This window comes from Carica papaya, chromosome 3 (assembly GCF_054855325.1).
Source record: "Carica papaya isolate Zhongbai chromosome 3, ASM5485532v1, whole genome shotgun sequence".
Taxonomy (NCBI): Eukaryota; Viridiplantae; Streptophyta; class Magnoliopsida; order Brassicales; family Caricaceae; genus Carica; species Carica papaya.
The window spans coordinates 32,003,477-32,054,176 of NC_142311.1; the positions used below are offsets into that span (position 1 = coordinate 32,003,477).

Below are 50,700 nucleotides of genomic sequence, written 5' to 3' on the forward strand. Positions count from 1 at the left end.
AATACAAATAAGGATAAAGAGTACTTTTATATTTATTTATGTTTTTATAATTTAGCCTTATAAAAATTTCATAGTTTTAAGGATATGATCTCATGCATTCATTATGATGGTTCAACTTAAAACCGTCCATGAGCCGATCACAATGATCCTCATCCTTGGTTTGTCCGATTCCCTGCTAGGGGCCTTACCAACAATTGTTTTAAGTTTGCTAAAATACTTTTTTAGGAAAATTATTAAAAAAGTACACATATATGTATATATATATACATACAGACATATATATTCGCACAGACCCAGAAACCTTTGGAACTCATTGATCATGATCAGTATCCAAATCCACTTGAAAAAAGAAAAGATTGTTGATTCACTAGTAAGATCGTGTAAAATCACTTGCAGGGATGGACATTAACCAGACCACAAAGATAAGGAACAAAAATGGCCTTGGCACCTTTCTTCTTGTCCTGGAAGAAACAAAAAATAGACCAAGTGATCTCTTTCCTGAGCTTCAGAACTCAGAAAACTACATGCTGGGGACTCGCTCAAATTCAGTTCATATACATGTCAAGAGAGATTTACATTTGAAAAGGAAAGGCCAGCATGCTCCATCATTGGAACTTACTTTTCGCCATTGCATAGAGCTTTAATCATACAGAGAGCTACAGTTGAATACAACCCACATGGAACATGAAGCATGTAAGCTTGAATCTTGAATTGTGCATCCTTTCCAAAAAAATCTTGACTTGTGTAATTCCCCCATTGATGGTCAGAGATTTTCTGTGTTAGCAACGCTTTATTTCAGCTTTGATCGCAAAGAATTCATCAGTCTATAATCCTTATCTGGCATGCTGGCACGATTACATAGTTCTAGCATGCAAACAAAATGTTCTAAAATAGGTTCAATTCCACAATGCTCTATCTTATATCTGTAATATCCTAAACCCTCATCTACATCATTTATATGTACACAAGCAGATAAAACACCAACGAAAGTGATTGCATCTGGTTTTTCGTTTGCCCTTTCCATCTGAGCAAACAGATCAAGTGCTTCCTTTCCACATCCGTGGATTCCCAAGCCGGTGATCATTGCATTCCAAGTGGCTAAACTCTTTCTTTCCATTTTCTCAAACACCTGTTTGGCATCCTGCAAACTGCCACATTTACTATACATGTCGACAAGAGCTGTTCCAAGGTAAGCCCCGAGTTTAAACCCATTCTTGAGAGCAAAATCGTGGATCCAGCAACCCAAATCCAGACTTCCCAGCTCAGTACAAGCTTTCAACAAGCTAACAAGTGTAAATTTATTCGGCCGCACGTTATCAAGCTGCAGTCTTTGGAACAATTCAAATGCCTCTTGAGTGTGTTGATTTCTAACATAACCATCAATCATTGCAGTCCAGGAAACAACATTTCTCACCGGCATTTGCTCAAAGGTTTGACGGGCAGCACCCAGTTGTCCGCATGCAAGAAGCCCGGTAATCACAGTAGTCCATGAAACCACATTTGTAACACGCATTTTCTGAAATACTTTACACCCAGAGTCTAGATCTCCGGACTTCAAATAGAGATCCATGAGAGTCTTTTGCAGAAAAATATCTCGGAACAAACCAGTTTTGATAGCCAATGCATGGACTTCTTTCCCTTTATTAAAACATTAGATGAGGCCACACAAGCTTCTAACACAAGTTTTCTAACAAGCAACTGATCATGAGAGAGTCCATGGCAAATGATGTTAGCATGAATCTGCTTGAAGTGATGCAACTGGTGCATTTCTGAAGCCAGAGGAGAGCTTCTTGGGAATCAAACCGTAGTCTAGAGGCAGAACATGCTATGCGGGATGGAGATTTCCGGGGAAGTGGATCAGGAGAGCAAGGAAGACATGCCAGCATATACTGTGTTCTTCTAAAGCCCAAAAGAGTAGGCGCTATTTTGCAAGATAACTTTGAGAAATGAGAAATGAATAGTAAAAAAAGAAATTCACAATCCTCCAGATACAAACAGAGAAAACCCACTAGAATTCATACATACAGATTAAAGCATGCAAAATTTCAGCACGAGAAGAAAATGGAAGACTTTTATTTCTTGTGAACTAAAAATAGTCTAAATCCTAATTATTATACTTATAAAATTTATCATAATTTAGCAAACTCCACCCATTTCTTCAATAGTAAAATTATGAGTTTCCTTTTCTTCTTGTCAAGTTTACTAACTTGAACTGTATAGACAGCTATGATGATATTTTTCATTCAAATTTTTAGTCTATCTTCATGTAACCTTGCAGCAAACTAAAAAACCCACAACTACAACGCATCTCAAAAGAAGATCAATGAAGTGAAAAGTGGGATTTCGATGAGGAAAGAAATACCTGCTGGTATGCTACCCGTCAATTAAAATACATTGCTGTTGGGAAAATTGAACTGGAAGCTGTATCGGTTCATAGAAACGACGTCGTTTCGTTTCTGCAAGTCCAGAACATCCCTGATATTTTTGCTTATTCTCGAGATATTAACAGAAATTTTTATGGGAAATGGTGAGTCTCCGCTTCCGTAATTCCCGCGTCAAAGGCTGCGGCTTCTTTTCATTTCCTGAAGCAGATGGGAGAGACGGAGGGAAGGAGAAGGTGGTGCTGGACTTGGGGTTTTTGAAAATAGAAGAGATGCTCCTCTGGTGCTACTGGTCGAGTGAGAGAGATGAGAAATTGGTAAGCAGGAGGTCGAGCATGGTGATTGAAAAGGTCGAGGAAGATGAGATTGAGATGGGAGAGGTGCAGAATGCAGAAAGGGTAATGGGCTTGAAGTTATTAATTTTGGGCTTTAATGGAGGATTTGAATTTGAATCGAAGAAGAAAGATCTGGGCTTGAAATGGATTTCTAAATAGAAGTTTAGTATAACATCATCTTATAATATATATGCATGTATATTGGTATTATAATTAATTACCTTTCTTAATCATAAGGTTTGCAAATATAAATCAATAAACTTACTAATAAAAATTTATCCATCACTTGAGAAAACAGTGTGACATAAAGAACTCCATTTTGAAATGATATATACGTACATACATATATATATGTACGTGTATATAATATACATACACTAATATTTTAATACAAATTCAAAGTTCCTTTGTATAATATATATGGTGCAACATAAAAAGGTTGACTACTGGCTGGGTGGTACCACATTGATGTTGGAATATTCAATTTGTTAGGGCTATATAAATACTGAATCTAACACTTTGGGTTGCAAATCTTGAAGGGGATATTCCAATTGGCTCCTGCTGATGCAATTAAGCATCCATCTACTTGAACGTTGAATAATTTTCTTGAATTATTTTTAGAAGGTATATAAATTGTCCATGAACTTATGGAATTTTTTTAAATTTTAGAAATAATTTTAATTATTTCGTCTAGTAACGTAATAAATTTCATATTTCACTAAACGAAACAACCTTACTTTTGTCATTCACTAAAATTTTGGAGATGTTCATTCCGTACACAATTAAACTTCAGTCATTATGTGGGTTGGTTGAGTAGCCAACTAGAAATGAGATTGCTTGTAATTATTATTATTATATATATATATATATATATATATACATGTATATATATATATATGGGGTAAGAAGGTCATCTGCTTGAAACAATGGATGCTGAGAAGGCTTCTTGAGGGCATCTCTTTATTATTATTGTTATTATTTAAAAATCACACACATATATATAACCACCAATGATGTTGAGTATGATCAGGCACAGGTGTTTAAGCTTTAATTTAATATACAAGAATATTCACTTAATATACTTACTTTAGTTTTGAAGAAACATAGATTTAAACAAATTTCTATGAGAAAATCCTAATCCAGTTTCATTTTCTTTCTTCATATTTTGTTAATCAAAGAAGAAAAGAAAACAATTATACAATACATATGAATAGGTGTTTTTCTCTTTAATTTAAACACTATATATTCATATATACATAATGCACATGCAAATTTTTTTTGTTATGGGATGTTACAACTTGTACCATATACCATATGAGCTCAAACATATTATTATGGGAAATCTCCATCCCACATAGCATATTCTGCCTCTAGACTACGGTTTGATTCCCAAAAGGCTCTCCTCTGGGTTCAGAAATACACTAGTTGCAATCACCTCAACCAGATTCATACTAGGATCATTCGCCATTAACTCTCTAATGATCAGTTGCTTGTTAGGAAACTGCTTCACCTTTGTTCTTCTTATGGGAAAATGGATTATGCGACTCTTATATTCCATCAAATCCACCAACCCTCCACCTTTACTTGGAATCTTATTATTAGGGCCTTTACTACCAATGGCAAACCTCACCAAGCTCTTCTTTTCTGTAATCTCATGATCTGTCAGAGCTTGCAGCCTAATAAGTTCACTTCCCCCTTTGTCTTAAAAGCTTGTGTGGCCTCATATAATGTTAATAAAGGGAAAGAAGTTCGTGCATTGGCTATCAAAACTAGTTTTTTCTAAGATAATTTTCAGCAAAACACTCTCATGGATCTCTATTTCAAGTTTGGAGACTTAGACTCCGAGTGTAAACTATTTCATAAAATGCGCATTAGAAATGTGGTTTCATAGATTACTGTGATTACCAAGCTTCTTGCTTGTGGAGAGCTGAGTGCTACCCGTCAAACGTTTGAGCAAATGTATGTGAGAAATGTTATTTCCTGGACTACAATGATTAATGGCTATGTTAGAAATCAACAACCTCATGAGGCATTTGAATTGTTCCAAAGAATACAGCTTGATAATGTGAGGTCGAATGAATTTACACTTGTTAGCTTGTTGAAAGCTTGTACTGAATTAGAAAGTCTGGATTTGGGTCATTGGATCCACGACTTTGCGCTTAAGAACGAATTTAAACTTGGGGTTTACCTTGGAACAACTCTTGACATGTATAGTAAATCTGGCAGTTTGCAAGATGTCAAACAAATGTTTGAGAAAATGGAAAGAAAGAGTTTAGCCATTTGGAGTGTAATGATCACCAGTTTGGGAGTCCATGGATATGGAAAGGAAGCACTTGATATTTTTGCTCAGTTGAAAAAGGCAAACGAAAAACTAGATGGAATCACTTTTGTTGATGTTTTATCTATTTGTGTATATATAATCGATGTAAATAAGGGTTTTAGATATTATAAATATATGATAGAACATTATGGAATTGAATCTATTTTAGAACATTATGTTTGCATGCTTGAACTATTTAATTGAGCCAAAGTTTTAGACGAGGATTATATACTAATGAATTCTTTACAAGAAAAGCTGAAAGAAAACATTGCTAACACATAAAATCTCCTACCACCAATGGGGTATTTTTGAGATTTTTTCTTGAAGGGATACAGAGTTCAAGATTAACCATATGCAGTTTGTCCCAAAATGAGCCTACACGCTTCATGTCTGATATGGGTTGGCATCAACTAAGGTTCTCAGTATGCTTAAAACTTTATACAATGGCGAAAGTAAATTCCAAAGATGGCGCGAATCTTGGCATTTCCTTCTCAAATGTAAATATCTGTTGAAATGAATTTGAGTGAGTCATGAGCTTGTAGTTTTCTTTATAAAAAAAAGATTTTGGAAAGAAGATTACTTGGTCTATATTTTTGTTTATTGCAGGGCAAGAACAAAGGCACCAAGGCCACTTTTGTTCCTTATCTTTGTGGTCTGGTTAATGGTCATCGTCTCCAAGTGATTTTAAATGATCTTACTTACAAATCAACATTTTTGTTTCTTTTTTCAAGTGGATTTCAAGATTGACCTTGATCAATGAATTTTAAAAGTTTTTGTGTGTGTATGTATATATATAATATATTATATTGTAATAAAAAATTATAATTTTTTTATAATTTTCCTAAAAAGGGATTTAGAAAAATTAAAACAATTGTGGGAAAGGGTACTAGTAGGCAAATCGATCAACTAAGGATGAGGGATCATTGTTATTAGTTTATGGATAGACTTCAGGTGAACCATCATAATGAGTGCAAGGGATCATATCCTTAATAACTATGAAATTTTTATAAAGCTAAATTATAAAAAAAATATTTTTAAAAAATAAATAAATACAAAATTACTCTTTTATTCTTTGTTAGATAAAAGATTTTATAACATTTTTTGAATTGTTTTTTCATCTCATGCAAAATAATATTGTTTTTAAGTACTTCACTGATTTAACAAAGTTCAAAACATCTAACAAGAACTTTATATTGATAAGTTAATTGTAGCATGATTCAAGATAAGTGTTTTCAGTAGCTTCACATATGTTTGTCTTGCAAAATATTAATACATTAATCCATTCTTTTTTAAAAATGTGTGTATGCAAATGACATTTTATCTTTTATTTAACAAGAATATTATGAGATGTGACACAATATTTATCATTTTGGTTATTAAAAATATTTTGATCTTGTGTTAGGTTTAAAACCATTAAAAACTTTATCTTAAAAATAATATTTCTAAATCAATCGGGTGAAATTATTGTTAACCTATTTCTTTTCATATTGTGGTTATTTTTCATGGGTCTATGAGTTATCATGTGGGGTTTGGATGTGTTCTTTTCATTGTGTTAGCAATAGTATATCTTTACCCCTATTATTATGTGTTCCAGTAGTTTGTTTCTGAGTGTTTTTCCTTCAATGAGCTTTACATGCATGTGTCGATTGTTAGTTCTTCTTGGATGGGTACCTTTTATATTTTGGTCAATTATGTCCCTGCGTTGTGGCGAGTTTTGTATTGACTTGGTGTTGTAGGGAATCATGGATTTCCTTTTACAATATCTAATGATTTATTAAATCATTTTATTTTCTGATAACATACTGATTAATGTGTTATCGATTAAGTATTTTTACAGTTTAAATTGATTATTTGTTTCTCTATTATTTGGTTTATTATAAATTATAAGGTATTAGAGATTCAATATAATATTTTACAAATCTTCTTATAATTGTACTAATGTTTGTATATTGAAATATATTGAGGCACTTAATAGATTGTTAGTTGATGAAGATCAATATTTATTTATATTATAATATGAGTTATAAACTTCAGCTTGTGTAATGCATTACCCAATCATATTGATGCATATCAGATTATGTAATACCCTTGATTAATTAATTTTAATGTAATTAAAATTAGTATAGTTTTTTAATTTTTTAATTCTTATTTAATGTAAAAATGAAGAAAATTAAATAGAGGATGAAATTAAAAATAATTTTGGAAAAAAAGAGTGAAAATTTGAGTCATAAGGGTATTTTTAAAAGAAAATTCAGAAACTGAGGGGTCAAAACATAATTTTAAAAAATTGTATCACGTAGGATGCCCAGTCAGCGGCCTTTATGAACCGGGGCATGCCGCGTGGCAAGGGACACTGATGCGGTGCCATGCAGGAGGCCACGCTGGCGATCCATGTGCCTGCGATTGGACGGTCCAGATTTGTTCCAGTGCGCATGAACAATGCGGATCCATTCCCTCCCCAGACGCGATCGGACGGTCAGATTTAAATATGGTGAACGGTCCATATCCACTTCCTATTTAAACGCGATCGGACGGTTCAGATCAGATCATGATGAATGGTCCAGATTCACTCCCTATTTAATCGCGATCGGACGGTACAGATCAAATGTGATGGACAACCCAGATTAAAAGGAAACGGATATAAATAACTCTCTTCACATCAAACCTTAACATTAGCCGCCAAACCCCCCTTGCTGGATAAGAAGACCCAGTCGCCGGAAAGAAAGCCGACCGCAGCCACCTCAGAAAAATGCAAAAACTGCCTCTGATGAGGCTCTTCCCGATTTCCGTTATGCATAATTCTTCCACAATTTTAATCACCACTTTCTTCTCTACAGGTTGACCGAAGCAAAACACTCAACTGCGAAGGTGAGCTGGCGGAGCCGCCGCACCAGAGAACTCCGCCGTCAGTAAGTTTCAATTTTTTCAACTTTTTTGGCCAACCAAGACCCCTTAACGTGTTTTCTCCCAGGGATTGATACAAAATCGGCCGAAAACAGCCAACTCGAGGTAAATCACCACCGCGGGCGGCGGTGTCGTCACTGGAGCACGACAAAGCCACCATGCCGAAATTTCAGAATTTGCCAAAAAGGATTTGTAACACTGATTTTGGATTTTTTTAGGATATTTCTAGGTATTTGAAGTGCGTTTTAATCCTTGAAGAAAAATTTAGGGAACCCAGGATCGATGACTTTTTTTTATCAATTGCAAGGTGCCCAGGTCTTCTCCAAGATAAACTTGCATTCAGGGTACCATCAGGTAAAGATCAAGGCAAAAAATATTCTTAAAATAGTCTTTCGAATCAGATATGGACACTATGAATTCCTAATCATGCCATTTGGACTAACCAACGCACCAGCCATCTTTATAGATTTGATGAATAGGATTTTCAGATAATTTCTAGATGAGTTCGTTATTGTATTCATCGATGATATCTTGGTTTATTCAAAAATCAGAGAGGAACACGCTCATCATTTGATTCAGGTTTTGCAGGTTCTCAGAGAGAAGAAGTTGTATGCAAAGTTGAGTAAGTGTGGGTTCTACCTGGAGTAGACTACCTTCCTAGGGCATATCATATCAAAGGATAGAGTGTTAGTGAACTCCGAAAAAATTAAAGCAGTGCTCGTCTGGGAAAAATTGACCTCGGTCAAAGAAATTCATAGCTTTCTAGGGATAACAGATTATTACCGCAAGTTTGTAGAAGGATTTTTTAGCCTAGCTGCTCCTCTGACTCGACTCACAAAGAAGAACGTCAAGTTTGAGTTGAACGAGAATTGTGAAAGAAGTTTTTCAAAATTAAAGAAACAGTTGACTACTGCACCTATTTTAGCTTTGCCGAGCGGATCGAGTGAATATACAGTTTATAATGATGCCTCCTATCTAGGGTTGGGTTGTGTTTTGATGCAACTTGGGAAGGTCATAGCCTATGGGTCTTGGCAGTTAAAGAGTCATGAGAAAAACTACCTCATCTATGACTTAGAACTTGCCGCAATTGTCTACGCCTTGAAGATTTGGTGTCATTACTTATATAGGGAGACTTTTCATATCTATACCAACTATAAGAGCTTGAAACATATATTCACTTAAAAGGATCTAAACATACCAGAGAATATGGATAGAACTCCTCAAGGACTATGATTGCAACATCTTATATCACCTGAGTAAGGGTAATGTGGTAACTGACACACTCAGCAAAAAAGTGCAGGTATATTAGCTCAGTAATAGGGGTAGCACAACAGGTACGACTTTAAGACCTAAAGAGAGTAAAATATTTGGCCCACCTAACTATTCAACCTGAGTTGATCCAGATAATAAAGGAAGTTCAGTCCGTCGATTCCACTTTAGGAGCCCTCAAGAAAGATGCAGAACAGGGAGTTAATTCAAAATTTCGAGTTTCTGCCGATGGGTTGCTTAGATTTTAGGATATGGTGTGTCTTTTAAGTGATAGTGAGTTAAAAAGGAACATCATGACAAAGACTCATAACTCAAAGTTTGTCATGCATCCCGGAAGCACTAAGATGTATCAAAGTATGCAACCCCGATTTTGGTAGAACGAGATGAAAAGAGATGTTGTCAACTTTGTTTCCAAGTGTTTGGTATGTCAGCAGGTCAAGGTAGAGCATCAACGCCCAGGTGGGCTACTTCAGCGATTACTAATTTCGGAGTGGAAGTAGGAACATATCACAATGGATTTCGTAACAGAATTGCCTAAGCCACACTCAGGACATGATGTCATTTAAGTAATTATTGATCGGCTTACCAAGTCTTTCCACTTTTAGCCATCAGGATGACCGACCCCTTAGGCAAGGTAGTAAGAATGTATATCCAGAAGATAGTCAGATTACATGAAATGTCAGTAATAGTAGTGTCCGGCAGGGATCCCAAGTTCACTTCTCGGTTCTGGACTAGTTTTCAACAGGTCATGAGAACGAAATTGTCCCTTAGTACTACATTTCACTCTCAGACTGATGGGCAATTAGAAAGGATGATCTGCACATTAGATGATATGCTCCGAACTTGTGTTCTTGATTTCGAGGGCTATTGGGATGATCATTTACCCCTGATAGAGTTCATCTACAATAACAGCTACTAAATAAGTATTGGTATGGCTCCGTACGAGGTATTGTATAGCCACCCATGCAGATCACCGATATGTTGGGAAGAAGTGGGTGACAGAAAATTGTTCGGGCTAATTCTCGTAGAGGAGACTACAGCCAAAATAGTTAAGATCGTGAAGAACATTTAGACGACTTAGAGTAGACAAAAAAGTTATGCGGACACCCGGAAGAGATATTTAGAATTTAAAAAAGGTGATCGAGTGTTCCTTAAGTTCACTCATTTCAAGAGAATCAGTAGGTTTGGTAATAGAGGGAAACTAAACTTCCAGTTCGTTGGGCCATTTGAAATCTTAAATCGAATTGGTACCGCCGCCTACAAACTGGCACTACCTCCAAAACTTTCTAGGGTCCATAATATGTTTCACGTGTCTATGCTACGCAAGTACAACCCGAACCCCTCTCACATCTTGGCCCACGAACCTCTTTCACTCAAGGAGGATCTGTCCTACGAGGAAATGCCAGCCGATATCGTGGACCGAAAAAATAGAGTACTCCGCAACCAGAAAATTCCCTTTGTTAAGATCTTATGGCAGAATCACACATCGGGAGAGGTCACATGGGAGATAGAATCAGACTTCAGAGCCCAATATCCCCGACTATTCGATTGAGTGAGAGAGAGACAAATTTGAGGGACCAAATTTCTTTTAAGATTGGGAGAATTGTAATACCCTTGATTAATTAATTTTAATGTAATTAAAATTAGTGTATAAATATAATTTTTTAATTTTTTAATTCTTATTTAATGTAAAAATGAAGAATTAAATGGAGAATAAAATTGAAAATAATTTTGAAAAAAAGATGTAAAAGTTTAGATCCTGATGGTATTTAAAAAAAATAAGAAATTAAGGGTCAAAATACAATTTAAAAAAATTATGCCACGTAAGACGTCCAGTCAGCAGCCTTGACGAACCGGAGCGTGCTACGTGGCAAGGGACGTTGATGCGGTGCAACGCGGGAGTCCACACTGGTGATCCGCATGCCCGCAATTGAATAGTCCAGATTTGTTTCCGTGCGCACTGACAGTCCGGATCTATTCCCTCCCCAGACGCGATCAGACGGTCAGATTTAAACACGATAAACGGTCCAGATTCACTTCCTATTTAAACACGATTGGACGACCCAGATTAGATCGCGATGAACGGTGCAGATTCATTTCCTATTTAATCGCGATCGGACGACCCAGATTAAAAGAGAACGGATATAAATAACTCTCTTCACACTAAACCCTAACCCTAATCGCCATACCCCCCCTCGCCGAGAAGAAAGCCGATCGCCGTAGCAATAGGAAAATACAAAAACCACCTCCGATGAGGCCCTTCACGATTCCCATTTTGTGTAATTCTTCCACCATTATAATTATCATTTCCTTCTCTACAGGTTGACCAAAGTAAAATACCTAACTGCGAAGGTGAACCAGTGGAGCCGCCGCACCAGAGAACCTCGCCGCCGATAAGTTTCGATTTTTTCAACTTTTTTGGCCAACCAAGGCCCTTTAACATGTTTTCTCACTGGGATTGGTACAAAACTGGCAGAATTCGATCAAAAACAGCCGATCCGAGACAAACCACCGCTGTGGGAGATGGTGCCGTCACCGGAGCACTGCAGAGCCACCGTGTTGGAATTCCAGAATTTGCCAAAAAGGGTTTCTAACACTAATTTTGGATTTTTTAGAATATTTCTAGGTACTTGAAGCGCGTTTTAATCCTCGAATGAAAATTTAGGGAACCTGGAGACCGCCAGTAAATGTAGTCAAAAGTTAGCATTTTGGACATCAGTTTGAGTAAGAATCCTTCACCTTATTCCCTGTTATAGAATTGAAATTTAATTTTAAATAATATGGTATTTTTTAAAACTTAAAAAACATTCATAATTACTTATATGTTACTAATGGAGTCGGAACCGGTTATTTACTATTGTTTGCTATATTTAACCGATTGCCTGATTTTACAATTTTTGAATACATGAGAATACACTAAAATTGGTATAATGATGCGATTGTATTCCTTTGATACATGTTTTTCTTGTTTTATGTGATTACGGTTAAATTGTGAATCTGAAAATTAAAACGAAAAATTATTTGATTAAGTGAATAGATGAACGACAGCCTTACTGGATATCCTATAATATGGTGGACGAACCGGGTACATAGGGAACCCTACCGTGAACGTTACCTCATACTGGACGGGGTATCGAGATTTAGTAATTTGGTGCTCATACCGGACGGGATATGGGGACGACCCGTTTCACCTTTATACCGGACAGGCCATTGAGGGATGGTATCTTTTGGCGCTCATAGCAGACGGGGTATGAGGATGACCTATTAATTAAAAATGTTAAAAAAAGATTCACACATAATGAGAATATCTTTATGGACCCCCGTGGATACTAGTAGACTGATAAAAGGGAAGGTTGTTGTTCCGATTGATTGTATATGAAATTATGGTATGTATTATGTTATTGACTCTATAAGTTATTTTTGAAAATCTCACTACGGTCAATATACGGTAAATGATTTTATTTATGACAAATGAATTTATTTAAATTAAGAGCTCCATTATTTGTTTTTATTATTTCTACCAACCTTCATTTCTGTGTCGGTGAGTAGCGTGATATTTTTTCTAGAATAGTGTAGCTCACTTTTTCATTAACCATTTCAAATCAAGAGGATCAGGATTCAGAGCTCGATTCATAAGAGGGTTGCGAGTAAGACGTTCAATTTGTTTACTTTTAATTTATTCTTTTAGTTATTAGTTGTTCTTTTAGAAAGATTATTCCCGTAAACTCTATTTAGTACTTTCATTTATTGTGTAAGGAATGTAAATCCTAATTTATTATTTCGCTTCTATACTAAATTTATAATTTATCACATTTGGAGTTCACGGACCGTTATAGATGAAATCGATGCCCGTTATGGGAAGCTTTCTTGCTCATCTTGTTTTGGTGATGGAGGGCCACCATTATCTACAAAGCGGACACAGGGACATCCTTTGTATGGAATATGTATATGTAAAAATTTCATCTTTAGAATTTGATGTCATTAATCTTTCAACACTTACATATATATACACAATTTTTAAATCATAATTCTGTATTATTTCAAGATGAAGAATCATAAGTTTGTACAATACAAGCTTGACCCATTTTTATCATTTATCCTTCTGAAATATATTATTGATCTTAACCATAATAGCCTTGTGCTTTTATTTTGGGATTGAATTTTCATAGCGATATTTACATTATACATATATAATATTCGCAAAAGATTCATATGAAGAACGAACTGCAGTGTGTGTCTACATATACATATATATATATATATATATTAATTTAATCCTCAATCTCATAAAAATGAACCATGAATTTCTTCATCTTCTCCGGTTCAAGTCCCATCCAAACATTAATCCCTCCTTTCTTCCCATCAGCAAGCAGAAGAACAAACTCATCGTTCCCACTCAACACTGGTCCTCCATGCTTCGGCTTCCCAAACCCAAAATCAAGCTCGTTAAACGGCAGTTTCAACCATGCCGACACATAGAAATTCCCATTACAGCTCGCCGGAATCCCCTTATAAACCTCCAGCCAATCTATCACCGACCTCACGTACTCATCCGACACTCTCCCCCTCGCCTCTTTCATCTTCTCTACGCAGAACCCAAATGGCTTCTCCCACAGATCCCCCACTCTCGCCGTCGCAGACGCCGTCACCACAGCATTTCCGGTGAACCCATTTGGCAAAGGTGGCGAAACTTTCGATCTCACGTCCACGGCGAACAGCACGGTTGAGAACTCGTCCATGTCGGAGAACACCGACTTTGTTCTCGCCCGCCATATGTGAGCCACCGTGGCTTCAAAGTTCGAGCAGTTATCAATGGCGGATTTTTCCTTAAGGGTGGTGATCATTTGAGGGGTGAGGGAGAAGAGTTTGTGAATGCATTTGGTGGAGAAGATAAGTGGAGATGGAGATAAGTGGTCTGGTGCTGTAAAAGACGACGCCATTGATGGAATCTGTTCGAGCTTCACGTATTCTTTATGTGGGTAATTTATTACAGGAGGGTTTCTTGCTTTGAAGCAAGCTCTATCATTGTTTACTGATTTGGTTTTCAGGCCTTCGCCTCTGCAAACTGAAGCAAGGTTCTCCAACATTTCCATTGCTGATTTCCCATCTAGAATTGCATGGTTTGTTACGAACCCGATTGAAAAGCCTCCGCAGGAAAATCTTGTCACCTGCAGAAGTATTGCATTATTAAATAGGTCCAATCAATAATATCATTTTACTGTATAAGAAGAAGAAGAAGAAGAAAGAGTGCCTGGATGGTAAACAAAGCAGTTTCAGAGAAGCTTTTGTAAAGACCAGGGCGATGAAGAAGATGATGGAAAGTAGGATTTGGTAAGGAAAGATCTCCGAGCTCCTTCAAAACCAATCTCGAACATGCACTGACGAACAGCACGCCGGCATTGTTGCAGAGAAGCTCCAGCCGACGAGATTCCTCGTTGAAACGGAGCCTACCCGCCATGAAATAATAAGGAACAAGAAGCACATCTTGCACCGCACTCTTCACTCTCCGGCAAATATCGACCGGCGAAGAAGCCTCTTCCGGCGGCACCTGGAAAAAATAAACTGTTTCAACGGTGAAAATCACAGCCTGGTCAATATTGGATAGGAAGATCGTCTCCATCTTCATTGGGTGCTTTGGAGAAACCAGTGTCACAGGCTCTTGCTTTGCTATGTCTTGTTTGGTTATGGCGAAAGTAGAGTCCATGGTGGGAAAAAAGCTTGAATACTGAAATTTGGGTATATGGGTTTGAGAGCTGAAATATATCCTAACTTAGTTGGACTATATAAACTACTATAAGCAATATCTTAGTATTGCTTAGGATTACTCTAAATGTATTAAATTAACACAAACAAGAAAACTGTTAGTTAGATAATTAGTATATTTTCTTATTTAGAGAGTGTTATAGGTTCAAATCCAAACGTGTTATGAATATGAACTGAAAAATGTTATAAGTTTGGAATCTAACAGTATATTTTCATTTAAATTATATGTATATATCATGAAATATATACATATATATATATATATATATATTTGAAGTGTTTATGAGAGAGTGTATAGGGGAGAGGAAAAGAATGAGGAGAGAGGGGTGAATGGTGTGGAATTAAATTAGGCAAAAATTCAGTCTTCATTCACTTTACTTGAACACACTTGCACCAAAGATCATGTACGGTACAATTGAGAGAGACAGAGACACAATAAATATTTTTAAAATAAAAAATAGTATAATATTTAATGTAAAAAATATTCTTAATATAAAATGGCAAATTCTATGTTTAATTAATTAATTACGTTATAAAATTAATAATAAATTATGAAATATAAGAAAGCAGTATATGGGTATGGACCTACTTTGAATTTGTTCAAACCCATAGGCCCATGCTTTATTGGGTGTACATATACCAAATCTATTTATACAAGGATATGCAAGAACCTTCAATATCTAATTTAATTTAATTCCAAATAATTATTTTTAATTATACACTTTTAATTAGATGATATATAAAACCAATCATAATATGATAAAAAATAATTTTTAAATAAAAATAAATAAACTCAAATTTACAACATATTATAAAAGAATTTAATTTCTTTTATTAGACGGTAAATTTTTAAATTTTCGTCAATAATTTATTTGAGTAGTAAAATATTCAAATGTCAATAAATTATTTAAAAATTACTCCATTAATTTCAAGATTTAGAAAATTATTTGAAGAGAAAAATTCTGATCCATGCTCAAAATTGATAAATGTATTAATCAAATTATAATTTTGATCAATTTGGAAAAGAAAAAAATCCAAATAAAAATTTATATATATATTTATTGTTCTTCTCCCAAACTTTCCTTTTCTATGGTATCCTCCAAAACACAATATCACCACATGCATGAACTAATTACTCAGTTTTCTTTAAGTGGGTTTTTGATATACAGGACTAGTACATATGTGTGTGTGTGTGTGTGTGTGTGTGTGTGTATATATATATATATATGTGTGTGTGAATTAGGTAATATATGTGTCCCAGTTATGTAGTAATATAGCAGCACATAGAGAGTAGAGACAGTGTTTGGAAAGCTTTAATTGTGTCTTTTTTTTTCAACGCTAAGCAAAAAAGATTGATTAGGAAACAAAGAAGAAAGTGAAAGGGGCAGTGTGTGTGTTCTAAAATATTCTTAACTCAAGATAGGGTAATCGCCACATGCCCATAATTTTATATTATTTTTATTAATTAATTCAACATTTTTTATAAAAATAAAATAATTTATGAATAATTATTTTCTTTTTTTAATGGGTTTTACTTATTTAATTTTCTTTAATTAACAATTATTATTTATAGTTAATTATTAGCTTAATTACTTAAACACACGGTAGTAATATTTAATATAATCAGGTTTTTTAATGGTAGCTTACATTTTTGGCAACATTTTTTGGGATGCGGATGCTAAAACAAGATATATACATATATATATATATACATACATATATAATTAGATCTGCACTGTAAATAATTACCAAATAAAATTCTCAGCCTGCAAATTTGAACTTGAATTATTTAATTTTATTTTTTTCTGCGTCATGAAATACGGTCCCGTTTTACCAAAGGTTGACTGTTTTTAAATTACACACACAAGGCTGTCACGTGGAAATTGAAACATGTGAGTATTTCCCAGCTAAGGGTATAAGACTACCAAGACCTCGTGTGTGTGTGTGTGTATACATACATATAAATACATGTATATTTATAGAAATATATAAATATATTACATTTATTTATCTTATTATTTTAATATATCATAATACATTGACCTTAAGTTTATTCTTTAATTTTTTGGAAGCATATTTATTTACATTTGTTCAATATTATTAATGAAAATACAATTATAATTTATGGACTATAATTTTTTCAATAAATTAAAAAACTATTTATTTATTTATTTATAATAATAAATAATTATGAAGCCACCTCTCACCCTCAGGTTCCCTCGCTCTTAGTAAATTTCTGAAAAGGATAATTTGGTCATTCAAACAAACAAATCCATTTCAAAGCGACGAAACCCACGCCCACTCTCAATCTCCGCGCGTCGCCCCGGACCCCACGCAATAATCCACTTAGGCGTGTATTAAATGCTCCCACTAAATTTATCTCCTACGGTCACGTCTACGTGGGCTCTCACTTCCTTGTCTTTAAAATTACCCACGTTTTTCGTTTTGTAATATGATTGGTTGGGATTTTATAGAGCGCTGGAACTGTTCGTAGTTGATAACTCGATACTTCAGATGAAGGAATCTTTTAACGCATGCCACGCGTCATGTGCTCCACGTAATAAAACTCACTCGTCTAAGTAACGCGTGGGCATATATAATTTTTTCTCTCTTTTGCTAAAACGTGACCAGAGCCCCCCCTCTCCTCTCTCTATAAATTTTTTTTAAAAAAAATAAAAATAAAAAGAAAAAGAAAAAAAATAAAACAACTTCGTATATTTACTTCTCTCTCTAAAAAGGCAGCGACTAGCAAGAGAGAAAAACGACTTTGGCTTATTTTTATTTTTATTTTTGGGTTCATCTCTTGAAAAACCTCCCGAATTCTTTTGTTTTCCGCCATGAAAAGGCAGCTCCCTTCTTAGTCCAGGTACTCTCTCTCTCTCTCTCTCTCTCTCTCTCGCTCTTTCTCTGTTTTCTATACATATATGTATGTGTATATGTATTTGTTTGTATAAACGACGACACGTTTATCTCTCTTTGTTTAACTGTATATATATGTTCACGTTTTGTTTATTTTCCAATCTGTAAGTTGCTAATCGGTGGATAACAATGAAGAACCACTTTATCAGGTTTACTGTTTCACTTCATCTCCTGCGTTTTGTTTGGCGTAATATAAATTCATCAATCTTCTTCTTCTTCGAAGAGGTATAGTAAATTTCTTTTTGTCTATTATTATTCTTTGCTTTTTATTTCTTTCGTTTATTATTATGCTACGGGATTCATTGTGTTCTTCGTGTGTTTTCGCGGCTTCTTGCTGAGTGGAGAAGACGAATTTTCTGGGATCATATTGGAATTCTCACTGTGAAGCGAACGGTTTTCTTGTTATATGTTTTTGGTTCTTCGTACTGATTGATTCTTGTTTTTCTCTTTTGTCGTTTGTATTTTCCTGTTCTCTATGTGTTTTTTTTTTTTTTTAATTTTTACTACTGTTTTGCAGGTTTGAATGTTGCTTCGTTTTTGCCTGGTTGGTTTGAGATAAATGTACTTAATTGGTACTTATATTTATTACATATTTCGGATCCTTCGTTGCTGGTTTCGGGTTCCAAATGGATCTGTGTCAGTAACATGCTATCTCTTTATATGTGTTGCGTGTTTAGTTTAAATATGCTCGAAGCTATTGGTTTTCTGATCTTATTCAAATTATATATCTATTTTTTTAGTTTAAGTATCTTTTAAATTCGTGGGTGAGTTCTTTTTCTAGTACTGTTTGATCCGTGATATATATTTCTTTTTTGATATCAGTATATAATCTGTTACTTTCTGGTGGGGAGGAGTTTTGGTCTTATTTGTGTTATTATGATGAACTAAAATTACATACACTCGAATAATTTGCTTTTTGCTGATCTTCTCTGCTGAATTTTTGGTATTGTAAAAATTTTTTTTTTTTTTTCCTTTTAAGTTGGCCCTTATTAGAGTTGTTGCTTTTTTTGTATTTCAATGTGTCTATTGGAGTTAAACACTTCAGCTAGTGCATTTAAGATGTATATGCAGTTTCTGGATATAGCTTCATTATGTTTATGTCATTATGAGCAACTATTTTCCTGCCTTTTTTTCTTTTTGGCTTTATGTTAGTTTTGGAACCTTTTCTAGATGAAGTTTAAGGATCAAAATCTACTGAAAGTTTCTAATTGCACTTGCAATCTTATTGGTTTTGGTGAATGATCCTACTGCCAGAGTTTGTAGTCTGTCTAATTATTTTAATTGAAAATCTCACAATGCATTGATGTTAACTGTTTGATTCAGAAACAAAAATCACTGTTTCTGCAAATTCGATGCTTCTTTATTAGTGTTCTTTTTTTTTCTTGGATCAAGTTTATTTTGTCTTCTAGAATCCTACGATAGATGAATCATTAAGCAAACAAATGGGAAATCTATGTTCTCCTATCTTGTCTTTTATGAAGCCCCAATCTTGCTTTCTGCATGGGCAATTTAAAGTACTTTTTTTTTTTTTCATTTTATATCATACTAGAGGCAATAACATTCTTTTGCTTGTCTGATTTCTTTTGTAGATGGATGTAGTTCAAGTGAATGACAATGGCCCCTGCTCTGAAGATACATATGCTGAGAAATTACTTTCATCCGATTCTCCTGATATATGTAATATATTTGGAGAGCCAGATGTGCTTCCTCGAGTTGGAGATGAGTATCAGGTTGAAGTTCCATCTCTAGTAACAGAATCTGATACTTTCTGTCTCACAAGGAACCTAACTGATGTAAATAGTTTGCCTAGTGTTTCCCAAGATTTTCTAATGGGACTGCCCTTATCCATTATGTGGATCGACATGGGCAAAGACATTAAAAGTGAAATGCTGGGAACTGTTGGTAATCCTGCTGAAAAGTCCAATGAGAAGAAGTCTGTGAATTCTGAATGCATCAAAGAGACCCAAGTACTTTCTGAAAGTACAGACTTAAAAACTAAAGTTGATCCGATGGATATTACAAGGGACAGTGGGATAGAAATGGAGGAATCAGCAACCTTAACTACGTATCAGAAAATGAATACTGAATTGCCCCAGAAGCATGTAGGTGATGGTTATTATATGGTTCCTGGTACGCTGGGTGACACCTGGAGTGATATTGAAGAAGCAAGTTTTCTACTTGGTTTATATATCTTTGGGAAGAATCTTGCTCATGTCAAGAAATTTGTTGAGAGTCAAAAGATGGGAGATGTACTGTCATTTTATTATGGAAAGTTCTATAAATCTGAGAAATACCGAAGATGGTCAGAGTGTCGGAAAGTGAGGAGTAGAAGATGTATATATGGGCAAAAAATCTTTACAGGAGCAAGGCAACAAGAATTCTTATCCCGTTTGTTACGCCAAGTGTCAGAAGAAAGGAAAAGTACTTTGCTTGAGGTACTTTATGGAGTATTTTTACCTATTGCCAAAATTTTGAATTTAGAACTTCTCAAACAATGGATTGGTTACATATGAAACTGGTGTGCATGCACGCATGTGAAGATATCACAATTTATATGCAAACGTAATCATTTGCTTTTCTTAAAATATGTCATCTGTATCCATGCGCACACATTAACTGGCTTTAGCAAGCAGGATACTGTTTTTGTTTGGCCCTATTTCAGAAAATTATTTTATTTGTGTCTCTAAAGAGTAACACTCTTGATTTTCCAGAAATTTCTTGCTGCTTTCTGAAAGTCTGGACCCAGATAGTCTATCAACTAGCATTTGTATGTTTTGTCATGCGGAGCAGTGATTTCTGGTCCTTCTAAATGAAAACTTGTATTTCTGTGGTATGTTACGTCATATAAACAGATAATGCCCCATAGGCGAGGTTCTTGATGCTTTGAGATTTACCCATGGAGTATACATTGAAAACTAATTTTGTTATAGAGATTAAACATTATGATCAGAGTTAACTCCAATCGAAACTCTGTGGATCAAGGATGGTCTTGAAAGCAGGGCTTTTGAGATACTACGGAAATCGATTTCTGACTTTATTTATCTAATTATAGACATGAACACGAAATCTAAAATACTGTGGTTGAACGGGAAAACATGCTATTCTTTTCCTCATAACATCCTTGAATTAATTTCTACCTCCTATTTCCCTCTACCCTTACATAAGTGCTGCCATCATCACTATAGCCACAAACATTTCCATTTCCATTTTCATCATCCGTGCCATCATATCAGTTCACACCTGATGCCACCACAACTGCTATTATCTGCCTCAATAACATCACCATCATCTGTATTGCTATGCTTAAAAGGATTCCTCTGCTTCCACTTGTCAACCCTGCTCACCTTCTTTTGTACAAGTAATTTTTTCAGCACTTGGGTGCACCCCCTAGTGAATAATAAACTAATATTTTCTGAAAAAATAAACTAATCATCATTGTATTCATGTTGTTGCTACCTCCTGGATTTTCATTATCTTCTTCAGCTTCGGAAGACTCCGTCACTCCCCTTTCACCTGTGTTATGTGCCACCGGTAACCATTTTTTGGAAGTAATGCTTCTATAGTCAAATCTTCAGGTTATTCATTTGTGTATTCTTGAGAAGATATATTTTAATCCTTTCTGACTGTATCTAATGGCATTCACAAAATAATAGTTTTTTATAATTGTAATAGGAACAAGGTTTCAAAGTATAGCTCTGTAAATTTGAGAATTGTGTCTGGGTAATATATCATGATGATTATGTAATGTATTCAGCTTGATGCTAGATGAAACCAATCATCTGTTTTTGTAGCACCGGATGCACAAATCAAAACGTTTTTTCATTCATTCTTTGTTGGTTAGGTCCTTTATGTGTGTTTTATATTATGAAAAAATTACAAGACACTGACGGGCTTTATGGATGTTTTCCTTCAGTTTCAGAAATGAAGTGGTAAGATTGTAACAGAAATTCATGCCTGTTGCTGTGGTTGCTATTTTTTATCCTTTTTCAATTGTCAGTTACATAGAAATAATTTTTCTTTTGCTCACTTATGAACTTTGATCAATTGTAGGTTTCTAAGACATTTGGAGATGGAAAAATGCTGCTAGAAGAATATGTTTTTTCTTTAAAAGCTGCAGTAGGGTTGAATGCTCTTGTAGAGGCAGTGGGTATTGGTAAGGGGAAGGAGGATCTTACTGGCATGGCTGTGGAGTGTATGAAGTCCAATCAAGTTCTTGCTGTCCGTCCAGAAATACCAATTGGGAAAGCATGCTCTAAACTTACTCCATTGGAAATTATTGAATTTTTAACAGGTGACTACCGGTTGAGCAAAGCCCGATCAAATGATCTCTTCTGGGAAGCTGTCTGGCCTCGTTTGCTTGCACGAGGTTGGCATTCTGAGCAGCCTAATAACCAAAGTTGTGCAGCTGGTTCCAAGCATTCTTTGGTCTTTCTTATCCCTGGTGTTAATAAGTTTTCCAAAAGGAAACTAGTGAAAGGAAACCACTATTTTGATTCTGTTACTGATGTCTTGAATAAAGTTGCTTCAGAACCAGGGCTTCTTGAACTTGAGTTTGGAGCAGATAAGGGAAACAATATCAAGGTAGAAAATGGGTTGGCTGATGAAACAAAACTGGGCCAAGACCTTCCTGATAAGAACCGCCACTATTATCTCAAGCCACGGATTTCAAACCGTGCTACAGATGCTATTAAGTTCACCATTGTGGATACAAGTTTGGTTAGTGAGGGAATATCCGGGGTGAGAGAATTCAGATCCTTACCTGTTGAAATGAATGCTTCACCTGCTAGAATTTATTCTATCAGTAGTAATGCCAGTTCTTCTGAGGAGTTATCAGACGAATCCGAGTCTGCCAATACCTTACCTTTTGATGGGGATAATACTGTTACTTCAAGGCCAACCATGATAGCTTTTGACAACGAAATCTCTTCTGACAGGAATGCTCCAAAACCGATTTATGCCCTTAATGGCCCAGATACTAATAACATGACTGTGAAAATACCAAAGGAGGGAGATAGGAACATGTGCAACAATATTCAGCCAAGAAAGGGTGTGAAAGATTCAGGGCAGAGGACGAAACCTGACCATAAAAATCATTTAGCCCCTGTTGCCAAAAGACGTCGGAGATTAACTGCTTGTACTCGTGCTGAGACAGTCCGAAACACAGCAAAAGTCCTGGGCCCCAGAGTTGAAAAATATGAAACGAGTTGCTGTTCAAGTAAGTCAGATCTGAGTGCAAATGTCCTCTCCCAAGCGGATGCAAGTAATGCACCTGAAGACAAACTATCATCTGCCTGTTCTTCATCTAAGAGCAGCCCGGTCAATGAAAACGCAGGGACTTGTGTTAATATTTTTGTGGAACACCCTCTTCAGGAACATCAACCCCGGGAACTGATTGACCTAAACTTACCTGTTCCTCAGGACGAAATTGATGGACCCTTCATGATGGAAGTTACAGAAGAACAGCATGATCAAACAAGCAAGCAGCCAGAGGATCCCATCTGGCTAAAGGAACCCAATAATGTGACTAGCTCTGACCTCCAGTCCAACATGAATGGTCGCAGACAGAGCACAAGAAATAGACCTCCGACCACTAAAGCGCTTGAAGCCCATGCTTGTGGATTTCTTACTGTAAAGCAGAAGAGGAAGTGTAAGGATGGTTTGCCATCAGAACCAAGACCTTCCCGTCGTGCTCGTGTTAGAACTACCACTGCTGAGAACATTAGTGATGGAATTGTGGATTCCAAAGTGGAGGAAAAAGCAAATGGGGTGCATGAGAAGTGCTTGGCAAGCTTACAGTCTAATTCAAGTTGAAGTTTCTGTTATTATCTTTTATATTGGTTAATAACATTTACTAATTTTTCTTTGTGCTTTCTCTGAGCCAAATATTCTTGGCTATTGACCTTAAATAAAAAAAAAAATTTCTTGGCTGTCACTTACATCTGGTTTTCTTGGATTTGTTTCTGCTTTTGGACGAGTATTCATATCTTGCTATTATATATGTTAACAATTCTCAAATTTGTTAACTTCCTAAGTAAACTTAGGCTCCATTTGGTTCACCGAAAATGATTTGATGGAGGTCATTTCCCCTATTTTCTTATTTTTTATTGGAGAAAAGGAAAATCAACTGAAAGATCTTTTTTCAGTTAAAAGAAAATAATGCAAAGAAAAAAAGGAGAAAACAACCTCTTAAGACAAAGCAGTTGTTGTCCTTTGACTGTACAAACTGTGTGTATGCATTTTTATCCAAAAACCAAGGATTACAGTTTGGAAAAAGAAGTTGTCGTTTGACATAAAGTAACTTGATTACAGAGCCTTAGTTTTTGGATTAGTTACTTATATGCACATATATTTTGCTGAGAAGGCCAATATGAAATACAATTTCCCTTTGCCTGGGTAGAGTCGTCAAACATAATTCAAAGAAATACATTTCCTTAAATAGGATAAGTAAAAGGGTAACAAGTGCTGCCCTGTTTCAACTGTTGTAGATAGATCGTGCTCCTTGAATGCTAGAGAACACAAATATCTATAGCTTTTTCAAGATTATAATAAGGTCGTCTATTGTATTTGAGATTATAGGTCGTATCAAGTTCTGTCATTTTTTTGAATGTTAAATGTTACTGTTTACACTAAAATGTCAGAGCCCCATTACAGGTTCTCTCCCGTCTTACTCCTTTTGAAAGGTGAATATACGAGGATTATGTGGCCAACTTTTGGTGCACCACATCTGTATTTATAAAATGGAAGAGATTATTTACAACACAATCATTAAAGTCTCTCAGCTTAGCTGCAGCTCTTTTTACTTGCTTACATTCAATGGTTCAGCAAGTACGCGCCCCAGCAGCGAAGGTTTCCTCTATGCATTGCTAAATAGTTCTTTTGCATTCTACTTGTTTTCGTTCCAAGGTATGTTCAACTTTTTCTTTCATTTGGCAATCTAGTTTTCTTGTGCTTTAACATTTTTTAAACTGTATATATATGCAGTTCACGAGAAGTCAATTCTGCTGTCTCTTCTCCCTGCAAGCCTGCTGGCCCTTAAAATGCCTGATCCTTTCAGTTGGTTAACACATTATGCTCTATTCTCTATATTTCCTCTTCTTTGTTGCAACAAGCTGGTGCTGCCATATGTTGCCATAAGTGCACAGTTTTTTCTTTTCCTTCATGCACCCTGTGGACTTCGTGGAAGATTCAATACAAAAGATACCTGTTTTCCTAGCAGCACTTTCCCTACTCCCCTTTCTATTTTAATTTGCATTATTTATTTTTGCTTCCTCATTCTTCATGTTATTTACTTAAAAGTGCAGCTTCCAAGAAAGCATCCTTTCCTCTTTGAAGCAGTGATCATGCTTCTCTGCTTCTCTTACTTCGTGTTATTTACTCTGTATGCCAATTTGAAGAAATGGATGTTGTCAAGACAGTCAACATCAGGGGATACAGAAAAGAAAACGCTGTGATTCTTGTTTCTACTACTAGGCTTATCCCTAGGTTCTTCCTTTTAACTCTTTTTTTTCAATACAAAAAAAAACAGAAATTAGATATGATGGGGGCTGCTAAATGTGTAAGAGCATGCCATTTTATAGTGAAGAGAGCCTCCCGGGACTAAGAAGCATTTTAATTTGTCCAATGAAAACGAAGGGACTCGTGTTAATATTTTTGTTGAACACCCTCTTCAAGAACATCAACCCCGGGAACTGATTGACCTTAACTTACATGTCCCTCAGGACAAAACTGATAGACCCTTCATGAAGGAAGTTACAGAAGAACAGCATGATCAAACATGCAAGCAGCAAGAGGATCCCATCTGGCTAAAGGAACCCAATAATGTGACTTGCTCTGACCTCTAGTCCAACGTGAATGTTCGCAGACAGATCACAAGAAATAGACCTCTGACTACTAAAGCGCTTGAAGCCCCTGCTTGTGGATTTCTTACTGTAAAGCAGAAGTGTAAGGATGGTTTGCCATCAGAACCAAGACCTTCCCGTCATGCTCGTGTTAGACCTACCACTGCTGAGAACATTAGTGATGGAATTGTGGATTCCAAAGCAGAGGAAAAAGTTAATAGGGTGCATGATAGTAACGGAGAAGTGCTCAGCAAGCTTACAGTCTAATTCAACTTGAAGTTGGTTGATTGTTCATTTGTTGACGTGACAAAAATCGAACTTCCAGCAGTCTTTCATCTGTTTTCTCTGGAAGACTCTGGCATTGCATGTATGATTCCAGATGCATGAATCAGAGATGATTATGCTGGTATTGAATACTCAAAGAAGCTGAGGAACCACCATTGAAGGTATCAACAAAAAGTTAATCGAGAACTAAACCTAATTAATTTTGATTTACCATTATATTTAACTAAAAACTTGTATCTATTTCATTTTCTTTCGACTTCACCTTGCAGTGGTTATCCATAATTGCTTGTCCGGTAACCGGAGTTTGGCCTGGAAAACCGGCCGGAGCACCAAACTCGAGTCACTGTTAAAATTCAGACTCCTCCTGGTACTTTTACCATCTGATCAAGTTACCTACAGTCACAGAAGTCTGTTCTACAAGTGAGTCCATAACAGTCTAGTTTAGACTGATTCAAGTATAGGTCTTGTTTCTGTTTGTATTGTAAATCTGGAACTTGTCTCTGCTGGTTAATAAACAGTGTAAGAGGGAAACTTCAAACAGAAAATGTAGAAGGGAAAAAAAGCTTTGGCGGTCTGTTCAAAAGGTAAGCATAAATAAACTTTTCAGTGTTTATCAAATGTTTTAAAGACTGGTTTTCTATGGGTAGCTCTACATGCTCTTTGCTTTGCTTTGGTATCTCTAATGCTCATGAATTGATAAATTAACTTCAATAAATCAGTGTTAGCTTGTAAACTAGGTTTTGATTCTTCCCAAATGAGACAAGGATGATTTCTTTTTTTCCGTAAATTTTTAGTCTTAGTATAAGTAATTTACTTTTAATTAGAATAGGAGGAGATTCAGTTTGATACGTGAGACTTAACTTGAGAATATTCTAACTGTTAAATTAAATTTTTTAAATATAATTATTTATTATATTATTATTTATAATATATTAAATATTTATATAATATTTTATTTAAGAATTAATTAATTCATAGATATTAAATTTCTTTTTTCCTAAAATAATGAATTCAAATGTTAAAAGAGCATCACTAAATATAGAGGCTTCTATTAATGGAAAGTGTAGCTAGGATTGGTAAACAAAAAAAAATGTCACCAATTTTGGATTTATTTATATATTTTAGTTTTGAAAATTTTAAAAATAAAACTAAATCAATGATTGAATGTATTTTGTTTTATTTTATAAATTTAGTGGGTAATTAAGAATATTTTTAATTGCAAACAAAAATTTAATTTTTTCATTCATATATAATACACACATAATGTAATTTTTTATTACACATATTCATCTTGTATTGATGTATACAAATTTTAAATATAATAATTTTTGTATAATTTTAAATATTATTTAAAAATTATTTTATATCGTATTATAATTGGTATTTATGTATTATATAATTTATGAATTTCAAATTTTTTTATATAAAAATTCAAAATAATTTTCTTAACAAAATATTTGATAGAAGACTATTTAATTTAAAATTTTGATTAGAGAATTTAAAATATAAAGAAAAAAATTTATTTGGAATTAAGGGGTGAACAAACTGTAATCCAAGTAACTATCCACGTGGCAACGTAAGGCCTCAAGTGTGACCTAAAAACTGTCGCGTGTCCTCCACACGCACGGCTTCCGTTAGTTCAGCAGCTACCCTCTCTATCAACTTTACGAATTCCAATTCATTCTCTATAAGCAAACACTTCGACACTTTCAATCAGAGAGAAGGACTGAAGGAGGAGACTTGTCTGTATGAATTTGTCCTTAACCCTATTCCTTTCTCGCATTGATTTGCTTGGAGAAGTGAAAAGAATATCTGAGGGAAAAAGGAGAGTCGGAAAAATGGGTCAGGCATTTCGTCGAGCAGCTGGAAGAATCAGAGGCCCAGGTGGTGTGGAGCAGACTCCACCATTAAAATCCAAGACTGCCGTCGATCGGACCCCTGTCGCGGAACCTACCGGCCCCGTTGGAATCACGAGGGTATCAAAACCCAATGTTGATCCTGCTGGTAAACCCCACTCTCCCTTCTTCAAGTTTCCCGAGTTTCTTTTTTCCTCGTTTCTTGTATGGTTATTAGCCAAATCATTCTAGTCCAAAGTGAAAGATTTTTTATGTTGATTTTGGTTTCAATCAAAATGGGTATCAGTGAAACTCATGAATTATTAGCGGGTACTGTTTTATTTGCCGAATAAACTGGCTCGAAATCCCAATCACGCACCTCCGTTGTACATGGTTTACTAGTTGAACTCGGTTGATGGGAATGTGAGAGTGATCTCTTAGAAGTATTGTGATTGTGATTGTGCTTGTGATTGCAAGATGGAGACTCGAGACTTAATGCTGAGAATGTACTGGAAGAACGTGATCCGCAGTATGATGCAATGCTTACACAAATGTTGGGTAGGGTTAGAACAAAGCCCGGAGGGAAAGCTGAGATGGGTGAGGTGAGTTGATTCGTGTTGTTTGCCTTCGCTTCTTAGGTTATTTTTGAATGAAATCAACAATTTGTGCTCGGAATTCCGTAGTTAGGCTATGTTTGTAGATATTACTTTTCATTTCACACTTAGTTTAACTAAAAAAAAGTGGATAAAATACTCTATAAATTTCTTAAAAAATTGACCTTTATCTAAAATTAGAATAATATATTCCAAGTTTTTTCTTTCAAAAGAATACGTACTTTTCATTTGAAATATATTATTTTAGTTGTGCATCAAATTTCATAGAAGGTCAAATTCTTATGTTCTTATTAGCATATTCTTCTAGTTGAACTGAAATGCGAATTTCTATATTGATTTTCAAATATAGCCTTAGTTTAACTATATATTGATTTTCAAATGAATCAAACAACAAAATTCTTAATTTCTTCTGAACATGGCCTTAATCTTTGCTTGATACTTGCAGTGATAACTACAGCTGGTTAGACTAATTGGGGAGAACAAATATCAGTTTGCTGTTATATTCATTTCACTGTGAATATTTTTCAGTAGGGTTTACTTGCCCTGAATAGGATGATGAATTTTGACATGCTTCTTGATTGGCAACAATCATTTGGATGCAAGGAGGGCCTTTGGATGTTTTGGTTTTTCAAAATTTGCAAAATATTAACTACAGGTATATCATGAAGAACTATTACTTCAAAATAGGCAGAGGTGGCGAAGAATTGCCTGCTGAAAAATTGTTGTCTTGACTGGTTCTTCAGCATCAATGTTCTCAAAAATTTTGTCAGTCTGTGGAATGAGTTCTTATCAACCCTCACTCAAAACATAATTTTCTCAATGGGGATAAACTAACTAATACTGAACAAGTCAAATGTGCTTTATTTTCACACAGACCTGCCCCCTTAGTTAGGATTGAGAGCGGTAAGCTTTTCTTCATGTTCTGCATACTTGACGTGTAGCTTGCAGAATGCATTGCTTCAAGTAGTCAAGGGAATGATCGGATACCTAGAAATATTCGGGCAGCATTTTTCTCTAATACCTTGATGTTGGTCTATAAATTTCTAACTCTGCATTACAGGCATTTGTGGTGGAAAAGCAGAATAGGCCCATGCCAAAGCTGCGAAATACAAAACCAGATTCTTGGAGGTACGAAGAAAGACCTGCTCCTCCAGGAACCTTAAACGTAGTACAGCTGCGCCACATTATGCTTCTGTACCAGGGCAAGGCTGATGATCACAATGGGCCTATGGATGTTCACCAGATTGCAGAGAAGTTCCGAATTGACGAAGCTCAGGTTCAGAGGATCGTGCAGTTTCTCTCATTACCTCCTGAGGACAGCGCTAAACAGGACAAACTTCAATGAGAATTACTGACTTACACTTGCTCCTTGAATTACAAAAGGGATTTTCCTATTGAATAAAGGCATGGTTCCACAAACAAATTTGGAGACTTGTGGAAGTTGCATTAGCTGCCAAAATGGTCAGTTCCCTTTAATCGTACAGGGTTTATATTACTGGGTGTGCCTGCAGGTTGTCTCAAAAGGAGTTATTTTGTGTAACGGGTATAAACTGATATGGTATCGACTTTTATTATTAGAAGAAAAAAGTAGAGTAACCAGTAAAATTCAATCGGTTATTTATAAGTTCATAAACATATAATGAAGAGTGATATCACATCAATGTATACTAATTGTACAAAATAAGTTCTTATCCAAATTTTGTACAATAATATCGGTGGAACATCGTGGTTAAAGCATAAAACTTTCCCCAGTTTTCTAAACTGTGAAATGTGAAGCTCTTTGGTCTAACTCCTTGCTTTGGAAATGCGATTTTGCTTACCCGTGAATGAATTATTGAATATCTGGTGTCTTACCAATGTTCCAGCAGTCCATTCACTGTGCATTTTGATGCATAATTTTAAGTTCAAAAGATTATGGTGGTTTACAATTTTCATGTTTCCTTTACGTGACATTCGTGTGAATTTGATATTAAAAAAAAAAAAAAAAAACACTATATCCTCATCTATTGTCATGTCAGCCCCACATGGCCATTGGCATGACGATGATTTACCGAAAAAATAATAATGTTTAGATTTATTTGAAAAAATATTGAACAGTATAAAAAATAATTTAAAGAAAAACATATGGAGATTTAAATAAATAATTTAAGTTCTGAATCTAAAAAAAAAAAAGAATCTTAAATCTAACATTAAATAGTTAAAAGATTAGTTAGTGCCTAATAATAGGAGAAAGTTGAAGGTTGTGAAACATTAACTAATATCTTTAAGAGAGGAAAACTAAATCACAAAGAACAAAGCAACAATCTTTGCTCAGCCTTTAACTAATATCTTAAAGTTACTCTGTAATACTCCAACTAGTCTTCTTATTTTTTACCACTTACAAAATTGAAAAAAAAAAATTAATAATTATGCACAAAAAAACAAGATTTAGTTCAAAAATGGGAATGCCATGAATCCTGACCTGTTGGGAAGTTGTAAAAGAGCGGCTTAAAACCTACCGAAGAGAAAAACTTTCTACTTTCTAGCCAAGACCCAGATGCCAACAACCAAAATGTCATACCCATTAAACACTCACGTTTGCTTACAATTTCTTTTCACTGCCACATCACTTGACCATTTGTGGTATAATCCAATAACACAATCCCAATAATCCATATCAGTTTTTCGGATTTATCAGTTCAGACGTCTGAGAGATTGACTTTTGTATATGAGAACAAGATTACTCTCCAATTTGACCAAAAACAAATCATTCACGTCAGACCAAAAACAAATTATAAATTTGGAAGCAGCAAACATGGAAAAAGAACATACTATCATTTTTATAAATTAGGACGTAGCTACAAAGTTTTAATAATCTATAACTAGGAACTATAGCCTTGAGTGTAGATATTATCCATTATGAGGACGTACAAGTGAAAAATACCAACTCTTTTCTTTCCCACGATGAGGGCTTTATAAACGTAGAAGCAAAAAGAATGATGTTATCCAAACATATTTTGAACCTAATAAAGAATAAATATTCAGGTCAGATTCAAGTTAAAATTGATTCTAACCAGTCTGATGTAAGCTCATATGCCACAAATGTTACAGCACCAGCAGGTGCAGCTTTGACAGTTGACGGGACAATTCCTTTGTATAGACCAGCCCAACCCTCAGATTGCAAGATTCGGCGTAGGGCATCAAACATATTTCTGTAAGCCCGATGTTCCACTCGGGCTCCATATCTTGGATGCCTCTGTAGACCTTCAATCTGCAATAGCCAAACACAACAATCTCATATGACCCAAGTTCAACTCAAGGTAGATAACTAAAAATTGCCATACGGGATTTTGATTTCCAGCCCAAGTCAATTACTAAGTACATGATTGCTATGTACTTACTAAATTGTTATCAGTTAAAGACAAATGCTCTCTATCACCCATGTTTGAGTCAAGGTAGAGAACTGAAAATTGCCTTAAAAAATTTCTTTTGTGCATTTTTTGCTCCATTTGACTGAGATGCAACATCTTGAACACTAGTTTTGGTAACAATTTTTGTTAACATATAGCAATCATTTATTTACTGATCGAAGTGTGCCACGAAAACACAATTCGAGAATGTAGAAACCTACCTGGAACCTTTTCTTGACTACATCGAGTGGATGGCAGACAAGTTTGGCACATGTGCCGGCTGCTAACCCACAGATGAAAAGCTGAAAACTTGAGAGGCTATCATCTGTACTGGCTAAGCTGGTGGAGGAGGAGCTGAACCGATTCCAGGCCTAGAGCAGAATTTATCAAATTAAAAAGCAAAAAGTAAAACAAAGGTCACAGTATGACAAACTGAAGAAATTAACTAGAAAAAAATAATATAGGTTTTGTTAACTATTCTTATTTTTTATTTTCCACATATTTATGTACAAAAATATTTGTCGTCGAAAGTTTTTCTAAAAATAGGTTTCAAAAATGATAGTAAAAATATGATGAGTTTGAAAATAAAAAGTTATTTACAAACTTGAGTCTTATTTTTGTATGATCTCCCAAATCTTAATTTCATTTTCAACAACCAGATATGTTTTATGTATAAACAAGCAAAAACCGAGAAAGTATTTCATGTAGCAAAGGGAGGCATTATATTTTGAAAAATCTGCCACAAAAGTACCTGGTCTGAATATTTCCAAGAAGAAATGTGTATCCCAGCAGTGTAAAACAATAGAGTGCAAGAAACAAGAAATGCTCCAAGAGACCTTACTGAACCATAGCATCAACGTTCTACATTAGATATCAAGAGACTTGACTTAACGTTATTAAGTTTCCAACTAGTCACTTAATGGTCCCACCACGTACAGTATAATCTCATCATTCCTTAAGAGGGTAGTAAGACTAAGGATGATCAGTAGACTTAGAGAAGAACAGATCAAAAGAGAAAAAGAAAGTTAAAGCTTACCATTGTCCAACGTTTAAACGTGTCATATGTGCCAAATTGTAAGCCAGCATATGGGACAATCTCAACTAGCGTTGGTGACAATCCAGAATATAACCCCCTGAAGCCACGAGTTCTTATTATATCGAGAAATGCAGATGACATGGTTGGATACACCTAGATAAAGCCCATAATCAGCCAAGCTATGCTAAAATTCGAATTGCTTTTAACATACCAAAACGTTTGAAAGATAACAACTAAAATGACAAGCTTAACTTCTGAAATTAAGATAATCAATCAAAGTGCATTTCTAAGTATTGTCAACCAATATAAGAACACCAAAAAAAGACAATTTTAAGTTTACAGGGAAAATAAGAATTTGTTTGGGAGGGGAGAAAAAGAAAAAAAGGGAGAAAATACAATGGTGGCAATTTGGTCCTTAGTGGAAATTATTTTTCTCATAAGCCATTCTTGATCTACACACTGCCAAATGAATCTAAAAGTGAAGATAACTTTCAGCATATCCACAACGTAAAATGTAATCTCATTCACAGTAAAACAAGAAACTCATGCTATGCCTAATAAAAACTGAAACATAATATCAGAGATGAGAAGTATTAATTCTTACAGTCATACAAATTGCTATGCAAGTCGAAAATATAAAGAATAAAAATTCCAAAAAGGTGAAGATGTCTATTATTTTACTTATAAGGCTTAATTCCTCTCTCAAGAAAAAACAACTTAGAAGCCTTAAATACCTAGAAATTCTTTAAGATGTTAAAACCATCAATATAATGTCTTCACAATTTCGTAGTACTTTAATTAAATGGTACACCTTAGGCTCCCCCTGTGAGGCTAAAATGGTTCGTAGAAGATCAAATGGATACGATCCAACAGTAGCTGCACACCCAGCTAATGCCCCACTGATGTATGACAGATAAGGACTCAAATTAATGTGATCCTCTGCATCACAAAAAAGAATCAGTCCATTCCACGCAACAAAGTGAGAAACCATATAAGATTATATCTGATCAATAACAAAATTTAGAGATTTAAAGTCTCAATAAGGTCACAGACTTAGCAGACTTTGGATGGATTAGTACAGTCACAGAAATAGAAATGTTACTGAAGAATACTACTACAGTTATTAGGTAAAAATGAGTTAAAAATTTCCTGTTTTAAAATGGAGAAGTTTTATATGACATAACATACCTGCTTTCTGAGAACCAGATGCAAATGTTTTCAATTTATGTAAGACAGCAAATTGTATGGCAGTATAAGGCATAACCATAAGTAAAGCTGGGACATTGCCACGCCAAAAACCCTGTCATAAGAGAAATTAACTTGTCATGAGTCTTGCAAAACCTTACAATATTACAATCATTTAACTGATCTGATGAAAACAGTATTAGAGTATTCCAACATCTGCCATCAGACTTTAGAACATAGACCATAATATTATCTGGTTACCGCTAATTTAGCTACTGGGAATTAGGTGTGAGGACTACCAATTCCAGATTACATTTCAGGGGAACTACAGAGAAAAGCAACATCGCACTTATCCAAGGTCTATCACAATAAATGACGAGTAAGTAACAAAAATGATGTTTACAAGTGCAAAAGTTCACGCTCGATATGTATTAGATTTCAACCACAAGCTTCTTAATAAAAGCAGAAGTATTAAAAATATAAATCGCAGGGCACTGCCACTCATATATAAAAACACATAGGGTTTACATATAAGAGAGACTAATCTAGAAAGAATGTGACCATGAACTAAAAATGCAAGAGAAAACCAGCTATTTGTAATTCCTATAAGAGAGACTAATCTCCTGCCAAAGCTTTGTTGTTCCTCTCCTTTCAGACACTCCAAAATGAGTTCAAAAACCATGCTCCTTCAAGTCTTAAATCAGAACCATGAATTAACAATCTTAAAATTTACCAATCAAGCACTAATTACCAAAAAATAATAAGTGTAAATTTAACAGGCTCTTCACACAAATCATTGATCAAGACACGTAAAAATGCTAAAAATACCTTCAGATCATCAAAGATTGCAAGTGTTGAGTGACATACCGTTAAACCTTCCTCTCTAAATATATTCTTTGTTGCTTGAAACATTCCAGTATATTTTGATGGTCCAGACAAATTTCTTTGAAGCAAAGCCCATGAAGAAGTGGGCTCTAATTGAACCTGCCATAACACAGAGTAATGATTTTCTTAAGCTTGCCAGTGGCTCCAATAATTTAAACAGGAACTAAACAAATGCCAGCATTCACCTAAAAGAGTTTTCTCAACCACCAAGAGTTATTTAAATGATGGTAGAACAACAAGTAAGAAGGTTTTGGAAACAAGTTCTAGATGCTTTCTGGTGTTGTTCATTTTAAATGCAGTCTCTAACATCAATCAAGAATGGAACCCAAGGCAGTTTCAAACTCAAAACAGGCACTTAAAGAGTGCAGAGCAGGCATTTAAAAAAAATGCTGCAATCAAGATTCTAGCCTGTTAAAGATATATAAAATCCATATGGAGCGTATGGACTCTGAATCAACTCAAAAACTCTAGGCTTAATAAAATGGTGCAACCCTAAATTTAGACCTGAGACTGGCTTCTTTTGCCAACTCTTAATTCATGAGACTTCTGGTAGGAATCAATAAATCGTCATTCTTATGTTGCGACTATTTGCATTGCTATTTTGAGAACATACTTTATAATAAATTACTATATATATATACGAAAAAAAAAATCTCCCAGGAGTTCTCATATTTCCTCAACTTAATTCAATTAAAGACTAGAACGTTCGCTCAGATAACTGGGGATGCGAAAAGTTAAAAAGTAATTTTACCTGAAACCTGATCTTAATGACATCGAGGGGCGAGGTTACTGTTCGTGAAATAGCGCCAGCAACTGCGCCGGCCGTAGCATTGATCACCGCACTTTTTAGCTGTCCAGGCTCTTCCATCGTCCAAGAATCCCTCTCCTATTATCTACCTAACTGAGCCAAAAGTCAAAAAAAATGACTCACGACAAAATTATCACAATCTTCATCTAGAACTATATATGACCTACATATACGCGGAAGCGGAAGCTCGAGAGCCAGAATTTGAAGAAAAAGAAGAAAGACAATGTAGTAAAGGTAACCAATGAAAAGAAAGAGAAACCGACGCTAAATAGGAAAAGCTCCAGATATTTAGGGTTTCACAATATATTTGTGAAAACGATACAGTTAGCTTTTCCAAAAAAAAAAAAAAAGCAAACAGTTCAAGAAGCACAAATACTTAAACTCCGACAGCGGCTACCTCGAAATAGTTAAGAATCGGAAAATAATTGCGGCCGCCATTGAATTTGTGTTGAAGAACAGAAGAAAAATTTTTATATTTTGCCGCGTATTTTGAATTGGATTTCAGAACGACGACTTGTTTGACAATTAAGCGAGAAATTTGAGACGGGAAGAAGAATTTTGCTTTGCAGAATCAAAATTATATTTCCGTTTTCGTTAACTCTCCAATCTGCTTCTCAGAAAGGAAAAAAGAATAATATAATCAAAAAGTAAAATTACATAAAGCTCCTTCCATTCGCATACAACAGCTTGCAGGGATAAAATAAAATTTTCTAATTTTCAATTATTTATTTATTTGATAAGCAATTTTCATGTTAATTATATTTGTTGTTTTTTAATTTTATTAATTATAAAATATGAATAATAAATAAAAATGTAATTATGGAATATCTTTGGATTAATTTATTTAATTTTTAATTTTTAATTTTTAATCTCTTTTTGCCTATTTTATTCTTTAATTGATTTACTTTATTTTTTAATTAAGGAATAAAATTAAAGTGGTTGTCAGTGATTATTCCTTTTTAAAAGATTGATTCATGCTGTAATTTAAAATTGAAAAAACGTAAAATATATTTAGTTTAATTGAACATTATAAAAAATTTAATAAAATGAAAAATTAGTATTCTACAAAAGTCTACATAAAATTAAAATAATAGAATATAAATTTATCAAAATTAAATTGTTTAAATTCTACGTAAAGTTATATATTATATTAAATTTTATTCTCTTAATAAATAAGTGTATTTTATAAATAAAATATTTATGATAATTTTTTTTATTTATTCTAAAATATAAAAGGAGTGTATGTCTCCCAATTTTTTTATCTACGGTACTGTGGTTTGGGTGCATTGAAAATTTTCTACCATGAAATAAGGTATGAGTATCCATTGAAGAAGTGGGTATGTATAATATTTTTCAATATATATATATATATGTATGTATAGTGTTTTAATGATAATTGTTTTTGGTATGACAAACTAGGGAGGGCTTGCAAACAAGTGGGTATGTATTGACCTTTGGAATTGGGTTAGAGTCGTCATGCTTACATTCCATAGTGCAAAAATCATAATCAAAATAGCACTTCCACTAAGAAATACAAGCCAAGGTGTCCTTGCCATGAGTTCTCTCTCTCTCTCTCTCCCTCTCTTTATGAGTTTGTCTTCTTCCTTCTAGAGCTATCAATCTTATCTTTGCCTTAGCTTAGCTATTATTGTTAGTCCTTAGTTTCACTTCTATCTTTTATGAATTCTCTTTTCAAGATTTTTTTTTTTTTTACTCAGTTAATTCTCTTTTTTATGTTTTCCTTCCTTAATCAACTTTCTCGACTAGTCTTCTATTATTATTTTTTATTTTTTTGGCCTTCTAACTACCTGTAAAATTATTAAAGAAGTTAATAGTCGTCATGCAATTTCTCCATTATAATTTACATGTTATTTTAAAGGACAGTATATATTTATAGTATAATTAAGAACTCGATTAACCATATATAATGTTATACTTAAAAGATTAAAAACAATCAACAATTTTAATCAACATACATCAGGAACTATTTGGAATTAAGGGAACTACTTCATTTCAAGAAACCCCTCTATTGCTCAACAAAAAAAACAGATAGCAAGATTTAGTATCTCGAAAACTTATTCCTTTTCAAACTACTTATGCAAATGTTAAGTGAAATATAGACAATATATAAAAACATTTGAATTTAAAAGGAGCTCTCATCATTTTTAAAGATTGTCATCAAAATATATTACTAAAATTAATTTCTATTAGACATTCTTTTATATCATAATTATGGAGTTATATTTGAGATTATTTAATAAAAATAACATATTGAATATTACTAGCACAATCAGTTAGATAATAGAAGTTGATTTTGTTATAAATGGTTATACTTAGGTAAACTACACTTGAGTCCAAGTGTCTTACAAATTGATAAACTCTTAGTATTGAGAATATTTTTAGTCAAAACTCAAAACTTCCAGCACTGAATTCAATTTAAAAATGAGTTTGCCTTATTACTAAGGAGAGTTTGACCATGAAGTGAAGGAATGTAGCAAAGAAAGAATTTCTATTATTAAAACCTCACAAGGGCAATGGTTTAAGCCATATTACCAATGGCTTAAAATTGATATGAATGTTGTTCTCTCAAATTTGTTGACCGAATGAGAAAAATATGACAAAATCTTAATCAGGATCTTGGCCACATATCCATAGTAAAAAAAAAAAAAGTTCATTTGTTATAGAGTAAGTGACTTGGTATTAGGGACTATTCATCTATAATGCAAAAACCATTATGTCAAGACAAGTGCAAGGCAGTAATGATTGTCTACAGCTACCACTAATTAAGGAAGCAGCAGATCATGATGACCAAAATAACTCATCGAAATCCATCAAAATATATCACAAGACCACTAAATTTCAAGACAAAGTGGATATTGATCACAATTGTAGCCCTAAAATTAATATTAATTATCCACTAATAAAAGAGGCATTATCGTAATAACACAATGTTGCCACTATACCAATTTTCAAATATTCGTAGGGTCATGGTTTTGAAGATCAAGGCCACATTAGTACTGTTGTTTGCCATTTAAAAGGTAAAAGACTAGCAATTATCAATAACTTTAAAGTGCAGCAAATATTAAAGAAACAAGCTGGTCTCTATGAAAGTATACCTACTAAATTTATAGGTTTTAACTATTATAAAACCTTATAAATTACTAGTTCAAGTTCTTTCACCAAGTGTTAGTCCCATAATTTCTTTAAAAATAATAGTTCGTATGATAAAGAATGTTAAGACCAGTACTAATGTTACTCATCAGTATTTTTTAGAAAATTCAAAGGATGCGATAAGGAAAGAACAATTGCCTCATTTAGACTCATGAATATCATTCCATCCTCTTGTACAGGCCTTAGCTAGACCTCTATATTATTGAGTCTCAATGCCTTAATAAATAAATCTTCTCCCTCCATTTTTGTTTGTCTGAAACCAGAATGTAAAAAGCTAGTTTAGAAATATACATTGCATTAGCTTAGATTTAGCATTTTGTAAATTGTGAGCCTGAATGGACTAAAGGTGACTTATGTCTTGTGTGAGCCTCAACTATCAGCATTGAACCAACCTTGATTTGCTCATGTAATTTTTAATTAGGATTGACAGTCTTTACAGTTCTTTACTAAAATTTATGAGCCTTCAAATTCTCAAGTAAAATATCATTTCGTTCAAAAGATTTTGAATATGGGTTAAGACATGTAAAAACCCTCGGAGCTACTTGGTGATTTCATTTTAACACTTGAGGTGAAGGAAATGAATTATTTTAGAGAAAGTAATCTATATTTTTAAGTATTTTGTCTAATATAATGAACTTATTAGGCCTTATTTATTTGGATTTTAATGATAAATCTTTCACTTAAACTAATAAACTAGTCGACTTAGTTAACAAAAGAGCTTACCTTGATTGAGGATTTATAACGACCTAGAAGTAAAAAATAAATAAATTATAAATTGAATGTGAAAGCGAAATAATAGCATTAGGGTTTACATTCATTACACAATAATTCAGAATACCCAATAGAGTTACGAGAATGACCCTTATACAAGAACAACGAAAAATTAGAGAAATAAATGGAAAGTAAACAATTGAACATTCTATTCGCAACCATCTTATGGATCGGGATCTAGATCTTGGTTCTCTTGATCTGAAATGATTAATGAAAGAGTGAGCTACACTACCCAACTAAGAATGTCACACTACTCACCGATACATAAATGAAGGTTGGTAAAAATCATAAAAATAATTAATGAAGCTCTTAATTCAAGTAAATTTATTTATCATAAATAAAATCATTTATTGTACACTTAGCATAGCGAAATTTTCAAAATTCACCTATAGAGTCAATAACACAACAATATCATAATATCATTTTCAATTAATCTAAACAATAATTTTCCTTTTTAACTAGCCTACTGGTATCTATGGGGGTCCATAAGGAGGTCTCCACTACGCGTGAACCCTTATTCAACATTGTCAATTAACCGGTCGTCCTCATACTCCGTCCGGTATGAGTGCCAAAAATATCATCCCTCAATACCCCGTTCGGCATGAGGGTGAGACGGGTCGTCCCCATACCCTATCCGGCATGAGGGTGAGACATGTCGCCATGCTGGAATTCCGCAATTGGTCAAAAAAAAAAAATTTAACACCGATTTTAGATTTTTTAGGAGTATTTCTAGGTACTTGAAGTGTGTTTTAATATCCAAAAAAAAATTCAGGAAACCTGGGGACCACTCATAGGCGCAGTGGAAAGTTTAGTATTTCGGACACTAATTCGAGTAAAAATCCCTCACTTTAGTCCCTGTTATAGAATTGAAATCTAATTATAAATAATACGTTATTTGATGCAATTTAAAAAATTTTGATAATTAATTACATGTTACTAATGGAGTCAAAAACGGTTATTTATTACTGTTTGTCATATTTTAACTTATTTATTGATTTTACAGTTTTAAATGCATAATAATATATTGGAGTTGGTAAGATGATTCAGTTATATTTACTTTATGCATGTATTACTTATTTTGCGTGATTTACAATTAAATTGTGAACTTAAAAAATAAATGTAAATAGAAAATTGTTTGATTAAGTGAATGAATGAATGGTAGCCTTACTGGATACCTTGAGAGATGGTGGACAGATTGGGTACATAGGGAACCCTACCGTAAAACGTTTTCTCATACCGAACGGGGTATTAAGGATTAATATTTTGGCGCTCATACCAGACAGGGTATGAGGACGACCGGTTTCACTCTCATATCGGACGAGGGTATTGAGGGATGATATTTGTAACAGCTCCGGTAATTCATAATGGAATTTGTTTTATAAATATCAAATGCGGAAGCGAAGTCAAAATTTGAATAACATCCCTTACACCGAAAGCAAAAACGCGTTCACAAAATATAAAAGATTAAACTACCTAAAGGAGAAACTTGAAAGTAAAAACTACGAATGTGACTATTGAGTCCTTAGGCGTCCCCTTCGTCGTCCTCCTGCGGAAGCGGCTCGGGAACGATGTCCTCTTGATCTGAAATGATTAAATAAGGAATGAGCTACACTAGCCCAGTAAAGACATCACGATATCTCACCGTCACGGAGGTAAAGGTGGGTAGAAAACACAAAAAGACCAATGGAGCATAATTTACAACAAATCCTTTTATCGATAATAAAACCTTTACCATTTACTTACCTCGGTGAAATTCATAAAACAATATATGAAAGCAATAACATCATCATCATCATGAAAACATATATATGAACTGTATAACATAATACCTATCACACTTTTCGTAATTCAATCGTTAACAACATATTTTCCTAATTCACCAGCCCACTAGTATCCATGGGGATCTATAGGGGTCCCGCTACCCGTTAATCCTTAACACTTGAAATCATATTCCAGGGCCGTCCCCATACCCCGTTCGGTATGGGCGCCAAACCATAGACCTCATTACCCCGTCCAGTATGAGGATGAAACGGGTCGTCTCCATATCCCGTCCGGTATGGGCGCCAAAACAATAAACCTCATTACCCCGTCCGGTATGAGGGTGAAACGGGCCGTCCCCATACCCCGTCCGGTATGGGCGCCAAAACACATAAGATCTCCATACCCCGTCCGGTATGGGAGACCACAATCCCGGTAGGGTTCCCTACGGACCCGGTCCGTCCACCATCTCCCAGGATATCTAGTCAGGCTGAACATATTATACAATTTTCATTCACATAATCTTTCATTCTCCTTTTCCCTCAGTCAGCATTATCAATCACATACAAACAAGCAAAACGATAATTTATGCCAAACAGACAACATATAGCATCAATATCCCGGTGATTCAATCCATAATCAATAAAACAGTAAAATATGCACACGAAACTATAAAATGAAAACATCGAACCTCATGCTGCATTTAAAACTGTAAAACAGGCCAAATAACAGTTAACCGACAAACACACTAGACTCGGGCTCCATTAGCGACCTTAAGCAATTTCACACATTCGTTGATTCATGAAATACCGTTTTATCATTTATTGAACTTTAAAACCGTGATAGGAAATAGGGTGAGGGGTCCTTACTCGTTTCGGGGTCCGAACACGGCTTCATAGTGCTCTTGCAGGCTGTCCCTAATTTTCCCTGAATTTTCCTTGGGGAACTGAAACGCACTACTGGTACCTGCACGTGTTCCAAAAAAAACCCAAATTAGGCCCAGGGCCTCTTTCGGCCCAAATCGCAACTCCGGCATGGCGGCTCCGCCGTGCTCCGGCGACGGCGCCGCCGCTGGCGGCGGCGAGTCGCCTCGGGTTGGCTGTTTTCGGCCACACTCGCATCGGTCCCTATGAGAAAACAACCCTAGGGCCCTCGGGGGGCCAAAAAATCACAGAAAAACGGGGCTTACCGGCGGCGGCGCTCTCGGGTGCGGCGGCTCTCCGGCGAGGTTCGTGTTTTGGTGATTCGGCTCCGGTCAACCTGTAGAGAAAAGAATGGTGATCACGGTGATATAAAAATTGCATCAAACGGAGGCCGGGAAGGGCCTCATCGGAGGCAAAAACCGAGAAGGGGCGCGGCGGCGCCGCTGGGCTTCGGCCGTGTATTCCGGCCGTTTGGCCGGGATTTTGGCTCCGATTTGGCCACAGGAGGAATCAGCGTGGAAAAACGAGTCGGAGGTACGAAATTTACCTCGATCGGCGGTCGGAAGTTCCTCCGGTGTGGCGGCGGGTGGCGGCGGCCGGCTTCTGGTTCGTCTTCTCCGGCGAGCGGCAGGCGGCTAGGGTTTGTGGTCTGGTGTGGGGGTTCTATTTATAACCCCTTGCCCTTTGATCTCAGCCATCCATTTTGATTTAATCTGGACCGTCCGTTTTTTATTAAATCTGGGCTGTCCGTGCGATTAAATCTGGGCCGTCCGATCGTCCGCTTGATCTGGGCCGTCCGATCGCGCCCACGCGGATCGCCAACGTGGCCCTTTTTGGAACGACGTAGTATTGCCACGTGGCAGGTCCTGGTTGGCCGAGACTGCTGACCGGGCCTGCTGACGTGGCTGCTGAAGTGGCTTTTTTTTTTTCTCCTCCTTTCCGGGTGCTACAATATTTTTGGTGCTCATACTGGATGGGGTATGGAGACAACCCGTTTCACCCTAATACCGGACAGAATATTGAGAAAGTGATATTTTTGACGCTCATACCGGATGGGATATGGGGACGACTGGCTAGTTGACAATGTTGAATAAGAATTCACGCGTAGATGAGACATCCCTATGGACCCCAATGAATACCAGTAGGTAGATAAAAAGAAAAAATTGTTGTTTTGGCTAATTGAAAATGAAATTATGATATTATTTGTGTTATTGCTTCTATAAGTCATTTTTTAAAACTTCGCTGCAGTAAGTATGTAATAAATAATTTTATTTATAATAAATAAATTTACCTAAATTAAGAGTTCTATTAGTTGTTTTTATGATTTTTACCAACATTCATTTCTGTATCGGTGAGTAGTGTGACATTCTTACTGAGTTAGTGTATCTCATTCTTTCATTAACCATTTTAGATCGAGAGGATCAAGATACAGATATCGATCCACAAGATGGTTGCGAATAGGATGCCCAGTTGTTTACTTTCTATTTATTTCTTTAATTTTTCATTTATTTTTTTAGAAGGATCATTCGCATAACTCTATTGGGTATTCTAAATTATTGTGTAAAAAATGTGAACTCTAACTTTATTATTTCGTTTATGCATTCAACTTATAATTTATTTATTTTTTTAAATTTCAAAATGTTACATTAATTATGGGTATTACAGGATTAGCTTACCTCTCATCAAGAACTAAATTAACTCCTAAATAATTTATAAGTATGTAAACCATATATGGGAATCAACATGTTAATTTAGCTTTAAAAAAAAAAAAAGTAATAATGATTTGTTTGACTTTCAAATGCTTCGAATTAAAATTAGGATAAAATTTTAAAAAATACAAAAGATTTAAAGTTGTATTTTATTATTTTTAACACGTTTCAATCCGATTAGATTCTAAATAATAAATTAGCCTAAATTACTTTTACTATTTTCTTTTATTTTGTGAGAAATCTTATGATGATAGTTTCCTTAACGAGAGTGAGCAGCCTGGTTCCGCGTGTGCATGCATTGACTGACTTTGGAATGGAGGCAAAGACATCAAATCACACCCAATAATATATATCTGTGTGTGTATATTCCAAAAACTTTTAATTATCTAAACCATTGGAGAAAATCACTCTATTAAATTAATATTTAATTAATATTAATATATTTTTATTTACTGAAAAATTATCTTTTAATTAGAATATTAATTAGATAAATTAAATTTTAAAATTAATTTATTAGATAAATACTATTGTAATAATCTACTAAAAATAGTAAAACAGTATTGTGACAGTTATATTAATATATTTTACTCTTAAAATTAATTTTAATTAAAATTTAATTTAACATTAAAAAATATGCCTCTATTTTTGAGCGCAAGACTAGACCATTCCAGTTTCCAAATACGAATAACAACAACGAGCATAGAAGATTCCCAAATTAATGCTGGACATTTTCACGCGGTTCCGACGCGCGTGAGTTATTATTAACCATGGTTAAAACCTTAACCCAACACGATTCTCTCATCGGATCCGTTTCTTATATAACCCCCCCCCCCCATTGACTCGCTTTCGTCTTCCCCAAATTCAATCGACAAAAATTTCACAACTGCGGCTTTCGACATTACTTACCAATTCCCTCTTTTTCGTCTGATTCCTCATCAGTTATGGCGTACAGAACCCTAGAAATCATCGTCGGCGCGGCGAAGGATCTCAAAGACGTCAACCTTATTTCTAAAATGGATGTTTTCGCCGTCGTTAAAATCTCCGGCCAATCCAAGAAGGAGAAGGCTAAAACCCCCGTCCACAAGGATTCTGGCCCTAATCCAACCTGGAATTTCCCCGTAAAGTTCACAATCGACGATTCTCTTGCTCAACAAAACCGGTTAACCCTCGTCTTTGAGTTCAAAAACGAAGGTACCTTCAGCGATAAGGATATCGGCGAAGTCAGCGTTCCCGTCAAGGAGCTTCTGGATTCTTCCTCTAAAGGAGACGTCGGCGCCACCATGAAAACTGTAACTTATCAGGTCAGAACACCTTCGGGCAAACCTAAAGGTATGCTTACTTTTTCGTATAAGTTTGGGGATTTGGTCGCTCATGCGGCGGAGAAAAAGGTTGATCATGAGCCGGTAACCGCTTATCCAGCCGTTGGATCCAGTTCCGCGCCTTACGCTGGACACGCCGGAGCTTACCCACCTCCGCCAGCGGGATACGGCTACCCACCGCCACAACAATACGGTGGGTATCCTCCGCAACAACCGCCTCCTGGATACGGGTACCCACCACCTCATCCGGGTTATGGGTACCCGCCACAACCCGGGTATGGATATCCACCGGTGCAGCAGCCACCAAAGAAGAACAGTAAATTCGGGATGGGATTGGGAGCTGGGCTACTAGGAGGGGCTCTGGGTGGACTTCTGATTGGAGATATGGTTTCCGACGCGGCGTCGTACGATGCCGGTTACGACGCCGGGTTTGACGATGCAGGTGGCTTTGATTTTTAACTTTTTTTTTTGTGTTTTTTTTTTTTTTTTTCCTTGTATTGATGTGTTGGGTCTGCGTTCGGATTGTATTTAGACGATATTATCGATTGATCACGGCTGACTTTTTCTTCCCGTTGACCGTCTTTGTGTTTTTGGGGAAAGAAGAAGATATTATTGTAAGTTTGGATCTAAATTAATTTTATTTTTTTATTTTTATTGAAATTTAAGAGCATTACAGAATAATCATATACGTACGCACGAAGGAATTTATAATTTTTTATTAAGGAAATTTAATTATTTATTTTATTAGAATGGCTGAAGTGATAAAGTTGACGAAGGAAATATTTTTGTAGTTTTCTCAGCTGTGGCTCTAGTCGAACTTGGTAAATGGGTTTTGTGAAATTTAGTTTTGTGAAATTTAGTCTGGACCCATGGGACCGACTGAGGCCTGACCCAAACAAGTAGACCAGGTCTGGTTCGACTTTTGTGTCTTCTGGACTGGGTCAGTGGTTGGAAATTCTGGGTCTTAAAAATTGGCCAGACTTCATGGTGAATGTGGTGGTTAATCCATTTTGAGTAGCTGAGAGAGAGGAGTTTGAGGTTGTTCTTTTATTTTCGCATGTTTGTTCTCAATAACTTATTGAATAGGTCAATGTAATATTGCATGTATTTGGGTTTTTTTTTTTTTTTTTTTTTTTTTCTTTCTTTCAAATTATAAATTTCCAGCTTTGTTTTAGTGTTAAAGTTGTTAGGAGTGATAAACACATTGCGTGTCCGGTCACTTTCACTTTAGCTTATGAATTCTTATTTTTAAGGTTAAATTTTAAATTAACTTTTTTTCTTACTTTTGAAATTCTTCAAAGCTTTAGTAGATGAGACAAAACTACTTTTTTTAAAAAAAATATATATATCTATTTTTTAAAAAATATTTGTTTATTTAATATTTAACTATTTATAACGGTTATATCAATTTTACTATACTATTCAGTAATTTTTTTAAAATTTGGATATTAATAAAATTAATCTCGTAATTTTTTGTAATACAATATTTTAATAGATTTTACTTTGTTTTTCGTTTAGTTCTATTTTAATTTCATTTAAATTTATAAAATTTTAATAAAAATAAAGAGGTTTTATGTCTTATTATCGAGAATTTCGTTTAAAAAAAATACAATATTTAAATTTAAATAAATTTTTACATAAAACTTACTGTATTATGTGAGAAGAGAAGTATGAATTATTGGTATAAATTCTCAAATATTTTTGTGTTTCTCAATAAAAATGTGTTGTTTTTTTATATTTTTTTAGTTAAACATAAACTCTATTTGAGGAAAAAAAAACTATTTTTTGAAATTATTTTAAAAATTATATTATAATAAAAAGACTTTTATAACTAAATTATAAGAGTTTTTGTATTATAATAACTAAAATAATATTCAATGTAAGGATAAAAAATTAAAAGTTTATTCTAATAGACTATGTTCAAAATAAATGCAAGATTTGTATGTAATTCATTTATGGATTTGTACTAAATTGATGCCACATAAAATTATGCTTGAGATTAAAATAATTTGATTAAATTAATAAAATTTAAAATATATTATTACAAATTTATATTAAATTTTATGTCACTTTATTTTTCAATTAAGTTTAATTTTTATTATATTATAATTAATGTAATTAAGAATTTTTTTGTAAAATTTATTTCAGTAAATTATGAATTTAGTTTTTTAAAATATAATTTAATATATCTTAAATTAGGACGCAATATGTTACTATTTATTACGATTTTATTTGCAAATATAAGCTTTTTTTAAGTCTGTAGAATGTAAAATAAAATAAAAGTATTTAAATAACTGAATTGTGGAACCATAAACCTCGAGCTTAAAGCCCTAACCTGGCTAACTCCCTCTCGCCTCTCTCGCTTCTCGCCAGTCACCTGAAACCTCATACTATCCTCGCCGGCACGGCTGATCATCTTTCGTGTCTGCTTTTCACACCACTGCCGCTGTCCTTCTCTCGAAGACACCGTTGTTGACCTCCCGTTCGCAGCTCACAGCCTTCGTGCAGCATTTTCTCTCGGTTTCTTCTATCTCTTGGCAGCCTCTTTAACGTTCCGACTCGGTTATCTCAGCCCGGTAAGTGGTTCATGAGGTCTTTTAATCCTTATTTCTAAGTGCTTTTAGCCGTTGTTTCTGCGTTTTTAATTAATAGAGGTTGGAGCTTTTTTTTTTTGTTTTATGTATTGTGCTATTAGCTATTACCAAAGTATTAAAGAAAGAGATGAATTGATAATATACTCGAAAAGTATATGGTGATTTTTTGCTTTTGAAGTTGATTTAATTAGGGAATGTAGAGGGGATGAAGGAAGTTCGTTTTAGGATTGTGTATGATTTTGAGTCTGCAATGTTCGTAATCGATGAAATCCATGGATATGTTCATGGATTTTTAAGGGACATGTTCTGTCATCTTATCAAATATGTTCTGATGATAAAATTTAAAACTTCAATTGGAAATTCATCTTCTACACTTGGAGGTAAAATATGTTTAGCTTTTAATAGATTCGAAAACCCCAATGGTGTCACAAATCTATGATTTCGAAATTTAATTTTATAATAAATTACATTAAAAGAATAGTGGAAGAAGGCAGGATATCAAATCGTAAAGGACCAAGCTTCTGAATCCAGTCTGGTTAATGTTTTCTTCCATCTATTTTTGTTCTCCCTTTTCCCTCAAATTCCAGTACTCAAACAGTTTGGTTTGGTTTCAGAGTGAACACTAATAAAATATCCTCTTTCTTTTAAGTGAAGTGTAGCTATCCATAATTGCTTTCAGGAATTATGTTTTAGCACTAACAAATAACTATAGAAGTTTAGGTAATTAAGTTTGTGCAGAAGGTTTCTTATAAAGTCATTATTTTCTTTTCTTTTTTTGTTCAAGAAACTTTGGTTTTGGAGCGTTGTGGAGGATAAGGGATTTCCTCCTTTCGAAATCTATATTTATTTTTAATTATTATCTTTTGTTTGTTTCCTTGAAATTAATTTTCTAAGAAATTTCTTTGGAAGCATTTTGGGGCTCCAATAGCCATTTCAGAGAAGCATGTTACAGAAATTACCAACTTCTACTATGAACAAATTAATGCAACAAGTCTTATATTTTCCTTTCTTTACTTGTTGGGTGACAATGGGGGATAAGTACCTCTTTCTTGATCCAACTCTCTTGTAGTTCTGGTTGAGTTTGCACTTCTTCCTTTTCCTGTTGGTACTCTATGTGTTTGACTCTTGTTAGTGTCTTAGCATTGGAACTTACTAACTGCAGGGTTTTTGATGGACATGGTTTTTTGTTAAAATGATAACGTGTACATTCAGTGTGTTTATATATGTGTGAGAGAGTTATGTGCATGGTATAGGGATGGAATAGCTTCAAGTTTGTTGGTTCCTTATTGCTTTCCTGTATGCATGAGTTGATTTTAAGTTATCCTTAGTTCAATATATAGTAAGGTGCTTGAGGTACATCTTAGTTAATTGATGTTTAGGTGTTACTTGCAATAAAATACTCATTGAATCAGAACTTCAGTACTTCCATATCAATATGCGACCCCTTGACGAGAACGAGACGACTGCTGTGTTTGAGAAGCTCTTCAAGTTCACAGGCAACAACCTCAAGAACATTGTTGAGAACCCCTCCCATGAGGGGCCGGACCCAAACCCAGGCCGTTATTGTTTCAGGCTTCACAAGAGCAAGATCTACTATGTTAGTGAGTCACTGGTGAAGCGAGCCACCAACATAGCTAGACCCAATCTGGCTTCTATGGGTACCTGCATAGGCAAGTTCACTCACGGTGGCAACTTTCATTTGACTGTTCAATCCTTGAATCTTCTGGCTCCTAATGCCAAGCACAAAGTTTGGCTAAAGCCCACATCAGAAATGTCATTTTTATATGGTAATCATGTGTTGAAAGGTGGATTAGGGAGGATAACCGAGAGCATTATGCCTGGGGATGGGGTTGTGGTGTTCTCAATGGCAGATGTGCCTTTAGGGTTTGGGATTGCAGCTAAGAGCACGCAGGATTGCAGGAAATTGGATCCCAATGGGATTGTGGTGCTGCACCAGGCAGATATTGGAGAGTATTTAAGGATGGAGGATGAACTTTGAGGATTTTGGAAGTGTGTTTCTGGTTTTTGGTGAGCGTATGCACGTTAATGTAAGTCAGTTTTGTTTCAGATTGAGTAATTTTTGGATAAGTTATGAGCTTCTTCTGGTTCTTAGATATCGTATTGAAAAGAGTTGGTTCTTATAATATAGTTTTACTATAGGTGGGGTGGTAATTATTGTAAGCTTCTTTTACTTATTACCTGTGCTAATTATATCGAGCATATTCTTGAATAGAATTATTACTGACTGACTCACTTATGGAGTATGTTAACCTTGTTGATCTAAGCTTATATTTCAGTTTATCCTTGGCATCTGCTCATGTTTAGGAGAGGCTAGAGGCCAAATTTCCTTGTTTTTGCTAATATGTTGAATCTGGGCATGTCTTCCTGGGTATTGCAAAGAATATTCCGTCGATAGTAAACCACAGAAATAGAATTAGTCGATTTTGCAACTTTTGTTGCTGTTTCATTCTCAATTAAAATAATCTAAATTCTTAAATTGAGACTGGTAAAAGAGTAACCTTTATGTTTACCTTTTCTTTCTACCATACTATGATTTAGAGTTTAGATCTCTGTTATTTTAACACTTGCTGCTGCTTGCACGACTTTTTCATCATTTGGCATTCATCCAACTTTGTTTCCCATCTTCGATACAACCATGTTAAGATTAAGTCACTTGGTTGTCGTGGTT

At 34.9% G+C, this 50,700-nt stretch overlaps 6 protein-coding genes, 1 long non-coding RNA gene and 2 pseudogenes across 17 annotated transcripts; 6 read left to right on the forward strand and 3 right to left on the reverse strand.

The window, feature by feature from the left end:
- Nucleotides 1–313: 313 nt before the first annotated feature.
- Nucleotides 314–2,744, reverse strand: LOC148268572 (pentatricopeptide repeat-containing protein At3g26630, chloroplastic pseudogene; annotated as a pseudogene). Its single transcript, XR_015818021.1, has 2 exons — nt 2,363–2,744; nt 314–1,937 (listed from the first exon to the last, which is right to left on the reverse strand). The product of XR_015818021.1 is annotated as a pentatricopeptide repeat-containing protein At3g26630, chloroplastic pseudogene (transcript).
- Nucleotides 2,525–5,318, forward strand: LOC148268573 (pentatricopeptide repeat-containing protein At3g26630, chloroplastic pseudogene; annotated as a pseudogene).
- Nucleotides 5,319–13,260: 7,942 nt separating this feature from the next.
- On the reverse strand, nt 13,261–15,181 carry GLC (HXXXD-type acyl-transferase family protein). Its single transcript, XM_088214704.1, has 2 exons — nt 14,461–15,181; nt 13,261–14,377 (listed from the first exon to the last, which is right to left on the reverse strand). Exons 1-2 carry the CDS (start codon nt 14,911–14,913, stop codon nt 13,481–13,483), a joined length of 1,350 nt encoding a protein of 449 aa, XP_088070830.1. The 5' UTR covers nt 14,914–15,181; the 3' UTR covers nt 13,261–13,480.
- A 2,478-nt stretch (nt 15,182–17,659) lies between these two features.
- Nucleotides 17,660–23,823, forward strand: LOC110819866 (arginine-glutamic acid dipeptide repeat protein). 7 transcript variants are annotated; one of them, XM_088216550.1, is made up of 5 exons: nt 17,660–17,838; nt 18,027–18,116; nt 18,409–18,527; nt 19,481–20,326; nt 21,942–23,823. In XM_088216550.1, the coding sequence occupies exons 4-5, from the start codon at nt 19,481–19,483 to the stop codon at nt 23,700–23,702; spliced, it is 2,607 nt and encodes an 868-aa protein (XP_088072676.1). In that variant the 5' UTR covers nt 17,660–17,838; nt 18,027–18,116; nt 18,409–18,527; the 3' UTR covers nt 23,703–23,823. The 7 variants fall into 7 exon arrangements, with proteins under 7 accessions (XP_088072676.1, XP_088072675.1, XP_088072677.1 ...); XM_088216549.1 differs by having other exon boundaries at nt 18,041–18,116; XM_088216551.1 differs by having other exon boundaries at nt 18,041–18,116; nt 18,409–18,463.
- Nucleotides 23,824–25,995: 2,172 nt separating this feature from the next.
- On the forward strand, nt 25,996–26,641 carry LOC148268575 (uncharacterized). Its single transcript, XR_015818022.1, has 2 exons — nt 25,996–26,175; nt 26,284–26,641. It is a non-coding gene; the product is annotated as an uncharacterized LOC148268575 (long non-coding RNA).
- Nucleotides 26,642–27,627: 986 nt separating this feature from the next.
- LOC110819857 (dynein beta chain, ciliary protein) lies at nt 27,628–30,238 on the forward strand. The gene is made up of 3 exons (XM_022049179.2): nt 27,628–28,018; nt 28,327–28,451; nt 29,524–30,238. The coding sequence occupies exons 1-3, from the start codon at nt 27,763–27,765 to the stop codon at nt 29,806–29,808; spliced, it is 666 nt and encodes a 221-aa protein (XP_021904871.2). The 5' UTR covers nt 27,628–27,762; the 3' UTR covers nt 29,809–30,238.
- Nucleotides 30,239–31,258: 1,020 nt separating this feature from the next.
- On the reverse strand, nt 31,259–36,391 carry LOC110819983 (mitochondrial thiamine diphosphate carrier 2-like). Of its 2 annotated transcripts, none has more exons than XM_022049341.2 (8): nt 36,164–36,391; nt 35,710–35,855; nt 34,941–35,057; nt 34,077–34,188; nt 33,700–33,827; nt 32,889–33,041; nt 32,074–32,223; nt 31,259–31,713 (listed from the first exon to the last, which is right to left on the reverse strand). In XM_022049341.2, exons 2-8 carry the CDS (start codon nt 35,824–35,826, stop codon nt 31,495–31,497), a joined length of 996 nt encoding a protein of 331 aa, XP_021905033.1. In that variant the 5' UTR covers nt 35,827–35,855; nt 36,164–36,391; the 3' UTR covers nt 31,259–31,494. The 2 variants fall into 2 exon arrangements, with proteins under 2 accessions (XP_021905033.1, XP_021905032.1); XM_022049340.2 differs by having other exon boundaries at nt 35,710–35,859.
- Nucleotides 36,392–44,933: 8,542 nt separating this feature from the next.
- On the forward strand, nt 44,934–46,077 carry LOC110819867 (protein SRC2-like). Its single transcript, XM_022049189.2, has one exon. The coding sequence runs from the start codon at nt 45,040–45,042 to the stop codon at nt 45,874–45,876; it is 837 nt and encodes a 278-aa protein (XP_021904881.2). The 5' UTR covers nt 44,934–45,039; the 3' UTR covers nt 45,877–46,077.
- Nucleotides 46,078–47,716: 1,639 nt separating this feature from the next.
- LOC110820000 (RNA binding protein) lies at nt 47,717–50,312 on the forward strand. 3 transcript variants are annotated; one of them, XM_022049362.2, is made up of 2 exons: nt 47,717–47,993; nt 49,391–50,312. In XM_022049362.2, exon 2 carries the CDS (start codon nt 49,447–49,449, stop codon nt 50,008–50,010), a length of 564 nt encoding a protein of 187 aa, XP_021905054.1. In that variant the 5' UTR covers nt 47,717–47,993; nt 49,391–49,446; the 3' UTR covers nt 50,011–50,312. The 3 variants fall into 3 exon arrangements, with proteins under 3 accessions (XP_021905054.1, XP_021905051.1, XP_021905053.1); XM_022049359.2 differs by having other exon boundaries at nt 49,424–50,312; XM_022049361.2 differs by having other exon boundaries at nt 49,432–50,312.
- Nucleotides 50,313–50,700: the final 388 nt, after the last annotated feature.

Excerpts from the sequence above, each read along its gene's own strand:
- GLC (XM_088214704.1), bottom strand. The coding sequence starts at position 14,913 with ATGGACTCTACTTTCGCCATAACCAAACAAGACATAGCAAAGCAAGAG. Across the intron at positions 14,378-14,460 it reads CTGCTTTGTTTACCATCCAG|GTGACAAGATTTTCCTGCGG; the intron begins GCACTCTTTCTT and ends ATACTTCTGCAG.
- LOC110819866 (XM_088216546.1), top strand. The coding sequence starts at position 18,021 with ATGAAGAACCACTTTATCAGGTTTACTGTTTCACTTCATCTCCTGCGT. Across the intron at positions 18,117-19,480 it reads TCTTCTTCTTCTTCGAAGAG|ATGGATGTAGTTCAAGTGAA; the intron begins GTATAGTAAATT and ends TTTCTTTTGTAG. Across the intron at positions 20,327-21,941 it reads GGAAAAGTACTTTGCTTGAG|GTTTCTAAGACATTTGGAGA; the intron begins GTACTTTATGGA and ends GATCAATTGTAG.
- LOC110819857 (XM_022049179.2), top strand. The coding sequence starts at position 27,763 with ATGAATTTGTCCTTAACCCTATTCCTTTCTCGCATTGATTTGCTTGGA. Across the intron at positions 28,019-28,326 it reads ACCCAATGTTGATCCTGCTG|ATGGAGACTCGAGACTTAAT; the intron begins GTAAACCCCACT and ends TGTGATTGCAAG. Across the intron at positions 28,452-29,523 it reads GGAAAGCTGAGATGGGTGAG|GCATTTGTGGTGGAAAAGCA; the intron begins GTGAGTTGATTC and ends TCTGCATTACAG.
- LOC110819983 (XM_022049341.2), bottom strand. The coding sequence starts at position 35,826 with ATGGAAGAGCCTGGACAGCTAAAAAGTGCGGTGATCAATGCTACGGCC. Across the intron at positions 33,828-34,076 it reads ATCTGGTTCTCAGAAAGCAG|AGGATCACATTAATTTGAGT; the intron begins GTATGTTATGTC and ends TTTGTGATGCAG. Across the intron at positions 32,224-32,888 it reads CGTTTAAACGTTGGACAATG|GCCTGGAATCGGTTCAGCTC; the intron begins GTAAGCTTTAAC and ends ATTCTGCTCTAG.
- LOC110819867 (XM_022049189.2), top strand. The coding sequence starts at position 45,040 with ATGGCGTACAGAACCCTAGAAATCATCGTCGGCGCGGCGAAGGATCTC.
- LOC110820000 (XM_022049362.2), top strand. The coding sequence starts at position 49,447 with ATGCGACCCCTTGACGAGAACGAGACGACTGCTGTGTTTGAGAAGCTC.